The sequence below is a fragment of the Gossypium arboreum genome, chromosome 4, assembly GCF_025698485.1.
Source record: "Gossypium arboreum isolate Shixiya-1 chromosome 4, ASM2569848v2, whole genome shotgun sequence".
NCBI lineage: Eukaryota > Viridiplantae > Streptophyta > Magnoliopsida > Malvales > Malvaceae > Gossypium > Gossypium arboreum.
Genome location: NC_069073.1, coordinates 96,843,646 through 96,915,734, shown reverse-complemented (window position 1 = coordinate 96,915,734; position 72,089 = coordinate 96,843,646). Strand labels below are relative to the sequence as shown.

General features: G+C 32.7%; 2 protein-coding genes across 2 annotated transcripts; one reads left to right on the top strand and one right to left on the bottom strand.

The window, feature by feature from the left end:
* Nucleotides 1–26,682: 26,682 nt before the first annotated feature.
* On the top strand, nt 26,683–28,160 carry LOC108459870 (zinc finger protein ZAT5-like). The gene has a single exon (XM_017759267.2). It carries the CDS (start codon nt 27,012–27,014, stop codon nt 27,774–27,776), a length of 765 nt encoding a protein of 254 aa, XP_017614756.1. The 5' UTR covers nt 26,683–27,011; the 3' UTR covers nt 27,777–28,160.
* Nucleotides 28,161–39,347: 11,187 nt separating this feature from the next.
* LOC108458458 (ras-related protein RABC2a) lies at nt 39,348–43,039 on the bottom strand. The gene is made up of 6 exons (XM_017757867.2): nt 42,553–43,039; nt 42,384–42,452; nt 41,106–41,171; nt 40,562–40,683; nt 40,077–40,205; nt 39,348–39,723 (listed from the first exon to the last, which is right to left on the bottom strand). Exons 1-6 carry the CDS (start codon nt 42,692–42,694, stop codon nt 39,613–39,615), a joined length of 639 nt encoding a protein of 212 aa, XP_017613356.1. The 5' UTR covers nt 42,695–43,039; the 3' UTR covers nt 39,348–39,612.
* Between the last annotated feature and the right edge of the window lie 29,050 nt (nt 43,040–72,089).

Genomic DNA, 72,089 nt, shown 5'->3' with positions numbered 1-72,089 from the left:
GGGCCATAAAATTTCATTCATATTTTAAATCATTCTATCACATGCACATATTCCCTTATTTGTGTTTATGAAACCCAAAACATACTTTAGAAAGGATTCGGGACTAAACCGAGAACTTTGGAAAGCTCTGGGAAAAATTTAAAATTTTTTATCATGAAACAAGGTCACACGCCCATGTGGATACGGGGGCATGCCTGTGGCCATCAACACGCCTGTGTCTTCAGGACGTGTAACTCTCTGTTTATGACGTCAGCAAATAAATTGAACCACACGGCCAGGCCACACGCCTATGTCCCCAGGCCTTGTCCCTTACACGGTGGAGACACACGGTCATGTCTTATCCCGTGTAGTTAACTCTTAGGCTATTTTCCAAGCCTTTTTGTTACCTTTACATGCACACACATATACATGGATCCAATGGCATTCATCATCCTCAATTATGATACAAACATATCATTTACCTATCAACATGCATGTGTTACACATTCTCACATTAAACCAAGACTAGTAATACCATAGTTATCTTTGTGCCATTTATTTCAACTTATCATCAAACTTTTATGTTCAAAGCATTATTGCCAACCATGAATTCATGGTCATAAAACATGAATTCAACACACATGACATATTGCCAACCATGCATGACAAACAAACATAATCATACCTTCACATCATAAGCAATAAATCATAAGATGACTAGCTAGACTTACAAGCCATAATCAATATGAGCCACATCTCATGGCCATATACAATAGCTCAAAATGGGCCAATACGTTTGGCCAAATCATAATAACACATGTCATAGAACTAGGTTCCTATACATGCCATTCACTTGATAATTCTAACGTATGTAACAATATTCCAAAGGTATTGGCTTGATAGTGTGATGCTGCCTCTGATGGTCTCTAACCCCGAGCCGACCTGACAACACTAAAAGAAATAGAAAGGAGGGAGTAAGCTTTACGCTTAGTAAGCTCACATGAAAAATAATAAGCAATGTATTAACATGCTATTTTTCAATTCCTCTCTATTTATTCAAAGTCTAGTTAAGCTATTTTGTCGAGTCACGGTCACTAAATTATTTATATCCGGAGATACGAGACTCCAAATTGAGAACTGCTAATTTTCCTAGAAACTAGACTCAATATCTTCTTACCATAAAATTTTCAGAATTTTTGGTCCAGCCAATAAGTACAGTTTATTATTAAAATCTCCCCTGTTTCGTTGTTTGATAGCTTTGACCTTTCTTCACTAAAATTTATTTATCTCATAGTACAGGACTTAGATGATGCTCTCATCTATTTCTCTTGAAAATAGACTCATTAAGGATTTTAAGCATGTAATTTATAAATCCATGATTATTTTCATGAAATTTTTAATGATTTTTCCAAAGTTAAGACAGGGGAGTCTAAGATCACTCTGACCCTGTTTCACAAACATTCAAATTCTCATAATAGGAGATTCCTTTACTTACATTTCCTTAATAAGAAACTACACTCAATAAGCTTTAATTCCATTTTTATTTGGCTTTTAATTCGACTTCCGCAATTTTTGGTGGATTTTCAAAGTAGGACTACTGCTGCTGTCCAAACTGTTTTAGTACAATATAATGATATCATCACAATATATTAATGAAATTACTCTCATAAGTATCACTCATTCATTTTCATTCTTATCAAAAGTCCATGGGTTTCGAGTATTTACCTGTGCTATCATTTAGCACAACACTTGTCCAAATGTGACAATTCATATGCATCATAACTGTATCATATAAAATAAATGAGTTTATCATGGCAAAAACCTTTTTATTTCAATTCTCATATTAATCTCATTGAATTTCTCAGAATCTCGATGGATATCTCATTCACTGTCAATTCATACAAGTGATCATTTCAAGTACACACTCTCGTGAACCTTACTCTTACGGCAGGATTACCAATCCAGGCTAAATCCCTCGTAATATAAACTCATATGGTAATATCGGGATTACCAGTCCAGGCTAAATCCCCCGCAGCGACAATTACCCTTATAAGTTCGGATCTAAATTACCAGTCCAGGCTAAATTTAGATCCTAATCGAATTACCCGTCCGGGCTAAATCCATTTCAGCATACATATTTTTCGAGAGGCTAGATCACTTTACAAATGTCCGTCAATTCGTATTTTCCCTTTCTAAAAAGTACACTCACATGAACCTCTTTTCTTACAGCGGGAATACTAGTCCAGGCTAAATCCTCTGTAATATAAACTCATAGAGTATTGTCGGGATTACCAGTCCAAGCTAAATCCCCTACAACGACATATACTCAAATGAGATCGGATTTGAATTACTAGTCCAGGCTAAATTCAGAACCTAATTTGGATTACCCGTCCGGGCTAAATCTGTTCACACATATTCTTTGGAAGGGCTATATAGGGATTGGATCACCCGTCCGAGCTAGATCCTTTTTACCATCAATTCCTTTTCAAGAATCCATCGAATATCCTATTTCATTCAACCGAGATTTTTCTTCCTCTTATTATCAATCATGTCAATGTTTCATAAATTTTCATACATTGAGCATTCAAATCATATTCTTATCAAGAGCATATATTTATCATATAATCATCATTTAAGCAATTAACATACCTCACACATTGTATTTACTTGCAAATGGACTTACCTTCCTTTTCACTCTTTCACAAGTTATCCAACTTAATAAAACATCATGTTATATCAAATTCTCAATATATTCAGCTATTATATAGCAAGCCATCAATGATTGAACCATCAAACATTTCATGTGCTACTAGTCATATATCATTGCTCTCACAAATTTTATATATCATTCTTTCATCATTTTTCAATATATTAAATCATGCCATTCGTGCAATAATAATATAGAATTTTCAATTCAAATATATCATTGCAATATTATTGACACACGAACTTACCTCGGCACCAAAATAGCAAAAAGGAACCAAACTGTCGATTTTCCATTTTTCACCTGATCTAGGTCCAATCCTCTTTTTCCTTGATCTATAATAGCACATTTTGTCTAATTATTAGTCAAATTATTTAATGTGATCCAAAAATCATATTTTTGAAAATTATGTTTTTGCCCCTAAACTTTGTCAAAATTACACTTTTGCCCTTAGGCTCGTAAAATAATTTTTATTCAATTTTCTCACTCTTTAAGCCTAGCCGAACCATTTAATAACTATAGAAAACCACAATTCTCATCAAAACACACTTTTATACCATTTTTACAACTTTTACAAAATGGTCCCTTTGGACGTTTTCATCGAAAATCGCTTAGTAAAAGTCATTTATTGAACACCCAACACTCATTTTCTACCATTAGACATCAAAATGCATGCATGCCACACATGGGTAAATTTTTAAACATGAACCCTAGCTCAAATTAATGGTAGAAATAGATAGATCTTGTTACGAGGATAGAAAAAAAACGTAAAAATCATTAAAAACGAGGCTAGAATGGACTTACAATTGAGCTTGGAAGCTTGAAAAACCTTAGTCATGGTTTCTCCATGCAATTTTTGGCTAAGAGGTCAAAAATTGACTTTTAATTCATTTTAATATCTAAATGACCAAAATACCCTTAATGAAAAACTTTGGAAACATGCCTAACCATGTCTATTTTTGTCCACCAACTTTACCAATGGTCTAATTACCATATAAGGACCTCCAATTTAAAATTTCATAACAATTGGACACCTCTAGTGTGTAGAACTCAACTTTTGCACTTTTTACCATTTAGTTCTTTTGACAAAATTGAGTGCCCAAACGTCAAAATTTTCGAACGAAATTTTCATGAAATCATTCCGTGAAATTGTAGACCATAAAAATATAATAAAAATAAAATTTTCCTCGTCGAATTTGTGGTCCCGAAACCACTATTCCGACTAGGCCCAAAATCGGGATGTTACAAAGTATATACCCGTAATTGTTCATTTCGAAATCATATTGTTTCATATCAAAACTTTTCCCATTGAACCATTTAAAATATTGTTGGATACTCGGGTAGTACACACGAAGTGTACAAATCTGTGATCCGTCAATTCATGTATTTGTATGCTTATACAAGCATGTAAACGGGAAGCTCTTCAGAGCCATATAACGGGAAGCTCATGTGTAAAAATCACACACAACAATATTCAATTTAAAATATTTAAATATACAATTTAGTTACACAAACTTATCTCGATAAGTATATGTAGATACAAAGGCTACTAATCCGATACTTTTTCTTTGCCTCAATCTAACTCCGTATTTGGTCTATCCAAATCTATACGAATGAATTTAACTCAATTTAATATAATTCATATTCAATTTAATCCAACAAACATCTTTGGAAAAATTACTATGTTCCCCCTATATTTTTAATTAATTACAATTTAGTCCTTAGGGTCGAAAAATGAAATTCATACAATTTAATCATTATTCAAGCCTAGTCGATTTTCATACTTATCAATAGCAGCCCATGTATTTCACAAAATTTAGAATTTTTTCATAAATTTTTTATCTTTTCAATTTAGTCCTTAATTGATAATTTTATCAAAATTCTCTTTACAAAAGTTGTTTATCTAACAACAACCTTTTATTTTCTATCATAAAACTTCAAAATTCAACTATACTCATCCACGACACAACCCTAATACTTTAACAATTTTGCAAATTAATCCCCGAGATAGTTAGATTAAGCATTACGATCTCAGAAACATAAAAAATTATTAAAAACGAGACTAAAATACACACCTAATTAAGCCAAATAAGTTTTCTAGAACTCAAGCTTCCATGGCTAGGGTTTCCATATTTTGATGAAAGATGATGAGAATGAATGATAATAATAATAATTATTTAATTCATTTATCATCATTATTTAACTTTCAAAATTAACCTTACTAATTTATTAATTTTTCAATGATGAATAATCATTCTTATCTACTAACTACTCTAAATGGTTTATTTGCTATATAAGGACCTCCAATTTTAAATTTCATAGCTATTTGATACTTTTAACTACTAGAATTCAATTTTCAAACTTTATATAATTTAGTCATTTTTATCAAGTTGGGCATGTAAACGGTAAAATTTCTTAACAAATTTTTATACGATATTTTTATCATTCTTTAGACCATAAAATAAAATTAAAAGAAATTTTCTTTCGACCTCGAATTTATGGTCCCAAAAATACTGTTCTGATTTCACTAAAAATGGGCTATTATAGTAGATTACAAAGTCATCATTTCTACCACAACTAAATATGTTAACGAGAGCTAAAAAGGTAATGAAGGATACAAATGGAAGATCAGGGAAACACTAATGAAAAAGAAATAAAATTTGGGAAATTAAAAAATTTAAGTGTCATTATATATGCATAAATGCACGACTAATGTGGGATCATTGCAAATTGGATTCAAAGTTTATTTGAAAATGCATAATCTCGTTGGTTAAAGCAAATTCAACAATTCCAGTGCTAGTACTAATAGTTTATATACAGTCTTAATTTGGATATTCCATTACATATCGAAAGGCATAGAACGTAAAAATCAAGGCTATGAGGGAATTGTACAACAATTGGGATGATTCCTATAATGAGCTATAAAGATGGATAGTTGCACTGCAAGAGTTCGTTCTCGGTATGGTTGTAACAGCCCATTTTCAGTGAAATCAGAATAGTGATTTTGGGACCACAAATTTGAAGTAAAAAAAAATTATCTTATTATTATTTTATTTCCTACAGTATGATTGTAATACCGTATAAAAATTTTGTTAAGAAATTTTACTGTTTACATGTTCAATTTGATAAAAAGGACTAAATCACTTAAAGTGCAAAAGTTGAGTTCTAGTAGCTAAAGGTATTAAATAGCTATAGAAATTTAAGTGGAAGTCTTTATATGATAATTAGACCATTAATATTAATAGTGGAAAAATATGATCATCTTTTTATTGGTTTTAAAACTAATTACTAAGGTTAATTTGTAATTTAATAAAACAACTCTTAATAAAATAAGTAAAAGAAAGATATCATCTTTCTTTCTTTCTTCATTGTCAAAATTTCACCTAAGGAAGCCATTAACAAAGCTTCAACATTCGGCCAACATTCATTCCCTTGCATGTGAGTATTTTTTCTTCCCGTTTTTAATGATTTCAATGTTTTTGGAGTCGTTGTAGCTTAATCTAGCTAGTCCGGGAACTAATTTGTGAAACTTTTAAAGTATTAGGGTTTTAACAGTGATGAATGTATGAGTTTTGATGATTTTTGGAAGAAAATGATTAGTTTTTGTTAGATAAACAACTTTAGTTAAGTGATTTTTATGAAATTATTAAATAGGGATTAAATTGAAAAATGTGAAATATTTATGGTGTAATTTGTGAATTAATGAAATGAATGGACTGCTTAAAGCTTGTCGGATTTTTGGCTAGGCTTGGATAGGGGTAAAATTGTATGAATTTCATTTTTCGAGCCTAGGGACTAAATTTCAAAAAAGTTAAAAGTATAAGGGAAAATGGTAATTTTGCCAAAATATATTTTGGATTAAATTGAATTAATTTTATGTTGAATTGAGTTAAATTTATCTGTATAGATCCAGTTAGACCTCGTATGGAGTTAGAACGGGGCAAAGAGAAAGTTTCGAATTAATCGCCTCTGTATCTATGAATACTCATCGAGGTAAGTTCGTGTAATTAAATTGTGTTTATATGTTTTTAATTGAATTATATAAATGATATGATTTGTCATATATAATTATCGAGTGCATATTCAACGACGTACGACGATTACCGAGCCCCGTTTGAACATTAAAAATCCATAGGATACAAATGACATGCCATTAGGATTACTGATTTATAGCTCGTAAGAGCATACCGGTTCATAGCTCGTGAGAGCATACCGATCTTCAACTAAAATGAGCACACCTATTCACAGCTCGTATGAGCATACATGTACATGAATTGACGGATTACAGTCATATGAGCTAGCATATTATGTGTGAGCTATCCCGGGTATCCAATGGTATTCTAAACGGTTTAACAGGCAATATTCAGTTACGAAATGATATGAGTTGGATACGAACTATTACAGGTATATACATAAAATACATGGAAATGATGTTACATGAGATATAGACATATGAAATGGATAATACTTCTTTATGGAACTTGATTAATTGTTGAGCTCATTCATGAGTATTGGTTCATAGATGTATTTACATGACTAATATTAATTGGGGGTATATGTGCTTAGGCATTTGGCCAAAATGTGTTGCAATATGCTTTGTTACTTACCTATTACTTGATTAAATGGTAAGTTAAATTTTAAGCTATACAAACTTACTAAGCTTAAATGTTTCCTCTGTGTTATTTTTTGTGATTTATAGTGTGTCGGAAGCTCGTTTAGGTTGGAAGCTTGTTGGAGCTATATCATACTATCCATCGGCTCTTTTGGTATTTTCATATGTTTAATTTAGGTTATAATAGCATGTATAGGTTGTTATGGCTAATGTTAACCTATATGTTTTGTTGGGATTATGGCTATTTTTTTGGCTTGTGTTTTGGTATTTTGATAATGGTATGAGTTTGGTTTTGGCATGTAAATATTAGAGTTAACATGGTTGATGGTGTGGTTAATGTGGTTGAATGATGAAAGATGAAATGACAGATGAATATGCATAATTTATATGGCTTGGAACTTGTTGAGAAATGGTACTTTGTTTGAGTAGCTTAAAAGATTATTGATGCTAATTATTGAATGGCATTTTGGTACCAAATGGTTGTGTTTTGGTAAGAAAATTATTTGATATGTATTGGTGCAAAAATGCATGTAAGTTAATTGATTTTTTGGTCAAAGTGAATACAAGGTTAGTCATGTTTATATATTTTCATTTGAGGTGCCTAAGGGCATATTGGTTGTATGATATTATACCATATGTATAAGACTTGTTTATGCTTGATTTGGATGCCTTGTAATGGCTTGCAAGTATGTGAAATGTTGTGTGTAGGTATATGCCAATTTGGGTGAGAAAAATGGCTTGTAAAATAGCCTATTTTCGTCTACACGGTTAGAGACACAGACGTGTGTCTCAGTCGTGTATGACACACAATCAGGTCACACAGCTGTGTGTCCCCTGTAGCTTTAAAAGGGTTGCAAGTTAGGCTATTACATGGCCTAGCACACAACCTAACACATGGGCGTGTGAGGTTATTTCGAAGGGTACATGGCTTGGCACGCGGGCTTGTGGCTTGGCTATGTGACCCAAGTCAGTGAGTTACACTGGCATGAACACGGGCTGGGACATAGTCGTCTGTCCCTATTTCAAATGCTCACACGATCGTATGACCCCTATTGTATTGAAAAAATTCAATGTTTTCTGAAAATTTCTCTAAGTTTTTGATTTAGTCTCAACTTGTTTCTAATGTGTATTTTAGGCCTCGAAGGCTCGTATAAGGGACAATTTGAATGTTTTGAATTGGTTTTAATATGTTTAATGATATGTTATGAAATGTTTGAATTTTTTATTCGTTTGAATTGTAAACTCTGGTAATACTTTGTAACTTTGTTCTGATGACGGATATGGGTTAGGGGTGTTACAATGGTGGTGGAACTACAAGCTTTCGATGCATATGATTTTTCTTGTCAAAAAGTGAAAGGTAAATCAAATATTGAGAATATTTAAGATTTATGTCAAGACATTTCCATATTGCAAGCCCATTGTGCAAGTAGACGAGACTTGGATGTATGTTAAATATAGCCAGATATTGTTGCTTGCAATTGTGTAAGATGGGAATCGAAGAATCTTGCTTATAATATTTTCCATCATAAAAAAGGAAGACATGGGATATTTCAAATTTTTCCTAAGAAACTTGTGGCTACATGTAGTTCAATAGCTTGACATATGTTTAATGTTTGATAGTTGTAAAGGCATTCTAGCGGCAATAAGGCGATGTGGTGGTATGTGAAGACCACTGAATGCCTGTCATGTGCATTGCATCCGACATATTACTTGCAATTTTGTGAGTTCCAAAATTTTGATCAACATGAAAAAGTTGTTAACATGGGTACGTACTTGAATCTTATATTAATAATTGGTATTTAATGTTTTTCTCCATACTATTAATGATAATAACCAAAATTTATTCCATAAAGTATGAGCTTTAACAACCCGTTTTTAGTCAAATCAAAACAGTGGTTTCGGGATCACAAATTCGAAGTAAAAATAATTGTTTTATTATTATTTTAATGTTTACAACATGATATTATGATTGTGTGAAAATTTAGTCAAGAAATTTTATCGTTTGAGTGTTTAATTTGATAAAAGGGACTAAATCGCATAAAATGTAAAACTTGTGTTCTATTAGTTAAAGGTGTCTAATAGCTATGGAATATTAAAGTGAAGGTCCTTATGTTGTAATTAGACCACTAATAGCATGAGTGGACAATTATGGAAATAAATTAGATGATTTATGGTGTTTTTATTAAAGGTTAAAATAGTAATTTATAAAATAAACTTAAGTAAAAATAACATAAAATAAGTCGTCATCTTTCTATTCTCTCTTCAACTGATTTTTCTAACAAGAAGGAAGCCATAGGAATGAACTAGGTTTCGGCTACTTCAAAGCTTAAATTGGTGAGTGATTTTTGTCCCATTTTAAATGATTTTTATGTTTTTTAAATCGTTGCAGCTTAATTTAGCTACCCTAGGGACTAATTTGTAAAACTGTTAAAGGTTAGGGTTTTTCCATTGATGAATGTTGATGTATTTTGATGTTTAATTGTAGAAAATGCATGGTTGTTGTTAGATAAATAACATTTGTTAAGTGATTTTGAGTGAAATGTCCAATTAGGGATTAAATTGTGAAATGTGTAATTTTTGTGGTTAGATTGTGAAATAAATGAAAAATATGGGCTGCTAGGGACTTAATTAAAATTCAGCTAGCATGGGTTTTGGTTGAATTACATGAATTTGTGCTTTTTTGAAATAAGGACTAAAATGTAAATATGTGAAAAGTAAAAGTTCCTTAAAATGTGTTTTTGGATTAAATTGAATAGAGAGATTATTAAATAAGCTAAATTTTATATTATTTGGATCCAGAAAGGCGAAATACGGATTTAGATCGGGAAAAGAACAAGGTTTCAAATTAATCGATTTAATTCGCCATTTTTGCATTTGAGGTTAGTTCGTATGTAATAAGTATTGTTATATTTGTGTTTTAAATGCTTTAATATTGCATAAATTGTGAACACGACATTGCAGACTTATTCGACGAAGATTCGGCATTGGAAATCCCAGTTGAACCTTAGATAGATTAGGATACGAATGACATGTCATTAGGGGGTAATATTGTTTTGGGTGCTGGTCCATACGTCCTACCAGTGGCTAAGTTATTCCAGCATGTATTGCGGATTCTTGTCAGCTTGTATAAGCAGCATCGTGTAGTTACGTCATGACCGTCAGTTTGTGTGAGCAGACCTGTTGATAGCTCAAGAGTGAGCATTATTGAGATAGTTTCGGCTATGTATTAGTACTTCGGTGCAAGATTTATTGAGATAGCTTCGGCTATATATATCGGCACTTAGGGTGCGAGATTCTTTAGTATCCTGTATTATTCCAAATGGTTCAACGGGTATATCGAAGATATGAAATGGTGAGAATAGATACGTATCAATACAGGTATGTACTGAAACTGAATATGCATCGAACATATGAAAGAATTGAGTTCATGGTTAAATAGGTGATGGAATACATGTTAACATTATGGTTAAATATCTTGTAGTATGTTTTATGTATATTTTGAATGGTAAATAAATGGTGAGTTTTGCTTATTATTTTCATACAAGCTTACTAAACTTTATAGCTTACATTGTTAAATTTTTCGTGTTTTGTAATGAATTCAAAGCTAGCTTGGATTCGGGGATCGTCGGAAACTTTATCACACTATCTTACTATCACTTTGGTACTTTTGAACTTAAGTATTTTGATTATATGGCATGTATAAGATTATGGTCATTTTGGTTATGGATAAATGTCTAAAGTTTGGTTTTGTATATAGCCATGGAGTTGGCTTATTTCGATATAGTTGATCATATATACACATATGTACGTATGGCTTGTGTGATGCGTTAGATGTAGGTTATATGATGCTTGTTGATACTAGATGATATGGATAACAAATGGTTGAGTTATAAATATTGATATGTAACGCCACTAAATTTTAATTTTTGATTTCGTGTATGTGTGACACATAAGTGTATATTTCCTTCAGTGGTTAAGTGTTCTGGGTGTGTGTGAGAGGTCCCAAGTTCAAGCCTTACTTGGGCAAATTTTGGTATTTTTATAAATAAAGCCTTAACCTTTTGCAAAGGACTTAAGTTTAATTGTTGGTAAGTTTATATTAGAATAGGTCAGTTGGTCTAGTGGTTAAGTGGACTGTTGGAGTGTTGGAGGTCCTGTGTTCAATTCTCTGTGATGGTGTAGAGACAGTATATTTGCTCCAATTTCGGCTAAGAGTTGTGTTGGGGAAAAATTCTGAGTAGTTGTGTTTTAGTGAGTTAATAGGGAGTGATTTTAGGAGATAATTGGGGAGACGTTATCAGAAAATAATCTGCTTATCTTTTTGTTACGAAATAAAAATAAAAAAAATAATAGAGTTTCAGTTTTCTCTCCAATTCCCCAAATTTTTTCTGACTTCTTCTTTTTTTTTCTCTCTTCTGTCAATTCCTTCCCCTAGTTGTTGTCGAAATTTCCATTATTTTTCCCCTTCCGTTTCTTTCTCTTTTTTTCCATATTCGGTTGTTCATCATTGGTTGCATGTATTCGGTAAGTAACGGTTTTGTCTATTGTTAATCATTCTTGGTTAATCTCTAAAAAGGGGATTTCTTTTGGTGTTTAGGCGTTAATCAAGGGGCTGGTGGTTTTAAATCGATGCTATGATTTTGCGAAATCATGGTTACTCAAGCGAGGTAAGGGTTTTGTTAGGTTTTTAGTCGAGTTCCTTCCAAAATTGGTTGATTAAAAACAAATTAAGTGATTAATCTGGAGATATGTTGGTCGATTTTTAGGTTCTGGAGACTTAGGAGTGCTTACGCATCAGAAATGATACTAGGTGTGTACCCGAAACGCAGAAAACGGGATTCAAAAAAAAGTCGAAATTGCTTACTGTCGAGAAATAAGAGAAATAAGAAAAAATAATGCGAAAAATTGTAGAGAAAGGAAATAAGGGTGTTATAAACTTGGAAATCAACATTTTGTACTAAAATAGTTTTGGACAGCAACAGTAATCTATTTTTGAAAAATCATCAAAAATAGTGAAAATTGAGTTAGAGGTTAAATAAAATATGAAATTAAATTTTATTAAGTCCAGTTTTTCATGGAAGAAACAGTGTAAGCAATGGAATTGTAAATTATGAGATATAATAAATTTTGTGATACAAGGACATAATGATTTCGGGTTCCCCTTTTCTGACTTTGGAAAATCATAAAAAATTGTAAAAAAATAATTAGAGGCATAAATTTATATTTTTAAATCCTTAATGAATCTATTTTCAAGAGAAACAAATGGAAATATCAGCCAAATTCTATACTAAGAATAGGGATAAATTTGAAGATTTTACTGTACTTATTTGATAAACTATAAATTCTGAAAATTTTATGGTAGAAAGGTATTTCAGTCTATTTTCAAAAAAATCAAGCGGATCTTAATTTGGAATTCTGTAGTTCAAGATATAAACAATTTAGTGACAATGACTCAAGTAGACAGCTTTGAATGAACATATAAGTAAATAGTGAAAATATACATGAATATTTAGCTAGCATGGGTTACATTAAAAATGAATTACACGGCCAAGGCCAATTTGGGCCATGTGGGCTACACGGGCGTGTAAGCCCATTTTTTTGAAAAGTTTTCTTAGCTTGTACGGGTCGCCAAAGTCGACTGTGGACCTACTGAAGGGTTGGTAAGCCCTACTTAGACCCCTATATGAGTGATCTGACAGTTTAATTTCTGTACCGAACATGAATTATGATATCTGAATGTATGTATTGTAATTGCATAATAGCATGACATCTTTTGTATGTTGCATTGTATCGGAGTGGCTTATTGTTATCTGGAGGAAGTGTCTGAAAGGCTATTAAGCCTGTTATCTGGCAGCTCTGCTTCAAATTTTTGATTACGTGCCGCATTTTGGTACAGCATGGTGTGTAGGGATGGGTGGGTTGATTTAATCCCCATATGGTGTGTAGGGATGGACAGAGATGGTGTGTAGAGGCTGGTGGGTAGGATTCTGATTTTCTGCTATTGCATATTGTATCTGAGATGGGCCAAGGTCCTAAATTATATCTGAGTCTGCATCCAAATGGGCCAAGGCCCAAACTGAATCTATAATGGGCTCAGGCCCTAGACCGTAATTGATTATTTTCTGATGTGTATCTGTATGTATGCTTTCTGTAGGGATTACACACTGAGTTTGCGAAAACTCACCCCTTTTTCTGTTTAATCTGTACAGGTAATCCCCAGACTTAGGCAGATCGGTGCAGCGGAGGGCTCGACGGTGACCACCACTACTGAGCTGCTTTATTACAGCTTTTGATTTTATATTATCTTTGGGTATTTATTATTGTAATGTTGGGACTTTGGACTGTTTGGTTTAAATTGGGATTTTATATTATTTTTATGGATTTTTAAACTGCAACTCAACAAAACACAGTTTTTTTTTTAAAAACTAGGATTTTCGATTTCGTAAAATAATTGGTTTCAAAAGCTTCTGCTTAAAAGACATGTTTTAAGGAAAATCAGCTAGTTCACATTTTTCCAAATTCAATAAAAACTAATTAACTGGAACGGTTTTAACTTATCAATCTCGATTTCAAACCCATTCCATGTGACATTGCTAGATTCGGCTATAATGTTTAGGTGGGGTTTGGGGTGTTACATGATATACTATTGAATCTAAGAAAATAATACATATTTGGAATTGGTTATTTTGTTATATTGTAAAAGTATGTTTTGGGTATGAAATTGAATGGTATATTGTGGTATTGTTGTGATATGTATTGGTTGGCTTTGAAATAGTATAATTTATGCTTGTTTGAGAGCAGATGAATGATAATATATGCTATGTTTTGATGCGAAATGGATTGTTTTAGGTATATGCAAAGTTGGGTGGCAAATTGGCTTGGTAAATAGCCTATTTTTGTGCACACGAGCAGAGATACAGACGTGTGTCTCAGCTATGTGTGACACACGGTCAAATTGCACGGCCGTGTATCCCCTAGTGTTGAAATTTAAATCAAGTCAGTATGCTCCACATGGCCCAGCACATGAGCGTGTGTCTTGGTTGTGTGGCATAAGTCAGTATACCCTACAGGTTTGGCACGGTTTAGCACACAGCCTGGCACACAGGCATGTGTTGCCATATCTTAGGGCACACGGGCGTGTGTATTGGCCATGTGACTCAAGTCAGAGAGTTACAAGGGGTCAGACATGGGCTGGGACACAGCCATGTGATCCCATTTCAAATGTCCACATGGCCTGTGACACGAGCGTGTCTTTGGCCATGTGGGACACACGACTGGGCTACACAGGCATGTGTCCCCTGTAGTTTTTAAAATTTTCTAAGTGTTTCAAAAATTTCTTGAGCTATTGGTTTAGTCCCAAACCAATTCTAAAGCATGTTTAGGGCTTCGTAGGCTCGTATTAGGGACAATGTCATTAAGTTTGAATGATGATTGCATTAAGTTTGAAAGTGTATGTGGAATGAATGTTTAATTGTTTTATAAGTCCGGCAATGCTCAGTAACCCTATTCCAGTGATGAATATAGGTGAGGGGTGTTACATGAGCTCTAAAGATCTTGTTCTATTAAAGGTTGAAGAAGTTGCAAAATTCATAATTTACGAGTTAACGAGCCATACGCTTGACCAATAATACAGGTATTTTGGTATGACTTCGACTATCTTTGGGTTAGTATGCAACGTCCATCGAAACTGCAAACAATTTAATATATGTCAACTTACATTTCATATTCCTTTTCATGAACCAAATAATTAAAAGTATTGAATACAAGTATAATATACAATAACATAGAGGTCTTGGGACTATCTCAACTTCAGAAGAAACATTTATCAACTGTCTAAAAATGGGAAAACTCATCCCCTAAACTAAACCCTTATTAGGTTTCCCCCATCTGTTGAAAACAACTTAACATGGTCAATGGAAAAAAAATAATTAGAGCATTACTGTACAATATAAAAGAATTTTGTTTACTTATTAACCAAAAGGAACAAATTCAGTCAACCTAATAGAGCAAAAAAATGCATTCTATACCAAGCCCACAATTAAAGAAAAAGTAGGCATCCTCTAATTTCTGATTCGTCTCTCGATACATTTCTCAGTACAATTGTCATTGATTTTGACTCGTGAAAAAGGCCTCCTTCATTTTGACCAATCACTACCAATCACTCTGCATCGATTTGATGGGTCAAAAATATATTAATTATTACATAATACTTTTTTTTTTACCTTTTTCAGCCCATCTAATTGAAAATATTGAAATGTCAACTAAAAATCGATTCCTTCGAACCGGTTTTACTTTTAAAAAAAACATTGTTCTATTTTTGTTATTATTAAAAAAATAGTTTTGTTTTGAATTTTTTACTTTTAATGTTAATGAGGATAAAAAAGCCAACAAGCCTACTAATACTTCATTATTAAAACAAGGTTAATTGAATAATTTTTTTTAAAATCTCCTTATTATTATTAAACTAATACTTCATCCACAATGCTCAAAAGAAAATACTTCATTGGTAAATTTAAAACCAATTTATAGTGAGATTTAAACCAATGGTTGAGGCTTTTTCGTAATTACAATTTTGCATACATTGCTACAGTTTATTGCTCCTATTGTATAAAAAAATTAATCTCATGGTATTGATAGGGATGCATGTGCAGAATAAGATCACAAGTTTGTTAAAATCACGAATTTGGTCTAGGGTTCTAGAAGGATGAAGGAAAAACTTGGAGTTTGACACAACCTAAAACTTAAGAAAATACAAGTTAGATCTGTAAATTAAAAAACAATAATTAAAATAAATAATTAAGATGGAAAAAAAAGAACAGTTAAAAGAAAATCAAAGATTTGAACAATTAAACAAGAACAATATAAAATAAATAAGAAAATAAAGAAAATAGATGGAAAAGATAGAAAATGGTGTGTAAAAGTCGTAATGAGCCTTGAAAACATGATGAATCCACACCTCCCTTTAAACAACTTTAATTTTGTAACCTCCCCAACCCAGCCTAAATGGTAGACCCGAGTCGAAGGGATCAGATTAACCATAAAAATGGCCCGGTCTTTTTAAAATCAATTTGCAAATCTTAGACCTATTTTGTTCAAGTAAATTTTCTAATGAGATCATCAAGTAAATTTTTAGGTGTCACACGATCGTGTGTCCAAGCCATGTACGATGCGTAGAAATGAAACGTCCATGCGTGAAGCATGAATGCAAGGAAAATTGAGGGGACATGGTCGTGTGAGGGACCCTGTGTCCTACATGGGTAGGCCACATGCCCGTATGGTAGATTGTATGTACCTAGGCAGTTTCGAATTTTGATTCGATTTTTTATAAAAGTCACCCACCTTACTTTCTCGAGATCTCAAGCGACTGCCCCACATTCAAGCTTGATCAAAACACCTACAATAGCCTTTTAATTGGCAAAACGGGATTATCAATGGGGGTTTTCAAGATTTGAGGGGTTTTTCGACAAAAAACTTTAAAGATTCAATAACGGATTAAAAGATCTACTAAAGTTCATTGTTAATCAAAATTGGGAGGTTCTAATTGGTAGGGAACGTGATACTTACTGATTCTTAACAGAGATTTGACAAATAAACGATACAAACTTCAAGAATTTTGATGAAGACAACGAATTTGGGCTTGATCGTAAGGAATCATGAATTCAAGATTTATTTTCCAGTAGCAAGGTTTTGAGAACAAGATTGTAATAGAGTGTTTTCTAAGATTATGGCGAGATAATAGTAAGGTAGGGTTTTTAATTTGCTAGAATAACAAATGAGAGTTTTAGTTAAATTAGGAAAGGATTGTAGGGGATTGAATTGAGCAAGAGTTTGGGGTCTATTGAGAAAATAGCCCATTTGTCTAAGAATCATCAAAAAATTAGGATGGCTAATGTGGATGGTGCTTTTGGAAGTGAGGAGTGAAAAGAATGCAACGTAGGAGACTTGAACTCTGGTTCTCTACACTTTCTACCAAGCTCTTAACCACTAGGCTTGTAATAGACTTTTTTCCAGTGGTGTCAGAAACAGTAGTTTCAGAGGCACCAAATCCGACGAGTAAGTTCGTAAATATTAATATTTAATATTTACAAGTCAAACATGGTTTTAAAAAGGTTTTTGATATAGTGATTTTTGTTATATAAACAATTTATTAAGTTCAAGTGGTAAGACCCTAAGGTCAAGTGGTTTTAGAAAATGAGGTATTGAGACTTCGTTTCTATAAACCGAGCCGTAAATATTTTTATAAATATTTTCAGAGTGTCATTAAGGTGGTATTAAAGTTTCTTTGAAAAATTTTAACGTTTCGATAGTTAATTAATTAAAAAGGACTAAATTGTAAAAGATGTAAAATTTGATCACTATCTGATTTGAGTGATTAAATGGTTAATTGAATAAAGAAAAAGGGACCAAAACGGTAATTAAACCATGGTCAAAGTTTCCAAGTGATGGTGTCATGATTTGAATCCACTAACTTTTAGATTATTTGCTCTTTTAGTCCTAATTAGTTTAAGATTAAATTGTAAATAAGTTTATTTAGTTAGAATTTAATTTAATTGAAGGACCAATTATGCAATTAAGCCTTCTTAGATGGTAATTATACCATATATTTATGTTATGGACAATTATGGAAGTGTGTTAGTGATATTATAAGTGTATTTACCAAGGTTAAAATGGTAATTTGATAAATTAATTAATTAAAATAAAGCCAAAATATTTTATCATCATTTTAATGTGTCTTCTTCACCAAATTTGGAAGGAGAAAAACTCCGTAGAAGACTTTGGAGCTTCAGCTTTCTTGTTGATGATGCATATAAGTCCGTTTTAACCCTGTTTTAATTAATTTTTATGTTTTTGAGATCGTTGCAACTAGGTCCAGCTAGCCCATACCTTTGATTTGAAACTGTTAAAGATTGTGAATGTTGCTATTGATTAATCTAGTGATTTTTGATGTTAAATGATGAATTTGAAATATTAGTTGGTATTTAAAAGTATTTTGTTAAGTGTTTTTTGATGAATTTTTTGATTAGGGACTAAATTGTTAAATTACTAAAATTTCAAGGATTTAATGTGAAACATAAATGGGCTGTTTTAGATACCATGAACATTCGGCTAAGCTTAATTTTGGGTAAAAATAGTTAATTTGCATTTTTTGGGCTTAGGGATTAAATTGAATAAAAGTAAAACTTTAGACGTAATTTTTTAAAAATTTAAAAAATGAATAAATTGCATAGAATGAATTGTTTTATTTTCTAAATTAATATATTGAATGAAATTATTAATTTAGATCAAGATCAAGTGGAAAATCGACAAAAATAGAAAATTACCAAAATGCCCCTAAACTTTGGTATTTCTGCAATTTAGGTAGGTAAGTTCGTATGAAATGTATTCTATATAATTTTGATTAAATTGAATGTTAATATATGATTATATTGTGATTAAATCAATATCTATATGTTAGTATGCAATTTACCGTTTTATGAAATGACGTAAAGCCAACGACGTACAATGATTACCGAGCCTTGTTTGAACGTTCGAAATTCGTAGGATAAAAATGACATGTCATTAGGGTTTACATGATTCAGGTGTTGGTCCTGAACATCCTACCGATGGCTGACCTTCGGCATGTGTTGTGCATACTCCACAGCTCGTGTGAGCAGCATTGTGTAGCTACGTTCCGACCCATAGCTCGTCTGAGTGGGCCCATTTTCATAGCTCGTGTGAGCATGTATGTACAAGAATTGATGGATTACAGTTATATGAGTTAGCACACTATGTGTGAGCTATCCCAAGTATCCAACAATATTTTAAATGGTTCAACGGGCACTATTCAGATTTGAAACGGTAAGAGAATGATATGAATTATAACATGTACATGTGCGAAAATCATTGATATGATGATACACAAAAATTATATAGGTTGAGATGAGTTATAAACTCATGAGATACATTTTGTGGCTAAATGGCTATTTATGTTAATGTGCGTATGATTTATATCTTGTATGCTAACATGTTTGGTATAAATGCTTAGGCTTTGACCAAGTTGTGGTTGGATTATGACATGGTAAACTTATAAGTTATGCATTGAAATGATAAGTGCTCAAATAGAAATACGCTTGTGTTCATAAAAGAGTGATAAGGTTTAAATCATGTAATTTTTATGAAATGGTTTATCATGTGACTAATTCCAAAAGAGCTACGTTTAAATGCACTAGCTTGTGGCTATGGTTGAATGATATACTTATGTCTTGTGTATTATGAAAGGTAATAAAGTAGTAAGTCATACTTGAAGTGTAAAATGATGAAGGAATGATGGGTTGAATTGATGTTGTTATTTTAAGTTAAAGAAAGTAAAAGCAATAGAAAGTAATGAAATGCAAATGAAAATAAGAAAATTTGAAAGGATTTAGAGTTATTTAAAATCCTACTTTGCTAGAGATGATATGTATATGTGATGCTGTGAATTTATTCACTTTTCAAGTTGTTGGATATGGTTTCATGCATCTTGCGGTATCGGTATAGGATTATTCTTGATATGTATAAATTTTATATTTGAAATGGATTGATATGACTAAAGTTTATATGAGCTTACTAAACATTCATTACTTATGTGGTTGTCTTTCCTATACTTTTTAGATTATTGGAAGCTCGATCGGGTTGGAAGTTCGTCGGGGATCTATCACACTATCCAGCAGTTATATCGGTAGTTTTCGATGTCTTGGTTAAGGTTATAATGGCATGTATAGGTGGACTTATGGTGGATGATAGTTGAATGTTAGTTAATGAGTTTGGCATTTATATGTCATTTTGGGTGATGCAGCCTTGATACATTTGGTGTCTTGTTGATATGTGTTAATTTTATAACGTGTTAAAGCATGTTTGATTGGTCAAAGTAATACATGATGAATTGACCTCAACATAGTCAAGATATGGTATGCTTTTGAAAGGTTTTGAACTAGATATCGCATGAATCTAATATGGTGTGGTGATTATGTAGCAATTATATTATGTTTTGGCATGGAAACAAGTTAATTAATAATTGGATAAATATGCACATGTATAGGTGTTTTTGGTTGGTATTTTAGCCATTATGTTTTGCCTTGTAAATTTGGTATTTTGAATGATTGAAATGGTTGATATGTGGATATATGTATGTCACTTTTTGATAGATGACTTTATAGTCTTTATGATGCTTAGATGATGGAAGTTGAACACAGACATTTTGGTATTATAAATTTAGTTGGTATTTATGGCTTACGATGCTAAATGTTAAATGGTAAATTAAGTACATATGAGTGTGGATTTGATATGTGTACAAAATAGTAAGTTTTGGCTAAACAAAGCATTTAGTTATACATGTTTAATTGTTGTGATTGAGGTGCCTTTTGGGCATATTGTTCGTATGAATATGTACCTATTTGGATAGCTTGTTGTTGTATGGTTTGGTGTACTTTGGGATGCTTGATCATATGTGGTAAATTGGTTATAGGTTTGTGCATGAATAGGTAAGAAAAATGGCTTGGAAATGGCTTATTTTTTGACAACGTGGTCAGAGACACCGGAATGTGTCCCCTGTAGGTTTTTAAAGATTGCATTTTGAGAGTTACATGCCTGACACAAAGGCATGTGGCTTGGCCATGTGACCCAAGTCAGAGAGTTACACGGGCACGGACAGAGGCTAAGACACGACCATGTGTCCTTACTTCGAATGCCTGCATGGCCTGAGACACAAACGTGTCTCTCAGCCGTGTAAGTCACACGACCTGGCCATACTACTGTATGACCCCTACAGTTTTGAAAATTTTCACTTTATCTTGAAAAATTCTATATGTTTCAGATTTAGTCCCAACTTGTTTGTTTTTAGGGCCTTGAGGGGTTGTATAAAGGATAATATGTATGTTATTGTTTGATTTGTCTATGATTGATGTAGTGAATTGAATGTTTAAAATTTTTTATAGTTTTGAAACGTAAACTTCGGTAATTCTTCGTAGCCCTATTCTGGCCACGAATACGGGTTAGGGGTGTTACAAGTCTAGGTTTTAATTCTTATTAATTTTTAAAGTTTTAACCTTATATTATTTGGGATGTTACAAAATTTTCCTCCAAGAAAGAAAACTTGACAAGAAAAAGCTTAAAGATGATTAATGAATGAATTTATCTTGTACAATGGAGAGACTTTTATATAGGCCAACTAAATGCATCCAAATAAAACTCTCAAGTCAATTGAAACTCTAATTAATCTAAATAAGAAACAGTTTTAAACTAAACTTTTTTATTAACATAAAACTCCTAAAACTATCCAACATTCAAATAAATAAATAATAAAATCATAAAACTTAATAAATACAATATGGGCCTCATATATAATAAAAATTAAGCATAAAAATCAAACTCAATATGATTTAAACTCGAGTTAAAAGTTCAAAACTCGTAATTTCCATAATAATCCCATCCAAATATTCTACTCGTGCAATTTTCACTAAAACAGTCATTACTTGAGCTCCTGAACTCAAAATTGAGTGATTTAAAGTGCGTTTCGAAGCTAAGAGATAGGTCTCCGGATGCTATGAAGACATATCAACTTAGAAATGTCTGGATCCCATCAAAAAAGTCATCACAAGTTAACTAAGCTTCCAAGCTTGAAAATTGACAATTTTAGTGAATAGAATTTAATAAATTTCACCCCATCCGTGCATGTATGAATATATGTATATATAATCTCAATATTTGACTCATTTTTATAGAGATGTGTGTTCAGTTAATTAATTTGATGGCTACAGTTTATGTGAGGCCTTAACCAAACCCTAATGATTGGGTCACATAGCTAACCTGATTTCAAGTTATTCTTATCTATTACATGTATATATTGGAAAATATTTGGTACATTATTGATAGAGTTTTCAGACTCCATAATCACTGTTATGGGGTTAATAAGTATGTTGTAGATGTATAGTAAAATATTAAAAGAATAGATAATTAAAAAGAGACATGTTAATTTTTAAAGTTGCTTATGGAATAAAAAAAGTACATTGCCAATGTACCAAATATTTTCTATAAATTAATTAAAATATTATATGATATAAAAGTAAAATATATATATATATATAAACATATATCAAAATTCATATAATACATATAATTTTTTTAAGGAATAATATTTGATACATTATCGCTTAAGTTTTTAGAATCCATAAGCAGGTCAAAGTATTGAAAAATTAAAAGGATATAAGAAAATATTAAAATAAATAAATATTTTAAAGAAAGAGACTGTGAAAAATAAAACGTCGATAATGGCAACGTATCGCAAAGAAAAAGTAAGAAAATACAAAACACAGAGAATTTTACGTGGAAATTGTTTTGGGAAAAAAACCACGGGCAGAGGAGAATAAAATTCACTATGTTGAATTCGAATGATAGAAGAGGAGAGACAATTACATCTACTTATAGGTTTAAAAACCTTATTATAATCAAAGTCAAATAGAAGTAATGCAGTAAGATCAAAATACCTTATTTTAATCAACATCAAATAAAGAAAGTAAACTTCTATACGGATTTTACTTGTGTAGCTACTGTACCGCGGGGGCTCGGTTGCAGCCCTAGTTCAGTATTTTACTTATTAGGGATCTATGATAGATTGTGGCCTTCATCATCGTAGATTTCCTTATCTTGCCACTTGTATTTTATTTTAATAAGAATTTGGGTCACACAAACAAAGACAGACAAAATTTTAAAGTTTCTTCTAAAATAAAAAAAAATGCTAAATACTAAATTATTTTTTAAAGATAATATTTTTGTAACGCCCCAAAATTTTGAGAATTTAATTGTAAGATTCTGCAGTAATTAACTTTTGTATCTGTGGCTCTGTGTTTTGCTATTGTGTTTAAGGTCTGAAGTTCGACTCGTATCGTTAAAATTTTTATTATTTTAAAAACAACCCTTATCCATGCATTACTTAGTTAAGTTCAATTCAGTGTAAACTTGTGTTAAGAATGAGCTTGCTAGTTCACTGGTTAAGCGTATGTATTCCGTTAGGTCCTATGTTTGACTCTTGGAGAGGATGATAAGGAATATTTTTGGCAAATGTTAGAAATCTGCCTGGAAGATAATTTTGTTAGTTTTTCATTTTAACTTTTTCTTTAGTTTCTTCTCATCCCCTTCATTATTGTTCTTTTTCTTTTCTTTTAATTTTGCTCATCGTGGTCGTAAGGAATATGGGACTAGTTGAAGTTTTGCTGTTAGTCATTAGTTGGAAGGCTATCTAGTGAGTCACTGTCAATTCGTGCGTTTCTACGGTTTTCCCTTTGTTTTTGGTAACTTGCTTTGAATTGGGTATCTGGTGGTTTGAGAATCTCTGTAGACGATCGTTTGTTTCCCTATTACGTGAGAATAACAAAAAGTAGGGAACAACAACACGACAATTCCAATAATCGTCGTTGAATTTTCGATAAGTATTGGTTTCATTAAAGGTTTCATGTCAAAACTTTTGACATAGGCATTAGGCACGTAATTGGGAATTGTTGTTGATTATTCACTTAATTGTGTAGCTGAACGATTATTTTAGGCTTCAGAGATCCTTTACGTTGTTATTGCTTTGAAATCTCTTTAGATGCGTACCGAAAACCCCTATTTTTGCGAATTTCAGACGCCAAAAAACATGGTTGTCGACGTTACATGGCCAGGGACATGGGCTTTTGACCAGGCCATATGAACTATATGGCCGTGTGGTTGGTCGTGTAACTCACTGTTCATTGAATTTGAGCAATATGAGCAAGGGACACGAACGTGTGTCCAGGCCGTGTAAGGCCATGTTAGTGCAGGGTTCACATGAGTAAGGACTTGGGCATGTGTCTAGGCTGTGTAACTCTCTGTTTATGATTTAGGACCACATGGCCAGGGACATGGGCATGTGCCTAAGCCGTGTAAGCCACATAGGTAAGGACATAGGCGTGTATCCAGGCCGTGTAACTCACTATTTATGATTTAGAATCACATGGGTAGACAACATGGGCGTGTGCCCATGTGAACCACACGGGCATACGACATGGGCGTGTTCCAGGCCGTGTGAGCCATACGAGCAAGGACATGGCCGTGTGTCCAGGCTATGTGAGCCACACGAGCAAGGACATGGCCGTGTGTCTAGGCCGTGTGGCATCTAAATAGGGTCCGAATCTTATTTTTGAGGCCATGAGTGTTGCCCAACACGAGCACTGGCATCCACAATGTGTTTATAATCTGAATTTGATTGTATGGGGACTATTTGATGCTTTAAGACTGATATATGGATGATATAAATGTATGTGTACTATGATGGCTATTACTGATACTGATCTGTATTATCTATTTTTGAATTGAATTGGAATGACTGAACACATGTTGTGGATATTTATAATCTGCATTTGCATAGGTTGGGATATTGTGACGAAGGAAGTAATCTGCTCTGAATCAATGGCTAAGCCATGATGCGTATATATATGAATCTGGCGATTTGTAGAATTTCGATCTAGCAGCTAGCCAGCATATTTGTAAACGTGTCAGACAGGCACTCTATGGTGTATAGGGTTGGTTGGGTATTGATCGCCCTTAATGGTGTGATGGGATAGCCAAAGATGATGTGTAGTGGATGGGGGTAGGAATAATTGCATATGAATTTGATTTATTCTGTATCTGAAACTGAAATTGCTTCTACGTATGTAACTGGTCTGTTTTGTATCTGAATTGAAATTGCTTCTGTTATCTAACTAAATCTTGGAACTCAGGAATTTTCTTATAAATGTGCTTTAATTGAATGGATGTCTTTTACACATTAGGTCCAACATTCGTTGTTGATTGGTTTTCAGGTGGCTCTCAAACTTAAACAGGTCGGTGCTGCAGGAGCTCGGTCATCCGTTTATCTTTCCTTTTAATTTTACTATTAGTAATTACAACTTTCTACGATATTATGATGTTTGGAGATTCCATAGATAATTAATTGCTATGGTAATTATAATATGTTGAATGGGTTTATTTTGACTGCGTTTATAAATGTAGTCTTCCTAGTATCATTAATGTAACCTCTGAATTCGCTCTGAACGTATAGGCCGAGTTTAGGGTGTTACAATTTTGAATACAATTATAAATTAAAATAACATATGAAAATAGGTAATTAATATTGACAACCAGGGTGCGTCAACTGCTCATGAAACTGCTTGATTAAGCTGCTGCTTAGCACAATACCTTTCATATGCGCAATTTTGAAATAAGATGATTGTTTTTTAGAAATGATAAACACCACCACAAGGGAGCTTTAATATTATTAATTAATAAAAGCTTTTCTTTTTATGTTCAATAACTAATAAAAGTTAAATTCAGTTACAGAGATCTTTAATGTTCCTAACAAGCCACCAAACTTTGTGCACAATTTAGTACCAACTAGTTTAGGTTTTTAAGCTATATAATCAAATTTAGTTACAAGTATGAAATTAAATAATTTAATTCAAATTAAATTAGGTATATTTATAATACGGATAAAAATAATTATATAAAAATTAATATAAAATTAAAAATATTTTTTACTAAAATGGTTAAATTAATATTTTGAATTTAAATCTCATCATGTGAATATATATTTTAAATTTATATAAAATATAAAAAATAAAAATACTCTAAAATGAATTTATTATTTTATAAAAATAAGAGGTTTTAAGAAATTAAACTTACCTAATTAGCTTACACATAACTTCAATACTCAAATTTTGAATAATAACATATGAGTCTAAAGTAAAAAAAAAAAAAAAGTGAAAGTGTTAGAAAAAACTCATATCTATTAACTAAAGGTCCAATTTTCCTTGAGCTGTGGCACATATTCACATGTTTTATTTTATTTTATAAAAATAATTAACTTTCAGCTTTGATTTTTAATAAATTTAAATTTAATATTTAATTTTTATATTTTAATTTCTAACACAAATTGATCTCTATATTTTTATAATATTATAATTAATTTAATATTTTATAATATTAATTTTTAAATTAAAATGTTACATGATTATATATAATTTGAAAGCTTAATTTTAAAGCAAAATAGAGTAGAGAGATTAAATTTTAAAAATAAAAGTAGGAAGACTAAATTTTAAATGTACGAAGTGTAGAAATTAAGAGTTGTAGTTGTTTAAACCGGATCGAACCAACTAAGATATCAGTTTAAAAAGAGATATCAGATTAATTGACTTACAAATTGATTGTTGAATTGAATTAATCTTTATTTTTAATAATTTACAAAGAAATCAGTAATCTAACTTATATTTAATCTACCTTATTTAACTTATAGTTTAAAACATACAGATAATCAACCCTCCACCTTACTAGTCACTAGTAAAAGGTATGATTAAGAAAGAATAAGTCAAATGAGAAAAGAGAAGTAAATAAAGTAGGGTTGGGGGGGTGCACTGCAGAGGCGGTTTCCAGGCTTGCAAACCAATCCTCCCACTGCATCAGGAATCGTTGGGATAAAGTAATGGGTTTGGGGTTTGCTTCAAACCCACCCGAATCTCACTCTTTTCCTCCTTCACCTTCTCTTTCTTATGTCATCTTATTGTAATAACAGCTTTCTGCCTCTTTCTCTCTCTCTCTCTCTCTCTCTTTTATATATATACACATACACAAGGTTGGAGATACAATCCAATACGAGCAAAGCAAATTCCAGGATAACTGTAGAAAGGGTTTCAATATTGTACAGAAGAAGAGATGGTGATGGAGGGTCAGCAGGAAGTTGTTCTTTGTAAAGATGAGTTGCAGATCATCAAAGGGAAGCGTACGAAGCGTCCGAGGCCTGTGTCCCCACTGACTTTAGCGACAGCTTCAACCACAACGACTTCCACTGGCGGTGAAAGTAGAACAAGTAATAATGATTCCAGCATAACCACATCTGTTGAGCCACCTGAAAGCTGTTGGGAAGATGAAGAAAACATGGCTTATTGTTTAATGCTCTTGGCTCAAGGTCAAACAAGGAAACCATCGGAGCCAACAGGTAAGACGGCCGGGATGAATGTTCACCAGTGCAAGACATGTAATCGGTGCTTCCCGTCATTCCAGGCGCTTGGCGGACATAGAGCCAGCCACAAGAAACCGAAGCTTCATAGTGAAGAAAACACTAAACGGTTGAAGTTTGTGAAAGAGGATGATGACAGGAATACAACCCTTTCACTTCAAATAACCAGTAAGGCTCCTGCTTTATGCAACGGCACCAAATCCAAAGTTCATGAGTGTTCCATATGTGGGGCTGAGTTCTCTTCAGGACAAGCTCTTGGGGGTCACATGAGGAGGCATAGGACATCTACTAACGCTACAACAACGGTTGGAACAAGCACCAGTGGTGAAACAGAAGATCTGTCGTCCAACAAACCAACAACTGTGCTGCAATTGGATCTTAATCTTCCTGCCCCGGAAGATGATCGTCACAATGAATCGAATTTCCCATTCACCGAAACCATCAATTTATGTTATTGTTAACATTAAATATTTTCTCACTAATTATTCATTCTTTGGATTCTTTTGGACTGAACCTTGTTTCCATGTTAGTGAAGTTGAAAAATTCATTGGTTGAAGTAAGATAGCTTTTGGCTTTTCATGGCGGTATTTGATCCATATAGAGAGAGAATTCTCGTATTCTTTCCTTTTTGTTTGGGGTTTTAAGAGACCTGTTTTTATTCCTTTATGAGTTGGAGAAGCATGTGAATATGTGATTAACCACCAATCCCACAACCGAAAGTGGTGGATTAGGTCCTCTTGTTTGGTTTGCAAGAAAGCTAATAAGCTCCATCTCCGTGTATCTGTTCTGTTTCATTAATATGAGAAAAATAAAATAAAATGGATGGCAACCGAGCCAGATTGCTACTTGCCCTTCTTTTATGGATCCACCTATGTTTTTAGGTAAATCACACGCTATGCACTCCCACTCTCAGCTTTAAAAACTAAGCAGAGCTAATCTAGTGACCCATCTGAACCAAACGAACAGGCCACTTAATGGTATAAAGCATGCAGGGACAAAGGCTTTAGTTTTAGACTTGTTACACTTATCTTTTAAAGGTGACTATATCAATCAATTGAATTAAATTTTTAATTTAGTTTTTCAACCGCCACTAAATTTAATTAAGCTTGATTTGGCTGCGAATTAACTTTTGATTAAAGAACCTGATTTTCAAAGGTAATTAATCTCCAAAAAGTCTATGCCTAAAGTGGTGAGTGACCATGTTGTCAAGCAACGGTGAGTAATGCATGCTAGTCTTAGCAGCAATGTTGGGTGATGCAAGGTTGTCAAAGACCCAAAAAAGGGTCTACATAATAAAAACATGATTACATTTAATATATATATATATATATATATATTTATAATATTTAGAGTAAGGGATAAGATGATACGGTTTAAATCTGTGTCAAACATCTATTTGACAAGAAATTTGATCACTACTTATAGAAGTCAAGATTAGATTTAATACTTTTAAAATATATATATATAAGGAGAACTAAAAGTGGTTCAAGATAAAATTTAAAATATGTCAATTGAAGAAAAAAACACATGAATAGTTTTCTCGTTCTACTTATGATTTTAGTTGAAGGATTTTAACTCTCTTGACAATTTTAACAAATAGATGTTTTTTATTCTGTATTTATAATCCATATTTATTTACACTTTTTTTTAAAGTGAATTTATAGACGTGTGTTTTCATAAATAAGGAAAATAAGGACTAGATTTTATGGTAAACTTTTATGCATAACTTGTTCAACTTTGCATGCAAATAAAAGCCCTCTGTCTATTGACAGAGAGAAATATCAATGAACTAATGAGAGGTTACTTAAATTTATTGTAGAGGTTTGTTAAAGGGAAGTCATTAATGGGCACATTTGGTGGGTATTGAGAAGCCACGTCATGTGATCCACTTTGCTTGAGGGCATCCAAATCCATGAGAGAGAGAGAGAGAGTTGACAGAGAAAGTAGGGATAATTCCCTTTGACATTAGCACGTGTATGGTGGTGGTCACTCAACTCTCACATTATCTAAATTTAATAAACTAAAAGGAACTACTTATCAACGCCAGTCTTAATCTCTTTAAACATTAGTGGCTGATCACAATAGTCTTTGCAATGACATATAGATAGTAGATTGTGTTTACTGTGTTTGTTGGTAGTTGAGAGAGAAAAAAGCCCTTGATGCATATGCTGGCCAGTGGCCACTCAATTTAATAGAAAGAGCATATATAAAGTGTGGGTTTGTAGTGGGAGACCAGTTTGTGAAGGTGTGATAGGCTTGCATTTTCTTACTAAAATAGGTAAGCTTTGGAGTCTGGTGATATTAAAAATGAAAAGGGCCTGAATCAGAATTTGCCAATGTCCCATTCCCAGGTGTTACATATATATCATTGTTATGTTATGTACTTGAGGTCTTGTATCGAATCTTCACGAGATTTGATTACAAAGTTTCGCTTATTTCATTGAAAATAACTTTCAGAAAATAATTTTTAGAAAATGATTTATTTTTCTAGAAAAGTTAATATTTTTTGGTGTTTAGTTGAATTTGTGCAAAATATTTTCATTGTTTGGTAGATTTTTAAAATATTTTCTGGTGTTTAGTTGAATTTATTTTTATCTATAATTTTATATTTTACATTGTTTTTGCATATATTAAAAATATTATGTTAAATTCAAATTCATTACAACGTCATTTTTAATTACATGACTACTAAGTGAGTATTTTTTTAAAATGTGACATCAACAAAATTAACAAAAAATTAATGATGTCAATAATTGGACTTGATTTTCAAATTTGAAAAGTAAAGGGACTAAATTCTCGAAAATAAAAGTACAAAACTAAATTACAAATCATGAACTGTATATAGACTTATGACATATTTTAACCTTTACACTACAAAACATTTATTATTAATATATTTATAATTGCAATAAATATTTATTATTAAAATATTAATATTGAGTATTTTAATAATATGTGAATAATATTATTTAAAATTATTATTTTAAAATTAATTATTAAAATAAAATTGAAATATTAAGTAATTTATTAAAATAATAAATTATATTTATTATATTAATAATTTATTATATGACTAAATATAAATAATTAAATATGTCTATTTAATAATATTGAAAAATATAATATTTTAAATAGTTTTAAAATTAAAATTAAAATTATTATCAATATAATAATTAAAATTATATTTAAGTTAATTTTTATAAAAAATAAAATTATCTATAGATGAGCTTTTTTCGAAAATGACTTAAGCTTTTCAAAATAGTAAGTCATTTTACAGGAAAAGGGTTTATTTTACATTGATCTGTAAGTCGCTTTTCCGTTGACCAAATTATTTTTGTGAAACAAATACAGGAAAATGCAAAAATATTTTCCGTAAAATCTTTTACATGTAAACAAACGGACCCTAAAAGTTTTTTTAAATTTAAGTTTAAGTTTAATTCAATCCATCCAAAAATTTGTTTTAATACATAAAAATATTTTTAAGAAATTTAATTATAAAAATATATTAATATTAATATTTTTATTTTATATTGTATTATTTTTGAATAGTGAAACAAGATGAGTTAGACTAAAATTAGATAATAAAAATTAAATCTAAATCTAAATCTAAATCTAACTTAAAACGGGTTAGATCAACTACATCGGGTAGGCCACTCGACCGTGAACACCTCCATCTATTATATCCTTTGATGTAATTTTGTTGTTATGTATTAACATCTGTAACTACATATAAAAGCTATCCGGAGGGCTAGTTTTAGATGCATTAATAATGTAATTAAAGATTTTAAGATGGACAATTATGGTATATTAAGAAAATCTTAAGAAAAGAAAATATACACTAAGAGTTTGCTTTATAATTTTTAATGTAAATAACAACTTATTTAACTTTTAAACTTTATTAAATAATTATATATAGATTTATGTTCATGTTATTTTTGAATTTTACTCGTTATTAATTACTTTTATGTATATTTTGATGCATTTATAAATTTAGTGTTGTGTTCATGTTATTTGTTTTAATTATTTTCACTTGACCATATAATGTCTCAATTCATCTCATATTAACATAACTTTGTCATGTCCATGTTTTTATAAATATATATATATATATATATATTTTCGACATTAAAATTAGTCATATGTATATTTTGACACATTATGCATGTGTGTCATGTTTATGTTTGTTGATATTGGGTATCAGAAAGGGAGACAAAGAGGAGAAAGTGGTAGTGCAAATGAGGTTGGTTCACCTAAATAAGCAGAAAGCCAAAAAAGCATAAAGAGGTTGAGAAGGAGGATAAGGAGAATAAGGAGGTTGTATGCTAAGGATAAAGGATTAGGGCTAGTAAAGGAGTCAAAGATTCGATCCTTTCTTCCTCGTTCTTCAAAGTATTTTATAGGCGGGGGTTCTTTTTCCACTTGTGTCATGTTATCAACAATCTTGGGTTGGTGGGGAACGTGTGTTCGACTAGATGGCAGGTTGGTTACACATTGATTATCATCAAGCATGGTATTACTTTGATATTATCTTTACTGAGGTAGTACGAGGTTGTTATGCCTCAGGCATCCTTCTTGGAGATTAGAATGTTCTCGCTAAAAGCGGATGGCCTAAGAGCAGGTAGTCTATCTAAGTGGCTATTCACCTAGTGACCAGTTCGGTAGTGCAAGGTGGAGGGTCGTCCACAAGTGTTTCTCATGTAGCTTCTCATGATGCCATATGTTTAGGCCGAGTAGGGGTATAACAATTGTCCGCCTAGTTAAAAGGTAGGTTATTAAGTGGCCTGCCTTGAAACTATCTGTAAACAATCGCTACAGGTGGTATGGTGACAATTGGCTCGAAAGACTGGAAATTGGTCCTTATGTGTACTAGGTACATTTCTAGAGATGAAGGGTTGCCTCAAAGCTTGCAGAATATCCATATTTATTGCAAAGCTGAACAATTGTGTATGGGGAGTTGGAATAATGATGCAGCACAACCTTTCATGAGACACTTGTCCAAGTGTTATTGGCTATGAAATCTCGAATCGTATAAAAGACGAAATGCACCATTTTGAGAAACCTATATATTTTCTCCTTCTTCAAGCTTGGAGCTACTTATGTCGCATTAAAATTTTGAGTTTTTCTCTCTGGTTTTCTAACATTATGTTGTTGATCCTCAAGGGCTTGATTTTCTAGCTTTTGTGTTCTTGTGTGTTGTTTTCCTTACTTTGAGGTCTTTTGCCTAAGATTTGAGGGTAAAATCACATTTTTGCTGCTTTTTCGTCTCTTTCTCTATGTTATTTCGACATTTATAGCTAGAAAAAGTTGTAAACCAATCCCCGGAACACCTAGAAGATGGTTGGAGATTAGTGGGTTTATTGGATGGAAAGCAAACCTATCATCAATGCTTCCTACGAGTGCACCACCACAGATCTAGAGATAAGGAAATTGTTGAGGTGCCGGGGGCTTGCCCAAAAGCACCACAAGTATGAATTTAGCATACCTAAGGGGTCTTATCCCCTCATCCAAGTTTTTGGGCCTAAATATAGGGGAAAAAGGACAAGATTCTACCTCCTGCTATACTTACTTAAGGTCAGGTTCCACTTTCCTTTTCATTCTTTCGACTGCGATTTGCTCAGAAGCTATTAGGTGGCACCTAGGCAACTGGTAGGGGTGTCTTGGTGGGTGATCACAGGCTATTTTATCCTCTATCTCAAGCAAGGAATATGGCTGAGGTGGGGTTGTTTTATACTATATGGAGAGGGCTTGATCCAGATCATTTGGGCTTTTTACATGTTGCAAGGAGGCTGAGGGTTCTCGTGATGGAAAACATGTTTTATGCAATGGGTTAATTTATATAAATTTTCACAATTATTCAATTTAAACAATTTATTTTTTTCATATTACTTATCAATTTATATCATATTTTACATAAATTTTCATATGGATTCAATTTGTACAAAAAAAAAACATATGTTCATATTGTATTTATGCGCTACTTTTTGTCTTCAAAGTAATATAAATTTAAATAAATTTTTATATGTTAACGATTCGTTTCATGTAGATTTTAGTACATATGATATTTATGTCTTTTGCATATATTTTTTTTATGAAACCATGAAAATGTATTTTGATTATTTTACATTCTTTTATCATGTCTTAAATTACAAGGTAAACTACCTAATTGGTCACCCAACTTTTAGAGCGCTTTCATTTTGGGTCCAAAATGAAATTCTTGCAATTTTTCCACTCAATTTTTAAGACACTTTCATTTTAGTTACCCAACCGTTAAATTTCTAACAACGGTTAACTACATTTGTTACATCATGTTAGCACTTTCATTTCGGTCACCCAAAAAATATCATTTTTTAAAGTATTGATTGGGATAAAAAAAATTAAGGATTAAGGTGAAGACATAGAAACTAAAATAAAGCATTAAAAATTTTGTCAAATTGTACTTGCTTATTACATTGTCGAAAATTCTAAATTTTTTTTTTTTGCAATATTGAAATTTTAAATTTTAAAACATACAAATCAAATAAATAAATTGTTGAAAATTTTTATCCATTGATAATAGTAATTGATTTGTTATTTTAACATTGAAGTTAATTAAATTAATCTACTTCTAAATTTTAAATTTTTATTTTATGTTTTCATATTATTTTAATAAAATCAACTCGCTAACTCATAATTAATAATTGTATGCAAAACTTAAATTTCTTTTGATTTTCCTTTACTTTTAGCTTAGTATGAAAGACTCGAGATCATTTAATCAAAAGAAATTTAGGTTTCATATACAATTATTAAAGATGATTTACTTGAGTTGATTTTGATTTGCAAACATAAAATTAAATTGTAAGATTTAAAAGGAGAATAAATTAATTGATTTAATTATTTTCAATATTATAAAAATAAATCAGTTGACACTATTAAGGGATAAAAAAATTCAATACCTTATTTAATTGAGTTTGATGTTTTAAAATTTAAATTTTCAACATTGAAAAAAATTTAGAACTTCCGGTAATAGGGCAAACAAGTGTAATTTGACATTTTTTAAAGTATTATTTTAGTTTCTACCGCTTTTTCACTTTAATCCCTAATGCTTTTTACCCCAACATTAAAAAAAAGAAGATATTTTTTGGGTGACCAAAATGAAAGTGTCACATGATGTGGTGCGTACAAATTTACTACTGTTAGAGATTTAACAGTTTGGTAACTAAAATGAAAGCGCCCTAAAAGTTGAGTGATAAAATTGCAAGAATTTCATTTTGTGTAACTAAAATGAAAGCACCTCGAAAATTGGGTAACCAACTAAGTAGTTTACCCAAAATTATATCATATTTCATATATTCTTTCATAATAATTTTAATTTTATTTACTTAAAAGTTGCATCATTACATTTATCTCATATATATATATATATATATATATATATATATATATATATATAACATATTACAAGGTTATTAACTTTTTAATGTGTTCACACAATAAAAATTTGACATATAACAGTTAAAATAGCAGCATAAATCTCTCCGACTTTAAACAAACAAACATATTCACAAACATGTTCGTTTAATTTAAACAAACGAACATGAATACATATAGTTTTAAATAAACAAATATAAACACAAATTTAAAATTCTTAACTAATATGAATTGAACACAAACAAGTGATAAAGAAGGTTATTTTTTGGTAAACTACACAATTGGCCATCTAACTTTATTAAGTTTCCGTTTTGGTCATCAAAAAATTCGCAAATAGGCACCATTGTTACAAAATGTTTTCATTTTAGTCACTCAACGTTAATTAAATGTTATTGTACTTTCATTTTAGCCACTTAACTTTAGTATGTTTTCATTTTTGTCACTTATTTTTATCTTTTTAATTTCCTTTATTTCTTCCTTTTTAGAATTATTTTAGTTTTTCAGTAAAAATGAGTTTTATAAGGAAAATTTTGAGGCTTTAAATAAAAGAAAGAGCTTTTACATGAAAAAAATCATTTTATTTTTAGAATTAATATTATTTTTTAGTAAAAGGAAAAAATCTAGGTGTTATAGGAATTAGCTAGGTTTTGATAAGAAAAACTTAGTGCTTTATAGGAAAAAACATTTTATCTTTTATATATATATATATATATATATATAGTTATTAGAATAATTTTAGTTTTTTCTTATAAAAGGAAAAACTTGAGGTTTTACAGAAAATTAAGTTTTATAGGAAAACTAATTTATCTTTTTATTTTTCTTTATTTATCTTTTTTAAAAATAATTTTGATTCTTTTCCAATAAAGGGGAAAAACCTAAATTTTATAGGAAATTGAATTACAATGAAAAACTTAGGTTTTATCTCCATAGCTTAAGAACTCAATTCTTTATAAAAATCTAGGTTTTTTTTTCCTTATTTTGATAAATAAAATTATCTTTTTTAAAAAAAAACGTGACCAAAATGAAAACTTATTAAAGTTGGGTAATTAAAATAACTGTACAATAATATTGAATTAACGACATGTGACTAAAATGAAAACATTTTGTAACGGCAATGCCCTATTTGCAATTGTTTTTGGTGACCAAAATAAAAATTTATGAAAGTTAGATGATCAACTGTGTAGTCTACCATTTTTTAGATTAATTCAATTAGATGGAAATGAAAGCTTTGCATATATGAATCCTAGCTTAATATTACTAAGCAGCTTTGATGTTTCTTTAAATGTTTTCTTAAATAGTATGGTGAATTGTGGCTGAGTTAGGATGTTTTCCGATGTTTCTTTCAATGATAGAACTAGGGCCAAGTGCCTCCTATTCTGCTCAAGTAAGTATCCAACCGGATTCCAGATTTCTAGCTTGATTTGAGCTTTTCATGGACCGCCATATTAATTGAAGTCTTGAATTCAAGCAAATGCTGATGATTACTACAAAAATTGTTCTTAGATAAGGTTCCAGGGGCTGACTTGACTAACTATCGGCAACTGCCGCAAGCTTCAAGTTGGCTTCAAGGAGGGCTCAGCACACAACACTTGGCAACCCAATTAGTGCATATCTCTGACTACCTGATTGACTTCATGCTTGCTGTTGGACACATGCTACAGTTTAATGCAGATTTGATCTTAAGAGCAATTCCGGGAGCTGACTTGACTAACTATTGCCGCGAATTCCCGGTTGGTCTCAAAGATGGCCCGACACACAAGAAGTAGACGACCTATTTGATCATTTTGATATCTATTGTTAAGAGAACCACCTTGCATATGGACAAATGCTGAGGTTTACTATGAGTTTGGTGTCAAGAATATATCCAGGGTTTGACTTGACTTTTCTGCAAATGTCGCAACCTACGAGTAGGTGACAAAGGACAAGATGAAGAGAGTGAGGGAGAGATGGCGGTAGATAGTTGGGAGTTCTTTTTTGTTCCCTTCCCTGCATTTGTGATATTTTGTTTCGTGTGAACATTGGGATAATGTTCAAAACAAGTGTGGGGAATGCTGTAATATGATAAATATATTAGTCTTGAATATTTTCAATTTTCTTGGCAAAATTAGGGGTAGATGCAAATTTTAGGGGAAAAAAATAGAAATATGGACTGATTTATTAATTATTTAGAAAAATAGCTCGATTTTTTTAAGTGGCTTGAAAGTGTTTTATGGGCGCACGTTTTTTAGAAGTGTTTTCTATTAACATGTCACATCTCTGGTTCGTTGGTTAAGCCATTAGTGCTTATGAACTTTCAGTTCAAGATTGATTCTTGCCTTTAGCATTTTGGATTTTTTTGATTCATGTTGTTTGAAACTTTTTATTTTAATTTTGTTTAAGGCTTTTTTTAATTTTCAATTTTCAATTAATATTTTTAATTAATTCAATTCATATTGTTTCAAGATTTTAATTTTTAATTTTAATTTTTATCTTTAATTTATGTTTTAGTTTATAAATGTGTTGTTTTCAAGTTTTTTAAAATTTTAATTAATAACTCTTTTATTTGTAGAAATAAAATAATAACTACGTAATTAAAAATATTATATATATTATTGTGTTAAATATATTTTATTTTAAAAACATCAACTAATTTTAATATATTTTCTTAATTCATAATTTTTACATGTGAAATATTTATTTTTTCACCTACATAGCCACAAATTATAATATTATAAAATTATTTATTTATTTCAAAAATATTATTTTTAGTAAATATTTATTTTTATATGTAAAATATTTTAATTAATTATTTCAAATATCATTATATTTTACACTACATTGTAGGTTAGGATGGAAAATAAATATTTAACATAAAAAAATTATATTTACTAAAACTAATGGTATTTGAAATAAATAAGTGATTTTATAATATTAGAATTTACCATACCCTAATGTAGGTGAAAAAATAAATATTGTACATATAAAATTATAAATCAAGAAAATATATTAAAAATTAGTTTATGTTTTTAAAAATAAAATATATTTACCATAATGATATATACAAAAATATAAATTTTGAATTATATAATTACATAATTATTATTTTATTTCTATAAATAAAGAAATTATTAATTAAAATATATTTAGCATAATGATAAATAAATATATATTTCATTATATAATTACATATTATTATTATTTTTATATAAATAAAATATTTATTAATAAAATATGAATTAAAAATAAATTTTAAGAAAATATTGAAACAATATAAGTTGAATTAATTAAAAGATTTAATTAAAAAGTAAAAATTAAAATAAGAAAAAGCTTGAAACAAAATTAAAATAAAAAGCTTTAAACCACATGAATAGAAAAACCTAAAATGTTAAAATTAAGAATAAATTTTGGGCCATAAGCATAAAAACATCAATATTTAACCATATAATTAATGTGTTTATGAAAATGCTTTTATGTATAAAATGCATTTTCACAAGTTACATCAGATAAAATTGACCATACTTATCTAACCAATGAAGAAATCAACTTATATTCTAAAGTACAATTAATTTGGGCAGCAATGATACAATAAACTTTGGTTGTAGCCACTCCATTACAAATAGTGGTGCTGATATCCACATCCGCCCTAAACATAATTTTAATATATTTTATATTTGCTTAAACTCAACTCAACTTAAGATATGAGTTTATTGTATTATAAATTACTTAATATATAAAAATAACATAATATAAAGTAGTATAAACTTAAAAATAAATTGGTTGGGCCGTGCTTAGGCCTTAAATGTTCAAGCATGAGCCTGAACTATATTTTAAACGGGTCTAATTTTTTATCTAAACTCATTTTTTAAGTCTAATATTTTTGCTCAAATCTTCTTAAATTTCAAACGGACATTCAAGTCTAAACAACAGTATACAAAATCCAAAGAAATGGCATACTTGATTTAATAACAATATATTAACATAGAAGCTTATGCCTGGCGATTAAAATTTTAGCAGGCTAAATTAAGTGGTACAGTTTAAATTATTTACTTTAATAATAAATTAAATCTTATCCGTCTATTCAATTATTTGATAGATCTATTAAATAAACAGTTGAATTTCTCTTTACTATACTCATTATAATCTATTCGAAAGTTTAGGGCTTCCACAAGATTGTGTAACAAAAGGGAAAAGCTTCAGAGGGAGAACTATTCTTCTTTATCAAATTCAATATCCCACTTCAATTCCACATAAGTAATTCTATATATACTACCAAAATCATACGACTCTAAAGATTCTAGAATTATTTTTAAGTTTTTTCATGATTTGATCCTTGAACTATATATATCGTATTATTTTTATTTTCATTTTGATACTTAAATTATCATTCTATTACATAGTTTAATCTGAAAGGTTAATGATGTTAAAAAAAAAAAAGAGAAAACTATTCAAACCCCGCTGTAGTTTCTCAAAACTAAAATTGATAAAATCTTATGTAAGATCAACAATGTGTTAATAAAGATTAAATGAATGAGTTTTTTATCAATTAAAAAAGAAATGTTAATTATAAAATTTAATGGATAATTTTACATCGCTAGAAAAATAAAAATTTATAATTTTCTAATTTAAAATAATGGATCACATCAAGGTTTAAACAATATCTACTCAAATTAATCAATGAAGGACAATCAATCTGATTTTTAATACAAACTAAAACTTAATCAAGACAAAAGCAGAAGGCAAACAAATTTACACAAGTTAAATTCCAGTGGTAATGATACAATAATCTATGGCAAACAGCACTATAGGAAACCCAATAAATCATATACATAATCTGTTCACAACCAGTTAAGGTAGAAGCTTAAAGCCACCAAACATGGCTTCATGTTAAAACAACTCAAATATCGCTGCAATTTAAGAGCAACAACCACCGCCGGGAGAAGCCTGGTACTCTGACTTCTGCTTTAACATGTTTCTCTTTCCTACAGAAGACCCTTCTTCCAAAAGACTTGGAATTTCCATTATCTGTAAGAAAATCCATAACTGGTCAGAACCAAGACGAGATTATGCCATTCTTATTTTTTTCACCCTCATTCAAAGGTTCTTTGTTCATGGTACCAGCTTTGTCCTATGTAATATAGCAACAGTTGGAAAGAATTGGATAAATTCACATCGTATTGATATCATCATGATTCATGAAGAATCATTGTGTCTGTTCAAAAGTTAAGAAACTACAATTCTTAATGATTGATGTATATATAACATAACCCCACTGCATAGTTAAAGTTTTTGAACTGACCCACGCGCAAATAGTTGTATATATTACTGGAAATTTGAAGAACAAAACTGCTGTTTATATACATATAGAAACAAATTACCTTCAATGCAAGCTCCTCAAAGCATTGCTCCACGTTTTCTCTTGTTTTAGCACTGCATTCAAGAAACATGGATCCAAGCTCTTTTGCAAGTGCAACGCCTTCTTCTCTAGTTACAGCCCTTTCGGAATCCTGAAATGTAATCAAATGAGATACAATGAAGAAGACTATAAATTAACAGAAAATGATTCAAAAATAAGTCCTCAAGTAAAGAGAAACGCAATATCAAAGACTATAGGGGATAACACGATAGGCAAAGCAGCTTATAGTATTAATGGGTGCAATGGCCCCTTTATGACTGGTAAAATTTTTCTTCGCATCTTTGTTCCATGAGGTTTCAACATGAAGGAGCTTTGTCCCACAAGAGTGTGAAATTGTCTCTTCACAACAAACTAATCTATCCTTGACCTTTTCAATGGATACGCGTGAATGGAGTTGATTTATCTTCAAATTTTAGTTCTAAAGGATTTGAAGGACACTAGGCTTACTCTGTCAACTTTATTTCCAACAAGCATCTTGACACAGTCCTGATTGGTAGAGAAAAGCTCCACTTCTTTGGCCCAAACATCAGACAAATTTGTGAAGGTCTCTCTCCGTGTTACATCATAAACTATAACCAAAGCCAAGAAATAAGTCAAACAATTATGCCAATTTAATTCAAGAGCAAACCATATAATATTTACCACAACCCCTTGAACGGAATCGACAAGAATCGCAGTTGATAATTTATTCGGGACGAGAATATAAATTTTAGGATCCAGTCCACCATTTTGAAATGATGAACCAAATGCAAATGTGCCATAAATAAAAACTGCATGAAATTGCAGAAAGTAGAGCTCCATCAAGCCACAATGCATCTTCTTGACCAGTCCAAGAAGAAAAGCATCATCAAACTAACCTTATTATCAGCCACATGATTAAGAAACCGTTTTGCTATGATATCAGATAGCTGAAATTCGCGAGATGAAACCGGTGATAGGCTCCATTGAACAAAATCAAGAAAGTAGAATAACGCCGGAAACATGAACTTACCAAGAATGATCCCTTGGGCGCCCCGGTAGTAAGAGCTTGTTAAGGTTCTGAACCTTTCCTGTCCAGCTACAAGAAGCATATTGGTTTCACAAATAAATCATGATTTCTCCACGTTGCAAGACAATTATTTCAATGTGCTTTCATGAAGAAATGAAAAAAAAAAAAGAGTGGACAGCTAATAAAAGATTAAAGAAGCAACATCAAGCTAACAACAAAGTTAAAACCCAGAAACTCATTTTAACAAATTAATATATTATCAATTGTATACCTCTTTTCACCATGAATGATTTCACATATATTTTCTGAAAATTTTGATGATATTGCAGAGTGAAGAATTGGGGCCATGAAAAACCATAGCAGATCAAAACACATTAACAAAAACACTTCAACGATGCTAATGTCATACTAATGTATTAATGAACATATTAAGTCGGTAAAAGTGAGCTCTCTCCAATGTAAAATGGAAAACAGTCAACTGACTTCAATTAGACACTGAATGATTTTGACAAAGAAATCTAATTTTAGTCACTACAAAAAATAGTCACTTTTGTTTGCCTCATGTTACGTTTTAGTCACTTATGTTTTAAATGTTACGTTTTAGTCACTTATGTTATTATTTTGTTACGAAATAATCACTCTTCCGTTAAGTTCTGTTATCTCCCTAACGGTAATCTTACGTGTCAGTTAAACTAGATATTACTAAATCTGTCAATACATACTTCATCCGGATAAAGTATGCATTATTAAAATTAAATTAAAATATTAAATAAGAAATAAAATTATAAAACAATATGTTATTTAGAAAATACTATTATTGTAATGAGAAACATGTTTTATTAGGTATAAGTATTTAAAATTTTGTTTTGGTAATGTGATATATGCGTAAATATATATATATATAATCATATTAGTGAATTTGCTAATACATACTTCGTCCGGAAGAAGTATGTATTAGCAGATTCAGTAATATTTAATTAGAGTGCCACGTAATATTACCGTTAGAGAGATAATAGACGTAACAAAATAATAACATAAGTTACTAAAACATAACATTTTAAATATAAGTGACTAAAATGTAAAATGAGGCAAATAAAACTAACTATAAAATATTTTTATAATTTATACTATTAAGTCGGTAAAAGTGAGCTCTCTCCAATGTAAAATGGAAAACAGTCAACTGACTTCAATTAGACACTGAATGATTTTGACAAAGAAATCTAATTTGAGACTGGAAGACTAAAATGAAAAATAAAAACAATATTAGCATGAATTTCGTACCAGTATCCCAAATGGTAAGCTTTAATCTCTTGCCACCAACAGATAACAGCTTGATCTTAAAATCCACACCTAAAGCATTAGATTTAAGCAAAAACCCAAATCATATTTTTTACTAATCAAAGATCCAGGATTGAAAAAATGAATGAAAAAAAGAGAGAGAAAATCGGACCAATGGTGGGAGCTAGATCTTCCGCCGAAGCTGAAATGAAGCTAACAAGCAAACTACTCTTGCCGACACCAGAGTCTCCGATCAACAAGATCTTGAATGAAAGATCATAGCTTCCGCTACTTTGCCCTGAAGATGATCCCATTTCAAATTTTCTATTAACTCTTCCACTTCTTTTTCAAGGTATCTGTTGTATCCAATGATGATCTCAAAAAAAGAAAAAGAAAAAGAAAAAAAGAAAACCTTGGGTGAGGAAATGAATGGCTTCTTTCTATCAAAAGTACAGTGAAAAAGAAAGTTAATATATATAAAGGAAAAAATAAAAAAATAAGGGAAGATTTTTTTTTGTTTTTAAAAGAGGAAAACAAAGGAAAAGGAAAAGGAAAAGGAAAGAGCGAAGCGAATGAATGCTTTGTTTGAGAGAGAAGCTAAAAGAAAACGGCTAACTGTGGAACACAACACAACTGACACCAACGTTATTCTTTTCCCTTTTTTGTTTTTATTTTTATTTTATTATTATTACTATTATGTAGGAATTGTACCCACGTGGCACGCGGGAATAACTGAGAGTGTTTTGCACGCTCCAACCGTCTGGTAGAGAGGTGCTTTCTTGGGACAATCAAAGATTTATGCCTTAATTACTTTGGGACAAAACGAAATTGTGTGCAAGAAATAGATAATGCTAAAATAACTTTTTAATATAATTTTATTGATAATTTGTTATATTTAGAAATATAATTTTCAAGTAAGTCATTTTTTAATGATAAAATTTGTGTAGATTCAAGTGATTGATATTATATTCAACATTGTTTGTAAATCTGAAGGAAACTTTTAAGATTTATGTAGGTATAGTGATATAACTTGATTTTAGTTCTTTAATTTTTTTTGATGATTGCTTCCATCCAAAAAATATTATATTATCAATAAATAGTTAAAAATATATTTTATCAAAAACATAAATAGTTAAAAATTAAATAAAACACTAATATGTTAAGTTTGAATAGAGCTCAGCTCTAGTTAAAATTTTTGTCAAATTATATAACTTTTATCTTCTACCCTCAATATTGTATAAAAATAACACTAATAAACAAATTTGCTATGCTTTCATTTTTTATATGTTTATTTTTAAAATTTTTACTATATCATACGCCTTGTGAAAATTTTAAATTTCACTTATGATGTAACGAATATTTTCTCATAAACAAATTTATGTAAAATTATATAAACAAAAATATTAATAATTGATTTTATGTATAATTATTAAATACAAATTGAGTGTTATTAATACTGATTATAATTAAAATTGTGTTTTAGAAAATAATATATTAATATTTATTATTCAAAATTTTCAATAATAATTTTTTCCTGTTATATCATGCATCATATTGCCATCATCGTTGTTTCTTTGAAAAACATATTTATATTATCGTTGAATTTAATTTATTGTAACAATTTTAAATTCCAACATGAATTTATCAATTTTAATATTTAGTCACCAAATTGGCAATTAAACATTCAGGGTTTGGTTCTCCAATACTTTCATTTTAGAATTTATTATAAAACTCAAGAATTTGTTTTCAATTTTACGAAAAGAAAGGAAGAAAGAAATTTTACATTTTATCTAATAAATACAATAACAATTATAATAGCATTGGTCCTAAAGGAAGCTTAATTTCAAATTTCGAAATTTGATTTTACTTCATGAATGATATAATCATTATAAACAGCTAGCATACAATATATTATTAGAAATTTGTTTCTATTCATTGGTATTAAAAAGAATTTGTAAGAGAAGTTCTTAAATTTTTATACTGACGGTAAAATATTTGAATCTAACATTCGGACTCAATCCAACCACACTAGGGTGAATTTTTATTTTTTTTAAATGCGTTTGAAACACAAGGTATAAAATTCGGAACAAGGTTGAGTTGTGGCACTAGGTTACCATCCTTAGCTGTGCATTATTATATATGTTGAACTAAATAATCGGCATGAAAGAGATGACAATAGAGAAAGGAGCTTAGTTCATCTTAGAGGGGCGGAGAGCCATATGACGATTGTGATAGATGGTAGGTAAGTTGAGTGTTCAGAAGTAAAAGAAGATAGGAACATGGATAGAGAGAAAGAGAGAGACAAGGTTGTATGTGTTCATCATAGAGGTGAAAAGGATTTTATATAAAAGTGGACCTATTAAGGAAAGACGTGGCAACCTCTTGCTAGCCCATTGATCCCTTCAAGGGTTTTAGTTAGATGAGCGATGTAACATTGATGAGGTTGTAAGGTATGTAGGTAAACAACGATGATAATCCCATTGGTGTAATTTGACTATAAGAGGTGGTGACTCTCGTGTTCCGTAAGCTTTGATTGAATAGTACCCTTGATATAGGTGTGTTGGTGGAGCTATATTCTGGTGAAGGTACTATGTGTAACAATATTATATTAAGAATTCAAAAATAACAAAAACAATGACATGTAGTAACCTTATAACACTGGTTGTTAAGTTTTTTTTTTTTTTGGTAAATGAACAAAGCTAATCATCAACAACTAATATCATGAAGAACACAATCTGCCTGTAGTGACTCCCAACAGGTCACCTAGCAAAGCAGACAATATGTTGTCGGGCGGTTGTATCCACTCTTGTAGCACAAAATCATCTTCTACTGACATCTTTCATAAGCAATTTACAACATAATTGGCTTCCTTGTATATATGGAAGATTTTCAATTCCCAATCTCTGCTGCTAAGATTTCTAATGCAGTTTAATAAAGGTTCATGACTATACTCTCCTTCACCTGCATCAATCTATTTAACAACCTTCACACTATCAGTTTCTAGCATCACTCCCCTATATCCTTTATTCCAAGCAATCAAGAGACTGTTATAAATCACCCAAAGTTTATCCTCCAAATCTCCGACTATAGCCTATCTGCCACATACCATCATCATCCCGAATAATGATTGCTGTAGTAGCATCCGATCCATAATTAATCATCGCATCATCAGCATTTATTTTCACCCATCCCGTAGGTGGCAGCTTCCACCCAACTTAAATCTAAGCATTTGGTTTAATAGTTAGTTTAGCAAGCACATTATCCTTAACATGTTGGGCCTAGCTGATACTGTGATTGATAATATCAATAGATGAACAAGAGGGCCTCCGAAAAATGAACTCATTTCTCTATTCCTAAAGATTTCAACAGGCCATAGCAAATAAAGTATTCCAGTGCACTCCCACAATTTCATCAATCTCAGAGTTTGCAAGATTACTAGATAACCAGCTTCCAAATTTAGAATCAAAGAAAATTCATTGAGAATATAGAGGAACTAACCTTTTCCGTACCCAAGAAGTGACCATGCAGTCCCTTACTATCTGTAAAGAGTTTTCTTGAGTTACACTACACATAGTATAAGTAACATTCATCCTCATTCCCCATCGGCAGCTTTTCGAGTTTGTTAAAAGCCTATCTTAGGCAAGCACTCATAAAAATGTCTCACTTTTTGAGTAACATCTGATCGCCAAATAACTTAGCAACAAGAGTTGCTTGCAACCTAACTATGTCCAACTGTAACACCTGAATATCATTATTAACTCAAAATTTAGGAAGCTAGGACTAAATCGAGAGGACTGACGAATTCTGGGACCTCAACGAGTAATTTAAAAATTTAAGAGGTCAAATATTGATTAGTTGGATTCCAATGCTGGTTGGGTTAGGATGGAACTGACTGGTTCCAAAGTGGGAGACAAAATGATCAAGAATGGATAGTGGAAATGACCAATGAGAATCATGCCTAAGGAGTATATATAAGGCATGGTTGGAGGCAAAATTTTTTGAATTCTGTTGATAAAAATTTTATCCTCTCATAACATCTTCTTCAGATGTCTTGAAGAAGGAGGGGATACGGATGAAGAAAGCTCTATATTCAGCAACAGAAGTGTGGGCTTAAGGCTAGTAATGAGGTTTTGGAGAAACTGATAAGTTTCCTCATCTGCCTCTGTGTTTAAGAAATAAAGAAAGAATTAGAATAAGATTCTTGGAGCTTCTTTATAATTTAATGTTCTAGGTTTTTAAGAATTTACTATTGTTGGTTTAACCAAAACATGGTTGTCGTGCTTAGCTGCCATGGCAAAGGAGGCTCTCGCATTTAGACTAGCTAAGCTGTTAAGGGTAAGGAAACAATGTTAGTGTCTGTATTCTGTCTTTTGGATGCTAAATGTTGCTATGAGAAATTGTCATATAAATATTGATAATGTTAGTAGATGATTGTTTGGAGTAATATATTTATATGTATGGTATGTATGATTAGTGTATTCATGGTATGAGAAGGGTAACTAACTATGGGTTAGGCGAAGTTAGGAATGAGAAAAAGGGATGATTCTATTATATACTGCCATACAGTGTTGTTGTGTACACTCATGATGAGCGAAGCTCCGAGCCTTATAGAGGGGACACTACGTCATTTGAACATCAAGGTATGAGAATAGTGAAATGGAGGAATGGAAGGAATACGAAAGGAATGGTACATAATAAAGATCATGGCTAGGCTATGGAACCAATTAAATGCTATACTCCTAAATTGAGTAAGACTATAACTGAAAGATGTTATAGCATCATGATAAAAACGAGTACGACCATGGTTGAAAAATGCTACGGGATTATGTGAAAGCATGCCAATATGGCTAAACAAGATTAAAACCACGTTTGAAAGATGTTAGAGCATCCTTCAATAGCCTGTCGGGACATTAAAAATGGGGTTATACTATGTAAGACCATAGTTGAAGGACACTACGACATCAGGGATAGTCCAACGAGACGTTAAACATAGGGTAGTCCACCAGGATAGTAAACATGGGGAATTCGGGATATAAGACTGTAGTCAGGCTATGACAACCAATATAGTCTGATGAGTCATTAAACATGGGATAGTCTGCCGGGACACAAAACACGGGGTAGCCTCTTGGAATAGCAACATGGGAAGTCCAACATGGCGTAAAGACATGGGGACTACAATTGGAAACCCGTAGTTCACGAAGAATGACAAGGGTAAGAGTAGAGTTCACGGGTAATTGGAGTGATAAGTCATATAAAAAAATAAGTTGGTGTGACCAAGTACAAGAATGATGAGTGACACTAGTATCCGTAGAAAGAGATGAGGCTCATTAGATAAAAATGAGTATCCGTAGTAGGAGCAAACATTGGTCTATGATGGAATTTACAGATCCTATACAAAGTAAACAGTCATGGTTAAGTCTACACTAGAACACAGTCTTATACATCTATTAAAATGATGGAAAATCCCAACTAAAAGGTATGATAGCCTGAACCGGGTCCTTTTAAGAAGAAGTGTAAGGCAGGACTGGTTGGCCAGTAAGGTTCGCCGAAAGATAAGGAAAAATAAAGGTCAAATCTAACTAAGGAGAAGAGAAATGATGTTGTTGAGTTTCCAAGGTAGGAACTGTCTATGATTAGAAAGCTTTCTATGGGGATATTTAAACAAGAGTAAGGGTATTTGCATCTCTAGTGAGCCTTAATGTTTTAATGCTGTAAGGGCGGAGAAATATGGGAAAGACAAACATAGAAATCACTTGAGTAGTTGCCAAACGTAGACCGTTAGTAATGTTACATGTGATTATCAAGGAGTGAAAATCTGATTTGAATGCTTCCATGTTTCTTCATAAATTCCCTAAGTAGATTTCACTAAGTTCGCTTGAACTTATAAGTTTTCTACTTACACATAGATTGATTAAGGATAAAGACCTCGAGAAGGACCAAATAGACTACGCTAAAAGCAAAGTGGTTTATGGAAGCTTGCATGTGTACATAGGGTTACCCATAGAGGCTCTACCTTAGGGTTGTAGCTGTCATTTTACATTTTCGAGCCTTGGTCCAAATAGATTTGTAATTTATTATGAAAGTGAAGGTTTAAGGTTGTATCATTAGTTAATATAAGTTTATTATGAATATAATTTAATTTAAAAAAGAAATTTGGTTAAGTCATTTGAGTTATTGTGACATCAGATATTTGGACCTGACGAACGAGTCGAGTAGAGGGTGTTACAAATTTAATGGTATCAGAGTTTTGATTTAGTCAACCCTCTAGACATAGGAGTTACGAGATAGGCCCTATACAAATGATTATATTAGATTTGGCTTAGTTCATCGAAAAGAGATAGAAGATGGTAAGCATGACAAAGATATGTACAGAACTAGTGGATTATAGTAAAAATGATAGAAAAAATATAATATGTGAAAGAAAAGGAATGAAAATTTTTATTACGATAAAGAAAACTAGTACTACAAAAGAAGCAATCAAATATGATCCTCAGTAGGTAAATCAGTCGTATCTTCTGTGTTTTCCTCCTCCTCACAATAATCTCCTCTATTGAAGCAGGAGTAGAGGGCTCAAGATTGGATGGGAATAAAAAACAGTCATAATCTTTCCATTTCTTCTAAAATTCTTTCCATTTAGCACCAGAAGGATTCATCTCGTCAAAGTTTGGATTTTCGTTGATAAACTGGCACAGATAGTTTAAGTCCACATGACTAATATCAAAGAGGTCCACGACAACTTGGGCATGAAGGTTGTAATCGAACCTCAGCTTGGGAAAATAATCTGTGATCCTCACCACAGTCCTTGCTTTGTATTGCTCCAAGGCTTCACTATTTTCCTTTTAGATTATCTCTAGGTGCAACAAGTGGTGCTCCTCTTGCACCTTGATTTGATATTCCAATGGACGAGCCCTACTCTCAAGCTCCATTTTTAATAAGTTGTGCTTGGACTCCCAACTGGAGGGAGATTCTGCGAATTCTTAAGCCTAACGAGCTGCAATCTCCTACGCTTGGTGAATTTAAACTAGTTTTTGATTTTGAGATGCTAGGGCCACCTCTAATTAAGCCCGTTTTGTCTCGCTCTTGTGACATCAGTCACGGAGGGCACAACCAATCAAACAAGATTCCTCAATCATGATTTGGTAGGAGTCTAGCGACTTCAAGAGAGTTGGTTTTTGAGCTTCGAAAGAATAGGTCCGAGTATATTCTTTCAGGACCTGTCTCCTGGTATTGGCTAATCTCAGTTGGGAAGAAAGGAGGCTGACTTGTAGAAAAATGACCCTACTAGGGGAGCAAAATTGATGTTCTGCTAGAAGAAGTGAGAGGTTTCCTTGGACTAGGATAGAGAGGTAGTGGTTAAAAAGGGGCAGTTCAAGGGGCGAATGTAACACCCCTAATCCGTATCCGTTGTCGAAATAGGGTTAAGAGGCATTACCAATCAATACACATCATTCACATAAATTTATGCATTTCAATATCAAAATATATTCATCTCAATCATATTGTCCTTTTTAAGGTCTTACAAGACCTTAAAACATGCTTAGAAGTGGTTCGGGACTAAACCGATAACATTCACAAATTTTGAGAAACTTACAAAATTTTCAAACTTTAAGAGGTCACATGCCCGTGTGAACAGGCTGTGTGCATCACACGGTTACCAGACACACCCGTGCCACATGCCGTGTGAAAAGAGAGCATACATATTGACCTGTACCACACAGTCGAAAACACGCCTGTGTGCCAGGCCGTGTGAAATTTAAAGGGTTTACTAACTTAGGTCACACGACCAACCACACGCCCCTGTGCCAGCACGTGTGCCACAAACAACTAGTAGACACACCCTTGTGTCTAGGCCGTGTCAAAACTGTAAGGTATACTGACTTTAATTCGAAGGGTACCCTAGAGGACACACGGTCGTGTAACATGACCGTGTGTTGCACACGACTAAGACACACACCCATGTAGACAAAAATAGGCCATTTGCAAAGCCAATTTGCCACCCTTTTCTCATGCTCACCTAGCCATCAAAATAGTACCATTTCAACACAAATATAAGCATCCAAAACATGCCAATTCACAAACATTTCATTCCATTTCATAATCAACTATTTCACTACTTAAATTCTTAACCAAATTCATAACAAAACAATATACCAAGATCATTAAACCATATCAACAACCATAACACATACCAAAACACAAGACAACATATATACATCACATATACTTATCATTTCATAACTCAAACCAAATTAATAGCCAAACATACACCAATATGTACATCATTTGCAAGCCAAATCTCATAGCTAAAGTCATGTTTCAAAACTTATCAACATCTCACTAGCCTATATATGCCATATACCATAATTACAAAGCTTCAAAAGTACCAACTAGTTGATAGATAGTGTGATGATGCTTTTTGACAATCCCCAAGTTCAAGCTAGCTTCGATAATCCATAAAATAGAGAATGAACACACAAAGTAAGCTTTAAAAGCTTAGTAAGCCATATGCAATTAAATCTATACCATAATCGACATAATTCTCATGATCTAATCAAATTATAACTAAACACATTTAGATACACAAACCTTTCTCAAGGTACATTCATTCCAATTTATATGTAAATTCATCAAATACTTATTCTTTTCAATTCACATATGACTTTCGTATGTGCCTGAATCACTTACTCAATCTCATATTTAATCTTGACTTGACCTTACCCGTTGAACTCTTCAGAATCACTAAGGATACTCAGATATCTCGTAGAGCTCATACAATGCCATATCCCAAATATGGTCTTACATGTTATCATATATCGATGCCAACGTCCCAGACATGGTCTTACACGAAATCATATAACGATGCCAATGTCCCAGACATGGTCTTACACATAATCACAATACAATGCCAATGTCCCAGACCTGGTCTTACATGTAATCCAATCTCGATAAACCTAATGTCATGGCATTTGCATCCTAAGCATTCCTAAGGTTCATACGGGACTTTTAGACGTTGTAACTCTATCGTTTCTTACTCGTAGTTGCTCATTCATACTCATTTAAATTCAATGAAAAATAATACATATGTAATTCAATTTAAAAGCATGTACTTGCATATGAACTTACCTCGTAGTCAGAACAAATGAACGGAATCGACTATTCGTCAACTTTTGATTTTCCCCGATCTAAATCCGTTTTCTTTTGTTCTTGATCTATATACATTCAAAATTAACTCTTTTATTCAACAACACATTCAATTTAGTCCACAAATACATATTTGGGCATTTTTGCACTTTATCCCCCTAAGTTACACATTTATTCAATTTAGTCCCTATTTCATAAATACACAAAACTCATAAATTTGACAAAACCCATGCTTGGCCGAATTATCTATAGGTCCCTAGCAACCCATATTTTTTTTTATTTTACAATTTAACCCCTCAATTTAAACTTTTCTTAATTTAATCCCTAATTGACATTTTTGTCAAAAATCACTTTATAAAACATGTATATCAAACATTAAGCTTGCATAATTCATCATCAAACATCATAAAACTCATGGATTCATTAATGAAATTTCACAAAATCATCAACAATTTCAAAAATTAGGGCCGGGCTAGCTAGTACACAAAGTAATGATCACAAAAATATAGAAATCATCAAAAACCGAGTCAAGATGGACTTACGATTAAATTATGCAATGGCCAAATTTCCCAAGCCCTAAAAATGGTTTTCTTCTTTGCTGTACACGGTTGAAGATGATGATATTACTAATGGTTTTCATTTTGTTTTTATTTATTATCATAATAATAACCAAATTACCTAAATATCCTTTAATAAAACATTTAAAAACACTTAATCATATGTCCATATAAGTCCACTAATGTCTCAAATGGTTTAATATCAACATAAGGACCTTTAATTAAATAATCCATAGCAATTAAGTAATTTTAACAAGTGGAATGTAACTTTTGCATTTTACACGATTTAGTCCTTTAGTAAAATTAACAACTTAAATGATAAAATTATCACACGAAACTTTCACACATACATAATCACGTGCTGTAAACACCAAAAATAATATTAAAATAATTTTTCGATCTCATATTTGTGATTCTAAAACCACTATTTTGATTTAGCTAAAATCGGGCTATTACAACTCTCCCCCTTAGGATTTTCGTCCCTAAAAATCTTACCGTGAATAAGTTTGGATATTTCTCTCTCATAGCATCTTTGGGCTCCCACATAACTTCTTCGATCCTATGTCGATGCCATAAGACTTTCACCAATGAAATTTTCTTATTTCTCAATTCTTTAACCTCGTGATCTAAAACTCGGATTGATTCCTCTTTGTATGTCATATCAGGTTGAATCTCAATCTCATAGGGAAAAATCACATGCGAGGGATCTAATCTGTAACGTTGAAGCATCGATACATGAAATAAATTATAGATATTTTTTAACTCAAGTGGCAACAATAATCTATAAACAATCGGTCCAATATGCTCGATAATATCATACGGCCCGATACATCTCGGACTTAACTTGCCTCTTTTGCTAAAATGAAATATTTTCTTCCACGGAGATACTTTCAAGAATCCTTATCCCTGATCTGAAATTCAATATCTTTTCTTTTCAAGTCTGTGTAAGACTTCTGTCGATCCGATGCTGCTTTCAAACTATCGTGGATCACTTTCACTTTTTCTTTAGTCTTTCTAATTAGATCAACTTCATGAATCTTATTCTCTTTTAGCTCAGTCCAATACAAAGGTGTTCGAAATTTTCGACGGTAAAAAGCTTTGTACAGTGCCATTTTAATACTTGATTGAAAATTGTTGTTATACACGAATTCAATCAATGGCAAATACCTTTCCCAAGTACTTTTGTACTAAAAAATGCAACATCTTAACATATCCTCGAGTATCTGAATAATTCGCTCGAATTGACCATCTGTTTTCGGATGAAAAGTAGTACTAAAGTGTAGCTTTGTACCCAGTGCATCTTGCGATTTCTTCCAAAAACGCGATGTAAATCTCAGATCTCTATCTGAAACAATAGAAATAGGTACTACGTGTAATCTTACAACCTCGGAAATATACAACTCAGCTAATTTATCGAGCAAATAATTCATTTGTACCAGAATGAAATGAGCTGATTTGGTCAATCTATCAACAATCACTCATATCGCGTCTTTCTTACTAGGAGATAGGGGCAAACCCGATACAAAATCTATAGTGATTCTATCCCATTTCCACTCGGGAATCATAATTGGCTGCAATAAACCAAACGGTACCTGATGCTCAGCTTTAACTTGGTGACAAATTAAACATTTCGAAAAAAATTCTAAAATATCACGCTTCATGCCATGCCACCAATAAAGCCGTTTTAGATCATTATACATTTTCGTACTTCTTAGATGAACAGACAAATGACTACTATGTGCTTTACTCAAAATCATCTGAATCAACTCTGAATTTCCAGGAACACATATTTGGCCTCTGAATCTTAAACAGTCATTAGAATCAACTTGAAATTCTGAATTAGAGTTCGAATCACATTAAGCTCGTTTTGCTAACATTTCATTATCAACTTTCTAAACTTCATAAATCTGCTGTATAAACAACAGTCTAGCTTTCAAATCAGTTACAATCAAGCCGTCATCAGAAAGAGCTAACTGGGTATTCATCGTACGTAAAGTAAACAAAGATTTCTGACTTAAAGCATCAGCAATAACATTAGCCTTTCCCGAATGGTAGTTAATCACTAACTCGTAATCTTTTAACAATTCTAACCACCTTCACTATCGTAGATTCAAATATGAGTCATCAAATATTTAAGCTCTTGTGATTAGAATAAACATGACATTTCTCACCGTACAGATAGTGGCGCCAAATCTTCAACGCAAACACAATAGTTGCTAATTCCAAATTGTGCGTTGGGTAATTATTTTCATGCTGTTTTGATTGTCTCAACGCATAAGCTATAACTTTTCCTTCCTGCATCAAAAGACAGCCCAAACCATTCAACAATGCATCACTATAGATTACAAATTCTTTACCCGATTCTAGCTGAACTAACACTGGAGCTTCAGTTAATAAAGCTTTCAGCTGATCGAAACTTTTTTGACACTTGTCCGACCACTCGAACTTAACATCTTTCTAAAGTAGTCTCGTCAACGGAGTTGCAATCATTGAGAAACCTTTTACGAATCATTTGTAATAACTAGCGAGTCCCAGGAATCTTCGAACTTTGGATACATTTCTCGGAGGCTTCCAATCCAATATTGCTGAAATTTTACTCAGATCTACTCGAATACTCGACAGAAAACCAACTTCTCGTAACCAGAACTCACATTTACTAAACTTTGCATACAATTGCTTATCACACAGAATTTGTAATACAATTCTCAAATGCTCAGCTTGATCAGTTTCATCTCATGAATAAATCAAAATATCATCTATAAATACAACAACAAATCTGTCCAAATACATTCTAAAGATCCAATTCATTATATCCATAAAAATAGTAGGTGTATTCGTTAGTCCAAAAGGCATAACTAAAAACTCATAATGTCCGTACCTCGTTCGAAAAGTAGTTTTTAGCATATCAGAGTCTTTAACTCGCAAATGATAGTAACCTGATCTCAAATCTATCTTTGAAAATACTGTAACTCCTTTCAGCTGATCAAACAAATCATCTATTCTGGTCAGAGGATATTTATTCTTAATAGTCACTTTATTGAGCTGTCGATAGTTGATGCACAATCTTATAGTTTCTTCTTTCTTTTTTACAAATAAAACTGGTGCACCCCAGGGAGAATAACTCGGTTGTGCGAAACGTCTATTAGTCAATTCTCGCAATTAAGCTTTCAACTCTTTCAATTCGGTTGGTGCCATTTTGTACGGAGCTATTGATATCGAAGTTGTTCCCGGCATTAACTCAATACCAAACTCTATCTCTTGGATCAATGGCAAACCTGATAATTCTTCAGGAAATACATCCAGATATTCACACACAACTGGTACTGATTCAATCTTCTTTTCAGTCATGTTAGAGTTGAGAATATAAGCAAAGTAAGCTTCATAAACCTTTCTCATATAACTCTGAGCTAACATCGAAGAAATCACTGCTGGTAAACCATTCAAATCATCTGATTCAATCCGGATAATCTCATTATTTTGACATCTCAAATCAATTGTTTTCTGTTTTCAGTTTGCAATAGCATTATGCAATGTTAACCAATCCATACTCAGAATTATATTAAATTCGTCGACTAACAACAACATCAGATCAGCCAGAAAACAAAAATCATGAATCATTAACAGACAATTCTTGCATACATTATCAACCATAACACACCGACCTAAGGGGTTCGATACTCTAATCACAAATTCAGTAGACTCTACAGGCAAAATCTTACTGGATACTAAAGTTTCACCTACATAAGTATGAGTCGATCTTGGATCTATCAATGCAATTACAATAGTATCATAGAGAGTGAAAGTACCAGTAATAACATTTGGAGATGAAGCTTCTTCGCGAGCGCGAATAGCATAAGCTCTAGCAGGTGCACAAGCCTCAGATCTAATAACAGTGTCTTTAGTTCCCCTCTAGCTACTACTCATATTACCCGTGTTTCTAGGTGGTCTACCTTGAGCTACCGTGTTACTCGACCTAGTATTTTGCACCATCTCTTGCTCAACCAGCTAAAGGAATTCACGAATGAAGTGATCTAATGATTTACATTTGAAACAGGCCCAATCATTCAATCTATAGTCACCGGGATGTCATTTACCACAATGTTTGCACTTGGGGCAGTTAGGCCTGATGTTACCAACACTAGCTACTGAGGTAGCTTTCGAACTCACAGGTGGTCTGTCTTGATCACATCTAGAATAACCTGCAGTAGCCTTTGAACGGCTAAAGTCATCTCGGAACTTCTTGGATGCCAAATGAAATGACTTACTCGATGATCTTTTTTGCAAATCTCTGCTTTAAAATCAGCTTTTCTTTTTTCTTTCCCAAATTCTTCAGCTTTGCAAGCTTGCTCGACGAGTATCAGACACTCTTTTATTTCTAGAATCTCGACTAATAGCTTTATGTCTTTATTCAAATCATCTTCAAATCTTTTACACATTATTGCTTTGGTCGAGACACACTCTCATGCATATTGACTTAATCTCACAAATTCTCGTTCGTATTTCGTAACAGACTTACAACCCTGTTTCAACTCAAAAAACTCTTTGTGTTTCTGATCTATGAATCTTTGACTATGTATTTCTTTCTAAACTCAGTCTGAAAGAACTCCTAAGTGACTTGTTCTTTCGGAACCATAGATATTAACGTTTTCCACCAATGATATGCTGTATCTTTCAAAAGTGAAACATCACATTTAAGACATTTATCAAGAGCACACGAAATTTCATCAAACATTTGTATCGTATTCTCGAGCCAAAAATCAGCTCTCTCAGTGTCATCATCAGTAGTAGTATGAAATTCTTCAGCCCCATATTTTCTAATTTTATCAACCGGAAGATTACTCAATTGAATTAGATTCACAGCTTGTGGCATAACAGGGACTTGTGGAGGATTAGGTGGGGGATGAAGGCTGTGGAGTAGCTGGATTAGTTCTAATATACTACGTGAACCACTCATTCATCATCTGGAAGAAGGCTTGCTTAGTCTCTCCCTCGTGGCTACTAGATACAAGTCTAGAATCAGATTGCACTGCCCCTTGAGCTGGAGCGGGTGCATTACTTTCAACATCGTCAGCTACGGCTCGATCGGGATCCATTTGCTATATAAAAACACATTTTAATTGTCAGGAATCATCACACTATCGCATTTTAATATATATGGCATGTATAGCTAGACTCTCACTCGCTACATTAGTCTTAGAATCGACTAAACCATAGCTTTGATACTAGTAAATGTAACACCCCTAACTTGTTACCGTCATCGGAATAGGGTTAAGAGGCATTACCGATCAATACACATCATTCACATAAATTTAAGCATTTCAATATCAAAATACATTCATCTCAATCGTATTGTCCCTTCAAAGGTCCTACAAGACCTTAAAACATGCTTAGAAGTGGTTCGAGACTAAACCGATAACATTCACAAATTTTGAGAAACTTACAAAATTTTCAAGCTTTAAAAGGTCGCACGCCCGTGTGAACAGGCCATGTACCTCACACGATTACCAGACACGCCCGTGTCACATGTCGTGTGAAAACAGAGCATACATACTGACTTGTACCATACGACCAAAGACACGCTTGTGTGCCAGGCCATGTGAAATTTAAGGGGGTTAGTGACTTAGATCACATGACTGACCACACGCCCATGTGCCAGCCTATGTGCCACACACGGCTAGTAGACACGCCTGTGTATCTAGGTCGTGTCAAAACTGTAGGGTATACTAACTTTAATTCGAAGGGTACCCCAGGGGACACACGGCCGTGTAACATGACCGTGTGTCACATACGGCTGAGACACACGCCTTTGTCTCTGCCCGTGTGGAAAAAAATATGCCATTTGCAAAGTCAATTTGCCACCCTTTTCTCTTGCTCACCTAGCCATCAAAATAGTATCATTTCATCACAAATATAAGCATCCAAAACATGCCAATTCACAAACATTTCATGCCATTTCATACTCAACTATTTCACTACCTAAATTCTCTACCAAATTCATAACAAAACAATATACCAAAATCATTAAACCATATCAACAACCATAACACATACCAAAACATAAGTCAACATATATACATCACATATACTTATCTTTTCATAACTCAAACCAAATTAATAGCCAAACATACACCAACATGTACATCATTTGCAAGCCAAATCTAATGGCTAAAGTCATGTTTCAAAACTTATCAACATCTCACTAGCCTATACATGCCATATACCATAATTACAAAGCTTTAAAAGTGCCAACTAGTTGATAGATAGTGTGATGATGCTTTTTGACAATCCCCAAGTTCGAGCTAGCTTCGATAATCTATAAAACAGAGAATGAACACACAAAGTAAGCTTTAAAAGCTTAGTAAACCATATGCAATTAAATCTATACCATAATCGACATCATTATCATGAACTAAGAAAATTATAACTAAACACATTTAGATACACAAACCTTTCTCAAGGTACATCCATTCCAATTCACATGTAAATTCATGAAATACTTACTTTTTTCAATTCACGTATGAGTCTCGTACGTACCTAAATCACTTACTCAATCTCATATTCAATCTTGACTTGACCTTGCCCGTTGAACCCTTCGGAATCATTAAGGATACTCAAATATCTCGTAAAGCTCATACAATGTCATATCCCAGATATGGTCTTACAAGTTATCATATATCGATGCCAATGTTCCAGACGTGGTCTTACATGAAATCATATAATGATGCCAATGTCCCAGAAATGGTCTTACATGTTATCATATATCGATGCCAACATCCCAGACGTGGTCTTACATGAAATCACATAATAATGCCAATGTCCCAGAAATGGTCACGTAATCAGAATACGATGCCAATGTCCCAGACATGGTCTTACATGTAATCTCATCTCGATAAACCTAATGTTATGACATTTGCATCCTAAGCATTCCTAAGGTTCGTACGGGACTTTCAGACGTCGTAATTCTGTCGTTTCTTTCTCATAGTTGGTTGTTCATACTTATTGCAATTCAAAAAAAAATAATACATATGTAATTCAATTTAAAAGCATGTATTTGCATATGAACTTACCTCGTAGTCGAAATAAACGAATGGAATCGACTATTCGTAAACTTTTAATTTTCCCCAATCTAAATCCGTTTTCTTTCATTCTTGATCTATATACATTAAAAATTAACTCTTTTATTCATCAACACATTCAATTTAGTCCACAAATACATATTTGGGCCTTTTTTCACTTTAGCCCCTTAAGTTACACATTTATTCAATTTAGTCCCTATTTCATAAATACACAAAATTCATAAAATTTGACAAAACCCATGCTTGGCTGAATTCTCTATAGGTCCCTAGTAGCCCATTTTTTTTATTTATTTTACAATTTAATCCCTCAATTTACTCTTTTCTTAATTTAATCCCTTATTGACATTTCTATCAAAAATCACTTCATAAAACATGTATATCAAACATTAAGCTTGCATAATTCATCATCAAACATCATAAAACTCATGGATTCATCAATGGCATTTGAGAAAATCATCAAAAAATTTAGAAATTAGGGTACGAGCTAGCTAGTACACAAAGTAACGATCACAAAAACATAGAAATCATAAAAAATCGAGTTAAAATGGACTTACAATTGAATTATGCAATGGCCGAATATCCCAAGCCCTAAAAATGGGTTTCTCCTTTTCCATATACGGTTGAAGATAATGATATTACTAATGGTTTTCATTTTGTTTTTATTTATTATCATAATAATAACCAAATTACCTAAATATCCTTTAATAAAACATTTAAAAACACTTAATCATATGTCCATATAAGCCCAATAATGTCTCAAATGTTTTATAATCAACATAAGGACCTTTCATTAAATAAGCCATAGCAATTAAGTACTTTTAACAAGTGGAATGTAACTTTTACATTTTATGCGATTTAGTCCTTTAGAAAATTAACAACTTAAACGATAAAATTATCACACTAAACTTTCACACATACATAATCACATTCTATAAACACCAAAAATAATATAAAAATGATTTTTTGATCTCAGATTTGTGGTTCCAAAATTACTATTCTGATTTAGCTAAAATTAGGCTGTTACAGCGAATTCACCAGGCAGACTTTATGCAAGAAGGGTAATGTCCATAGGAGAAATAGACAAAGTTTGAGTTTTGGGGTGAGACGAGAGGATAGGTGAGTAAGATCCCTCTCAAAATCAACTGGTCTTTTGCCCTATTTACAGCAAACTAGTTTATGCCGCTACTTTCCTTAGTACTTCGAGAGTCCGTTTTAGTCCTAGCCTCTTACAGTTGTTAACACCCACCTACACCCTTGTGTTGGCATCAACGACGAACTTCAATGCTCTTCCCATAATGGCATCCACGTCTATATTTCTCGAGGTTGGAGACAAAGTGGATGATTGGATGAAACTTGCAAAGAAAAGTTAGAGATTAGCCATATAAGAAATAAAGTCTTTGTTTAAGAGACTTACCAGCAACCATTGTTGGTAGAGTGGACCAGTGGTGCACGCATTGCCAACAATATAAATAAAAAAAATTTGGAGGTTCTTCCTTCCTCCCAACCAAAATAGTGATTAGGTCATCAATATCATTGTAAGGCTACACCTTATCAAAGGGGTATAGGACCCGGGAGATAGTCTCAATACTAGAATGTGAAAGCCTATAACCATTTGGGCTATTGTTCTCTAGATAGAAATGGAAGACATTTCTAAAAGTAATAAGGCTCTCCAAAAGGAAAGAGTGGCCCCACTTTAAATGAATGAACTAATCCTCCACAGACATATTCGGGAGGAATAGACTATTGGGTTGGAAACCCAAATCCACCCTTTAGATTACACCTCACCCAGATAAATTTGTTTCTGTTGAGGTAAAGGTTGGAGGCCCAATTTTTGATAATAGGCTCAAGACCCTAGTGAGTACTGAAGTGGGCCAACCTAGCAAAGGACCTATGAGAAGTCACCTCAATTGGTAAACTCATTAGAAAATGCCAAGGATGGACGACTAGCCCTTCAGATTACAGTTGATAAAATAGGGCACCAAGGTCCACTGAGTTAAGCCGGTGAGACCCCATACTCGTTAAGGACAGAGTAAAAGAAGGGATGTAAGGGTAAATGGAATCCAACTCTGAACGGATAAAGAGAGAGGAGAATACCATTAGAATGGTCACTCGATTGACACTCGCGTTGAACAAGGTTGAAATCGTAGACAAAGTTAGGAAGTTAAATCCCTCTAAAGCCTAGAAAGAGAACCATTTCTCCTTGAGTTGCAGTGTAGCGAAAAAAAGGAGCCTTTATTGGAGCACTCACCACAGAGCACTGGGTCTAACCCTGTCGCCTTCCCTAAAACCACTACAATTCTTCTTGCTGATATCATTACAATGGTTGGTACCTTCACGATAGCATTGCTTAATTCTGATCATTTTTGGGAAAGGATAAAGGAAATATAAAGGGGTCTAAGAAATTACCTAGGAAACATGATGAAAAATTGATCTGGAAAAAAAAAGAGGAACCCAGACAGGATAATGAAAAAAACTAGGATATAAAGTGAGAATTGAAGAAGAGGCCTAGTTACTAAGTAGTTGAGAAGTGATTTCAGATGAATAGCCTCTTTTCCCAATGTTTTGATTTAAGTAGCAAAATATTTAAAAGAAGTTGGGAGATTTGAAACGAATGATTCAAATCCTCGAATCCGTAAATGACACCTGTCAAGCCGAATAGGTTTTTTTTAAACCTATTGATAACGAAAAAAACAAAAGTAACCACCAAAGCTGATGGTTTATTGAGTATTTTCCATACAACCCATAATGACCCAAAAATGCTGGTCAGTGATATGTTGAGACATGATTGGCTGATGATGTAAGTAAACATCCACTCAAATAAGAACAAAGTGGCCCCATGCTATTAATTCCTCTGTAGAGAATCAGAGTGGAGCCACCAAAGAACGAGATAAGATTTGGATGAGGTTTTAGGTGTTAAAGAAGAGATATGTCCCCAAAAAAAGTGGAAGCAGCTACCATTAAATATGCAGAGACTTTTCTAAGGAAAATTAAAAGAGATATTGCCTTAAAAGGATTAGGTAAGAAAGGAAATTTTGAGGATAAAATTTTCTTTAAGGGTGAGGAGTTGTAACATCTGGATATCATTATTAACCCAAAATTTAGGAAGCTAGGACTAAATAAAAAAGGTTGACAAATTCTGAGACCCCAACAAGTAATTTAGAAATCTAAGAGGTCAAATTGTGATTAGTTGGATTCCAATGTTGGTTGGGTTAGGATGGAACCAACTAGTTCTAAAGTGGGAGACAGAATGATTAAGAATGGATAGTGGAAATGATCAGTGAGAACCGTGCCTAAAGAGTATATATATAAGGCATGGCTGAAGGCAAAATTTTTTGAATTTTGTTGAAAAAATATTTCTTCTCCCATAACATCATCATCTTCAGACATTTTGAAGAAGGAGGGGGAGTGAATGAAGGAAGCTCTGCATGCAACAACAGAGTTGTGGGTTTAAGGCTGGTAATAGGGTTTTGGAGAAATTGATAAGTTTCCTTATGTTCCTCTGTGTTTAAGAACTAAAGAAATAAGTAGAATAGGATTCTCAAAGCTTCTATATAATTTAAGGTTCTAGGTTTCTAAGAATTTACTATTGTTGGTTTAACCAAAACATGGTTATCGTGCTTAGCTGCCAGGGCGAAGGAGGCTTTGGCATTTAGACTAACTAAGCTATCAAGGATAAGAAAACAATGTTGGTGTCTACATTCTATCTTCTGGATGCTAAATGTTACGATGAGAATTGTCATGTAAATAGTGATTGTATTAGTAGATGATTGTCCAGCATAATATATTTATTTATATGGTATGTATGATTAGTGTATGCATGGTATGAAAAGGGTAAATAACTATAGGTTAGGCAAAATTAGGAACGAGAAAAAGGGGTGATTTTATTATATACTGCCATACAGTGTTTCTATGTGCACCTATGATGAGCGAAGCTCCGGGCCTTACGGAAGGGATACTACGACGTTTGAACAACAAGGTTTAAGAAAAGTGAAATGGAAGAATGGAAAGAATACGAATGGATGGGTATATAAGAAAGATCATAGCTAGGTCATGGACTCGATCGGAGGCTATACACCTAAATTAAGTATGACAATAACTGATAAACACTATGACATCATTATTAAGATAAGTATGACCACAACTGAAAGGTGCTATGACATCATAATAGAAATGAGTAAGACCATGGTTGAAAAACGCTATGACATCATGTGAAAGCATGCCAGTATGATTAAACAAAATTAAAACCATGGTTGAAAGAGGCTATGACATCTTTCAATATTTCGTCGAGATAATAAAAATGGGGTTATATTATGTAAGACCATAACTAAAAGACACTACGACATTAAGGATAGTCTAATAAGACATTAAAGACGGGGTAGCTCGTTGAGACAGTAAACATGGAGAATTTGAGATGTAAAACCATAGTCGGGCTATGACAACCAGTATAGCCTGACGAAACATGAAATACGAGATAATTCTCTAGGATACTAAACACGAGGTAGCCCGTTGAGATAGTAAAACAGGAAGTCCACCATGGAATCTGTGGATCCCAAACAAAGTAAACAGTCATGCTTAAGTCTACACTGGGACATAGTCCTATGCATATATTAAAATGATAGAAATGCCTAACCAAAGGGTTTGATAGCCTAAATTGGGTCCTTTTAAGAGGAAGTGTAAGCCAGGGCTAGTTGGCCAGTAAAGTCCGCCGAAAGATAAGAACTGTCTATGATTTCATTGAGTTCCTATGATAGGAACTGTCTATGATTAAGAAGCATTCTGTGGGGATATTTAAATAAAAGTAAAGGTATTCACATCTCTACTGAGCCCTAGTGCTCTGAGGTCGTGAGGGTAGAGAAATCTGGGCCAAACATAAACATAGAAATAACTTGGACAGTCACCAAGCATCGAATGCCAATAATATTTTATGTGATTATCAGAGAGTTAAAATTTAATCTGAATGCTTCCATATGTCTTCTTAAATTCCCTAAGTGGATCTCACTAAGTCTTTCCAAACTTATAAGTTTTCTGCTTACACGCATGTTGATAAAGGATATAGAACTCGAGAGGGACCAAGCAAGACCACGCTAGAAGCAAAGTGGATTACGGAAGCTTGTATGTGTACAAAAGGGCACCCAAAGAGGGTTCGCCTTAAGGTTGTAGTTGTCATTTTATGTTTTCGAGCCTCGGTCCAAATAAATTTGTAGTTTATTATGAAAGTGGAGCTTTAAGGTTGTATCATTAGTTAATATAAGTTGATTAAGAATAAAATTTAATTCAGAAAAGAAATCTCGTTAAGTCATTCGAAAAATTGTGGCATTCGATACCCGAACTTGACAAAAGGGTCGGGTAGCGTATGTTACACCAACTATTATTTTATAAGCATTAGACATTGATAAAGCCAAATATTTTTTTCCTTTCCAACTAATACAGTTCGGTTCAACCTCATCTTTTGGTGGTAAACTAGTTGAGATCCTCCTTAAAAGAGAATGGTTCAGCCATAACAAATTTTTATTTCATGCCAAATTCCCATTCACATCAACCAGTTCACTAACAGTAGCTTCCTTATTAATTACAAGCGAAGAACATTTGATATTCTAAAGTGGGTTGATATTCGAAATCTACCAATCTATCCAAAATTTCACCCTTTACTGTCGCTTACCATCTAAACAACATTCCTACTCACCTCTTCTCGTATTCTTGAGATGGATCACTATTGCGTGTGAATATGATATACTAATTGTGCAAATATACACGTCGAATCAAGTAATAAAGTGATAAGTGAGATCGTCTCCATAGGGATCGGATTAGGTATAGAAATGGTCAAGTTATGATAAAGATTAATGTTATTGCAAAACCGAGTTAAGTATGCTGTGGTAAATTAAAATAATAAGGATAAGTGCAAAATGTATACTGACTAATATTGGAAAATGTTAAGGCAAAGAAAGAGTAAAAATGCAATGGTAATTATGAGAATAATTACGTGAATAAAATACGAGTGACTACATAAATAACTATGAATGCTATAGCAAAGATACTACGACAAATGGATAAAAGGTCTACGATGTTTATTGGAAGGTTAGGATTACCAAGACTCTGCCCTGACTTTTAAGAATGCATCAGCAAAATCGTACTTAACCTACTGCTCAGAAGAAACCTAAAGTGACCTGCTTCTTTTGAGAGCAAGATCTGAAGTTACCTGGCCTATGTCTATAGGCCTTAGTACGGCACCCTACACTGTTTTGTCTTCATTGTACACAGATGTTGCTCTATGTCTAGATTTTACTACAGGTAGTCGGTCGAATACGCACTTGTATCATTCAATTTCAATCCAACTAATCCAACCAATCCACAATCTAGTAGCTCAGTGTCCTGTGGTGGCTGAGAGAGACTACTTTCAACTTCTTCTTTCTGTTTCTACTCAATCGCTACCTTTATTGTTGCCTCAGGATCTTCATACCCTTTAGGGTTTCCTCTTTTGGATTTTTATAAATATTTCTTTCTAGGATAGCTTCAACAGCCCACGATATCCTCTTCTAATTTTTAGGCAGATTTTTTTGGTACAAGTAGAGTTGGGCTGAGACTAGTATGCGTTGAGTGTTGATTCAGTCATCTTCTTGAATTGCCACGACATACAAGATAGCAAACTTTCCAACCTTTTGCCCTAATAAACCATCACTCCTTTACTTCTTTCTCCATATCTTGCACCTGTCAAACCACCAAACACAACCCTTCCACATGCAATTAAAAGTATCTAACATGTAAACACAGTCCAAGGTCCTAATGTAAATGATAAAAATACTACTAAAATGTCCTAACACGCCACTAAATGTACCCAAGTACAAGCAATTAGTTAAGTCTAAAAGAATGAAATATAAATCGTTGCAACAGTTATCACACCCCCAAACTTGAGTTATTGCTTGTCCTCAAGCAAAATATTCATAAATGCATGTATTCAGTAGTATTGCCAGTGCATGTACCTATCTTATACTATCAATCTATTCAAAGACCAATATATATTAATTCTCAGCCATCTTCTTTCGTTAAAAACCTATTCGAGTTTCAAAGCTTTGATTTAATGAAGGTAGTGTAGAAAATTGCTCCCTACAAACAAGAATTTCTAAGTTCCATATATGTTCTGGCCATAGCAAAATATCTCCTAGCTTACTCAGTTCATTTGTTACCTAAAATTAAGTCACCTTTGCTCTAATCATACTTGCATAAACCATTTACATTTATGTTTTAAAAAAAAAATTAAATATTTATATATTAGGGGATTTAGCATGTCACCAAATTCTTTAACTTGATAATCACAATGGAGCATACACTGAATTACCTAGTACTCAATCATGTCACAATTTAAACAGAAATCACTCTTGAAGCTAAGGCTTTTATCTTAGAAGATGGATGGAGCAAACAATTACTTCCTCAACTACTCAACCCATTACTACAGCAGAGTGCCTGTAATTTATTTACTTTCTATTACACACTCTTACTCAAACTCACATTTCTAATCAACAACATGATGGAGCAAACAAATTGGTGCTGGCTTGCTAGAAATTCTAAGCATTGGAGTGCCTGTTGTCTTTTACTTAATAATGCCAAGGCAAAATGACTGAATTTTGGCTTCAAGAGTCCCTAAGCTCATTAGAAGATACTCATTATAACCAGAAAAAAACTAAATATAAGACATCACATTTTTAGAAATTAATTTTCAAGCAACCAATCCTAAGCTAAATTCACCTAATCCATTGTCACATGTTCTAGGTGTATTGCAGAATCTAAGCTCATCATCAAACATCATAAGTACAAATTGTAGTCCACATAGGCAAACAATACGTAATAGTTACATTGTTGTGGCAAAACAGATTCAGCTAAACTAAAATGACTATACTAAAATGATCATACATACTAAATATAACATGCAATCTAAATGCACAACACACCCCCAAACCTAATGGATGCATTGTACTCAATGCATGATAAAATATATAAGAGAACAACCAAAGAGAAAGTTTTACAATAAATGCCATAACAATAGAAATGAAATGCAAGATTCATGAAAGAAAAAAAAATTAACTGGCTTGGACTAGCATGTAGATACTTCATTTTGCTCGACGAACGGATTTTCAAGCGCTGACTTTGTACCGCCACTTCTTTTTTTTAAGAGTCATCTCTTTCCCTTCCTTGTCAGTTTCTGTGAGTTCATTGATTAGACGATCAACGTTATGATCCTGTGCAGATACGAGAGCTGATGGCTAAGGTGGATCAGGATCTTTCCCTTTGGTGGTGGTAGTGGTGGCATTATCAACCTTTCCTCATTTTTCCTCCTTCTTAGTATTTAAAGATGTTGTCCTTTTAGGCTCTTCCGTAATAGTTTGAGTAAGTGCTTCGGCAGTAGCTTGACTGGGCTTCTTGGTAGTAGCAAATGGAAGGAAGGTGGCTGGGAAGATAGGAAATTCTTGCATTGACTTTGTAAAATTCTTTTGTAGGGATTTCCTTAGAGCCAAATCCCCACTCCTCACATAGCTAAATATTTAGTTTGCTGCTACTGGGCTATGCCTTCTCCTCAGCTAGGTGAAACTGCTAAATTTCAAAAAGGGACATCCTCTGCTCTAACTGCTTCAAGGAGTGCACTATTTGCTATTCAATAGAGCTACAAGAAACTGGAGGTGCCGTTGTGGGAGTATGCACAGCAAAGGAAGTGGTGGAATGGCTATGTTGAGTTGCCTTGGTAGCATCAGTGCCTTGGATCTTGGCAAAGATGGTCCTAGTCAGCCCACACTTGTTAGGGGTGATATCCTCCCTCTTATTGAGAAGGACTTGGGCGATTCAACATAGAGTAGTAATAAGTGAGGGAAAGTTTAAACTACCAATATTCTTCTCAGCTCACTAATGTACTTCTTGAAAAATGATCCTCTCAAAACTAATCTTTTTCCCTTTAATAATGGAGTACAGCAAAAGCATTCTTTTTTTTTTCAAAACAGTTGTATTATGTGTAAACGACATAAGTCGGTTCCTCAAGAAATGATACCAAATTTTCCTAATAGGCTTCAATAAAGCCCTTTCAACAGTATAACACTCCTAACTGGAAATACTCCATTGTGTTCCTTAATACATAAATCCTTCAATACCTGGGCTAAACCTTTAGCTGTAATATTGAAACACCCCTTACCCCTACCTGAGACCGGGATAAGGTACGAGGCATTACCGTACATAAACAAGGTATTTTTGGAAAATAAGGGTCATAAAATTTCATTCCAAATTAAAACCGGTCAATCAAGATCATATTATCCTTATTATGGACCTACGAGGTCCAAAACATACATTAAAAGAAATCTGAAACTAAACCGAGAACTTAAGAGAATTCTAAGAAAGTTTTTAGGTTTAAGCATCACATACCCGTGTGGAGGCAATGCATACGCTCGTGTGCATTGGGACACACCCGTGTCCCATACCCGTGTGGAATTACTAAAATTTATTTTTCATTTCGAACCTACAGGGATTTTCACACGGCCGAGCACATACCCGTGTCCCTGGCCCGTGTCTCTCACATGACCTATACACGCATGTGTCCAAAAACCTGGACATTCTGTATATGATGTCATGACTCACTTAGGGGCACACGGCCAAGGCACACGCCCGTGCGCTAGGCCGTGTCCTCTACACGGTTGAGACACACGGCCGTGTGTCTACCCGTGTGGACCATTTAAAGGCTATTTTCCAATCCAATAGTCACCCACAATCACTCATACTTTCAAACATACTTTACAACATGCAACATGACATATTCAAGCACTCAAATATTCCACACCATGTCACTCTCACATCTTCAGAAAGTCATCCTATTGCACATTCATTTGTTACACTATTTAGAGGCATTCCACACCAATTTCATGCATTATTATATTTATTATCATGACTTCAAATTGTGCATTCATACTTATAGTCATTTTAAGTCATTTACATTCTTCGATCAACAACATATCACATCATTATCTTGCACTCACCATGTAACAGGCCGATTTAGGGCTTAGTCGGAATAGTGGTCTCGGGACCACAAATTCAGAGTCGAATAAATTATTTTATTATTTTGGAGTCATTGCATGTTTATATTAGTGTGTGAAAAATTTGGTGAGTTGAAAAATTTGGTGAGTTAATTTTGACGTTCGTGAGCTCATTTGAGAAAAAGGACTAAATCGCATAAAATACAAAAGCCCTAAATTGATAGCTAAAAGTGTCAAATAGTTAGAGAATAAAAATTACGGGACTTTAAAGGGCAATTAGACCCTATTGTGATAGCTTGGCCGGCCATGAGAGATGAAAGTGTGGTAAAGTCAACATTAGGTAATGTTGATGACATAAGGTGTACTGTAATAATGCCAAAAGGCCTAGCTATCTTTTTGTTTACTCCATCCTTTCTTTTGATTGAAATTTTCAGCAAAGAAATGGGGTTTTAAGAGCTTGAAATTTTAGCAACTTTAAGCCTTCACAAGAAAGTTATTTTAATGGCTTTTCTTGAATATTTTTGTACTTTTGAGACCCTTGAAGCATGAGCTTTCAAATGAGGGTACTATTTTGCAAAATGATCAATATTTTAGGGTTTTTCCATGAAAGGGTTTGTAATGTTTACTGTGTTCTTATGGAAGAAAGTAGGTATAACATCCCGAATTAGGGCCTAGTCAGAATAGTGGTTTCGAGAACACAAATTAAAGTAGAAATAATTATTTTATGATTATTATAAGGTCTATGAAATTTTTACATGCTTGTGTGAAAATTTTATGAAGAAATGTTATGTCTAAGGTACTTGATTAGACTTTAAGGACTAAATTGAATAAATTGAAAAATATGAGTTCTAGAAGTTTTTAGTATGAAATTGAATTGGATTTTTAATTAGAGGGTCTTAAATAGCAATATGACCAAGTTCTAAAATTTTAGAAAAAAATGGGCTTGGATGGGTAAAATTTCAAAGAAAGGCTAAAAGGACATTTTGGTCATTAAATGGACTAAAAGACAAAATAAAAGCCAAATTTCTTGTCCATCTTCTACCTATGGCTGAATATTGCGTGGGAGAAGACATGGTTAGGGTTTTCAAGCTTCTAAGCTCAATAGTAAGTGGATTCAAGCCCTGTTTTTTATGTTGTTTACATTTTTGAAATCCCGGTAACATGCTCTACTCATTTCTACCATTATTTTGAGCTAGGGTTTATGTTTAAAAATTTACCCATGAATGATATGCATGTATTTTGATGTTTAATGGTAGAATATGTAGGGTCGGTGTGTAATAAACGACTTTTGCTAAGTGATTTTCGTTAAAAATGCTTAAAAAGGACTAAATCGTAAAAGTTAAAAATTAGTCATAAAAAGGTGATTTAGTGGAAATTTTGGGTTTCCACAGTTATGAAAATGATTCAGCTAGGCTTGAAATGCAAGGAAATTGAATAAAATCATTTTACAAGTATTGGGGCAAAAGTGCAAATATGTGAAATTTTAGGGGTCAAAATGTAAATTTGTAAAAATATAATTTTTGGACCCATATGAATAATGTGACTAATCAGTAGCTAAATGTGATATTATAGATCAAGTAAAACAAGATTCGGGCTTAGAACGAGGGTGAACAAGGTTAAGCAGAAACTCGAAATAAATAGTCGTACTCGAAACTGAGGTAAGTTCATATGTCAATGATAATGCAATAATATTATTGTTCATGCTTGAACTCAAATTGATGTGTCAACATTGTGTGATGAATATTTATATAGTTGATAAGAAGGTTATATATTGTGACAAATGCCTAAATATAATTATATGCAATACCATGTTTATTTCATGGACTAATGTCTAAATAAACATGGAAATGTGTTGAATTGGATGTACATTGCATGATTAGCTCTGCATAATGAGATACTTGATGAAAAGAGAAAAATCCCAATTGAATAAAACGGGAAATTCGATGGATAAATCATGGCTTACATGACTTGAGATCCTGCATGTGTTATAGAAAAAGATTTAGCCCGGACGGGTAATCCGTTGATCTCAAATATAGAAAGGATCTATCCCAGATGGGTGTTCCTTGAGTGATCGAGCCTCCCGAAGAATATGTGTGCATTAAGGATTTAGCCCAGACGGGTAATCTGATTAGGGTCTGAATTTAACCTGGACTGGTAATTCAGATCCAAGCTCATTAAGGGTGTTTGTTACTATAAGGGATTTAGCCTGGACTGGTAATCCCGACATCACTCTATGAGTTTAAATTATGGGGGATTTATCCTGGACTGGTAATCCCACAGTAAGATGTGAGGTTCGTGGGAGTGCTTGCTTGAAAACGATCACTTGAATGACTTGACGGTAAATAAGCTATCCATCGAGATTTTTGAGAAATTTAACGGGTACTATAATGAATAATGTGATGAAAGTCCCAAGATGGGCGAGGTGATAAAGGTAAATTTAATTGATATGGCATGGATATGTACAGGTACGTACATTATACTCATAAGTGATGCCTTATTGAAATGTGATAAATGATGAGTAAGAGAATTCATGCATATGTATGTGTATACATGATAAACAAGTAAAAGGGTTTGAAAGATGAACTATCCTTATGCTTATGATTATGAATTGTGTTGTAATATCATGTTAACTTACATTGTGTAACGAGATATGGGTTTCATGAAATGATGAGTCCATGATCAATGAGCTTATGATAGTTACTATGAATTTGCACTAAAATAGTTTTGGACAGTAGTAATAGCTGACTTTGAAAATCCACCAAAAATAGTGGAAATTGAGTTAGAGACTGAATAAAATATTAAATTAAATATTATTGGGTCTAGTTTCATAAAAAATAAATGGTGTTAGAAAAGGAATCTCAAATGATGAGATATTTTAATTCTTGTGATATAGAGTTAGAATGAGTTCGGAATCTCCTGTTCTGATTTGGG

Bases quoted from the DNA above. Each gene is read 5' to 3' on its own strand.
- LOC108459870 (XM_017759267.2), top strand. From the start codon at position 27,012: ATGGTGATGGAGGGTCAGCAGGAAGTTGTTCTTTGTAAAGATGAGTTG.
- LOC108458458 (XM_017757867.2), bottom strand. From the start codon at position 42,694: ATGGGATCATCTTCAGGGCAAAGTAGCGGAAGCTATGATCTTTCATTC. The intron at 42,453-42,552 runs GTCCGATTTTCT...CTAATGCTTTAG, and splicing joins AGATCTAGCTCCCACCATTG to GTGTGGATTTTAAGATCAAG. The intron at 40,206-40,561 runs GTAAGCCTAGTG...ATTACATTTCAG, and splicing joins TTGGAAATAAAGTTGACAGA to GATTCCGAAAGGGCTGTAAC.